This window comes from Puma concolor, chromosome F2, assembly GCF_028749965.1.
Source record: "Puma concolor isolate L17-30 chromosome F2, mPumCon1.1.hap2, whole genome shotgun sequence".
In the NCBI taxonomy this organism is placed as follows: Eukaryota; Metazoa; Chordata; class Mammalia; order Carnivora; family Felidae; genus Puma; species Puma concolor.
Window position 1 is genome coordinate 12,374,095 of NC_141684.1, and position 72,089 is coordinate 12,446,183.

Below are 72,089 nucleotides of genomic sequence, written 5' to 3' on the forward strand. Positions count from 1 at the left end.
ATACATATATGCACATATATACATATGTATATGTATTATATATACATATACATATGTAATACATACATATACATATATACAATATATATACATATATGTATATGTAATACATATACATAAATACATACACACACACATATATATATATATATATATATATATTTATATGTATACACACATAACACATTTATAGGTCTATCCCTATGTATCATCCTACTGGTTCTATTTCTCCGGGGAACTCTAATATGTCCTGTGAAGTCCCATGCTGGACTATTACGGTTGTTTTCAACTCCCTGATGAGATAACTCAGCTACATAGTACACATAGGATCGACACAGGAGTGACTCAATCTGATGCCAAAGCTTGACCTGATTTCCAGGGCTTAGCAAGGCTTGAGAGAAGATGCCAGGATGAGAAGGAGAATCACATGCAGGCAACGAACGGATGGGAACAACAGGTGCCTTCAAACACGTCCATACTTAGACGCTTATCTAGATGCTTCAGTTACTCTGTAAGGGAATCACCTATAGCCTTTCCTTACCCTCTGAGAAAGTACCATACATTTTATAAAGTATAAAGCACTGAATGATTTGATTATTTGGTCAAATAATCCTTGATTATTTTTCTCAGTGACGAAAGAGGAGAATCATGTCCTGTTTTACTGCGCACCTGTCACCTCCCCGCCCCCCCAACACAACACCTTCAGAGTGGAGCCCAGGATCAGGTGGAACAGGAAGGAAGGTGTGATCTCCACTCTCAATTCTTAGGTATGGTGCCCTTTTGCTCAGTAAGGTCAGAGCTTTCTACTTAATATACTTCTGGAAGTATCACGCTAGGGATGCATTCCATTCCATTTTTCATGTCACAAATATTTGACCAGAAAAAAAAAAAAAAGATTTAATCACAGAACAGCGAAAGTCAAATTCATAAATAATAATGTTTTAAAAGGTGAGTCGGTCTTATTCCACACAAATGGCAAATCCCTGCATTATTCATATTTGAGTTGGTCCTGTCTGAATTCTTAAATTTTTCTCGGGGTGGATACACGGGGACATTTCTTGTTTTCAAAACTCGTCTCGCTTAAAAAGGCCGTTGATTTGCCTGGGAATATGTGCCATGTGGTGTTCCTGTATTTCAAAAGACCAACTCGAGTAATGTCAGCTGAGTGTCCCTACTTGCCTGCTAATGGTCATTAGGCATGCTGTGTAAACAAATTTGTACCTCTCACATGGAATTACTGGAAAAAGAGGATCAGGAATTCAGATTCCAACTCTGAGATGATAAACCTAAGAAAAGAAAAAAAACATTGAAAATTCCTCAACTCCCTAACTATAATTACTGGTCTAAATTCAACTTTTAAATTTATAGACTCAGCGGCTTTTGTTGATTTTGGAGGGGGGAGCGCACAAATGTTTAAACCACTAAAACGACTTGCGTGCTTTTCATTCCAAAGGACCTCAAGTTAGTGAGAGAGAATAAGGAAGGGAGCCCCCAAATGTGTGGAATACCTGGGGAAAGGCAGTGAAGAGGTGAGAGACCACTGGAGTAAGTGGTCTGCTTAGTGACAGCCGGGATCCTAGAATAGCTGAAAATGTGAAACCTGGTGCAAGTAACGAAAGACGTGTCTTTTGCTGAATTTTAGGATTTACTAGTGCTGTAGCCTAGGCCTTGGTTTCTTCATATATATATATATATATATATATATATATATATATATATAAAACATATATATAAATAAAACATATCTCTATAACACATATATAAATAAAACATGTATCTAGGGGCGCCTGGGTGGCGCAGTCGGTTAAGCGTCCGACTTCAGCCAGGTCATGATCTCGCGGTCCGGGAGTTCGAGCCCCGCGTCAGGCTCTGGGCTGATGGCTCAGAGCCTGGAGCCTGTTTCCGATTCTGTGTCTCCCTCTCTCTCTGCCCCTCCCCCGTTCATGCTCTGTCTCTCTCTGTCCCAAAAATAAATAAACGTTGAAAAAAAAAAATTAAAAAAAAAATCCATTAAAAAAAAAATTAAAAAAATAAAACATGTATCTATAACATATATAAATTATATATATATATAAAACGTGTTTATAACATAACATATATATACAAAAGTGTGTGTGTGTGTGTGTGTGTGTGTGTGTGTGGAAGACTTTCCATATGTGCCATGCCACCCTCACTACGTGAATGCCAGATAAATCTGTGAATGTGAATGTGTCTTATAAACTTTAACTCCTTGGACACTGCTGATGTTGAACATTAAAAATACAAAAAACCCCCACAAAACCCCAAACCAAACAAAACAACAACAACAGCAACAACACAATGCAGGCAGGTACAGCGATGGGGGTATGATGACCTAGGTAGGGCTTGGGAGCAGGGAGAAGCCAGTCTCAGGGAGGGACCCCTTGAAGATAACAGAGCACGGATACAATGTTCACAAACCTGCGGGGACAAGGGCCATAAAATAATGCTCCGGGAGCCCGCTAAGTGCAGACCATGAAGAGCCCGAGCTTTTTAGAAAGGAGGAGACAGTTCCTCAGTCCTGGCCTGTCACTACCATACCAGAATCCCACCCAGATTACCCAGCCCTACCAGTTATTCATGAGATGCTCTAAATATAGATTTAAGCTGTGATATAAGCTGAATCTGTGTAAAACAGAACCACATAAATTGTAGGGATATATTGAAGTGTCTAATGTCTATAAAATTTAATAATTTATTACCCATAAATATTTATACAGTATATAAATAATACACTAATTTGGAATAACTTTTTTTTTCCAAATCTTGTTCATTTAAAAACTTAGTGCTCTTTTGTAGAGATACCATCTACTCTAAATTGTTTGAGATGTAGCATAAAACTTAATGAATCTGCAAAGCATGCTGCTATTAGATATTTTATTCTATGGTAGAAATACCCAGTCATACAACGCACAGGGGATTGCTCTTTTATTCTATAGAATAATATATTTAACATCTTCACAAGGTCACTATTTTCTGTACTTCCTTGATCTTTGGAAAGTGTACTGTGAAAGTTAATAAAGAGAAACCTGTCTAAAATGCACTTGATGCTAGATGGGGAGGGTGTTAAGGGGAGCCCTACCACTCAATGTCAATTATAGGAAGAGTTGTCAATTACAGACTCCCAGGAAGAAGCTCCACAGGAAAGAGTCGTCAATTACAGGCCCCAACAGGGAAAGATATACATTGTATCTCCTAGAAGCAATGGACTATACCTACAACTCAGCCAGTGAGAAATTGTCATCACCCTGAACCCTTGCGGATCTCCAATGGACTTTTGTTCAAAACAACCCCTTCCAACTTCCTTTCCCTTCTCCATAAAATGTCCCTCTCCTTGGTCTGTTGGACTTGCCCATGGTTTTGGCTGTAGCTTGCTTGTCCCAGATTGTAATTCTCCACTATTCCTGAGTAAACCCATCTTTGCTGGTAAAATAATTGGCAGTTTTATTTTTAAGGTTAAGAGTGCTTACATCATTCAACACTTAAAAGTATAAAACGATATATCACCTGCTCTTTTTACTGATTATATTAGGTGGATTCAGCCTATTGGTCTTTTCTAATTAGTAATATCTTGTGCACAACAAACTGTTTGAGAAAGACTCCCATAAAACGACTTACCCCTTTACAAGGGATATGAACATGTGGTTGGGTCCAGGCTTTCTCCTTCTGTTCAGATAGATCTAGTTTAGGAAACTGACCTGGAGTTTTAAAATGTTAGATTGTTTCCTGGTTTGTTTGGCTAACTATTAATCACTTCCAAAATAATTCTATAAAACGAGTTCTGTTCTTCTCAACCTGTCTCTTTAAGTGACTTTAAGACATATCACTGAGGGGGTGGGGCAGGTGCCCTCCAGGTATTAAGTAGAAGAACCTGACTTTGGAAGACCAAATTTTGATGGTCTTTGAAGATGGATTGGCTGTATATGCAGTCTCTGCCTTGAGCTTTTCTCCTATGTGGTGCATATCACACATCACTGGGGAAAATTTGAGAAATATCTACAATTGCTGAGGATATGCACAGTCAGGGTTTGAACTGAAGTCAATTTAGTCAAGCAGAGCTAATATTCCATTATTTTCTTCGATCCTTCCAACACAGCAGGTGGAAATACACACCCAAAACTTCTCTGTTGAAACTCTCTTTTCCAATATGTTTTTTTTTCCTTTTCTTGGTACACCTTTTGCTCTATCTTAACTTAGCTTCAATTTTCCATAAAAATTTACTCTTGTCTGCTTCTAGGTACTCTTCCCCTCCCCCAGCTTTACAGAGGGACAATTGACAAAAATTGTACATATATATATACATACACAAAATTGTGTATGTATATTTATATGCATATTTTATTGATCTTTTTAAATATTTATTTTATAATATTTTTAAATATTTATTTTTGAAAGAGAGACAGAGTGTGAATAAGGGAGGGGCAGAGAGAGAGGGAGACACAGAATCTGAGCCAGGCTCCAGGCTTTGAACCATTAGCACAGAGCCCAACACGGGGCTTCAGTTCACGAGCCGTGAAATCATGACCTGAGCTGAAGTCAGACGTTTAACTGACTGAGCCACCCAGGCACCCAAAAATTGTATATATCTTTAAAAGATGTGGTATACATACACAGTGAAATATTATTTAGCCATAAAAAAAGAATGAAATCTTGCCGTTAGCAACATGGATGGACCTTAGGGGGTATTACACTAAATGAAATAAGTCAGACCGAGAAAGACAAATGCTATAGGATTTCACTTATATGTGGAGTCTGAAAAATAAATGAATAAATAAAAAAACAAGTAGACTCACAAATATAGAGAGTAAATTGGTTGTTGCCAATTTGTTGGCGAAGAGACGGGGGGATGGGCAAACTAGGTAAAGGGGATTGAGAGGTCCACACTTCCAGTTATAAAACAAGTAAGTCACGGGGATGAAAATTTTCATTACAGCATAAGGAATGTCATCAATAATATTGTAATAACTTTGTATGGTGACAGATGGTGGCCACTTATCATATATATAATTGTTGAATCACTGTGTTATACACCTGAAACTAATACAATATTGTATGTCAACTACACTTTAAACATCAAAAAATAAAAATGACACGAAAACAAAATAAAGGGGTGCCTGGGTGGCTCAGTCGGTTGAGCGTCCGACTTCAACTCAGGTCATGATCTTGCGGTTTGGGAGTTCGAGCCCCGCGTCGGGCTCTGTGCTGACAGCTTGGAGCCTGGAGCCCGCTTCGGATTCTGTGTCTCCTTCTCTCTCTGCCACATCCCTGCTCATGCTTTGTCTCTCTCTGTCTCTCAATAATAAATAAACATTAAACAAAATTAAAAAAAAAAACACAACAAAATGTACAATGTGATATTCTGATACACCGGTACAACGTGAAATATTTAGCACAATCGAGCTAATTAACATCCATCACCTCACAGTTACCATTTTTTGTGTGTGGTGAGAACACTGAAGATCTACTCTCTGCAAATTTCAAGTACACAGAACACAGTACAGTATTATTAACCATAGTCACCATGCTGCACATTAAATCTCCAGAACTTATTCATCCTGCATAACTGAAACTTTGTACTCTTTGAACAACATCTCAATTCCCTCACATCCCCCCAACCCAAGCTTCTGGCAACCAATAGTCTACCCTCTGCTTTTATGAATTTGACCTTTTTAGGCTTCACATAATAAATGAGATCATACAGTATTTGTTTTTCTGTGTCTGGCTTATTTCACTTAGCATAATGTCCTCCAGGTTCATCCATGTTATTCCAAATGGCAGAATTTCCTTCTTTTTAAAGGCGGAATAATAAATATTCATTTATATATACATCACATTTTCTTGATTCATTCATCTGTCAACAGACACTTCGGTTGTTTCCATATCTTGGCCATTGTGAAGAATACCGCGATGAACCCAGGAATACAGATCTCTCTTTGAGAGGCTGATTTCATTTCCTTTGAATACATGCCCATAAGTGGGATTGAGCTGGCTTGACGGCACAATGGATAGTGAGTGGGACTGCTAACCTCCAGCTTTCTTAATGCACTTCCTTCACCTATAATACAAGTACATATATCCGTTGAATCACTTTCCATACAGCACTGGTTAGTTAAAATCTATTTGTGTCTATGATATTTTATTTATACATAAGTATCTCAACACAGTACATTACGCTCCTAATGTAGATTTTACTTATTTATGCTCTCAGCCAGAGTTAGTTGGGGCAGTGAGCTGTGGGGGCCACACTACAAACGGTCTCGGCCAATGATACTCTACCACGTTGCCGTGCATTGAAGATATTCTGCAGCGTGCAACACAGGTGCACTCCACAGTCAGCTTTCTTCCCTCCACTTGGATTATAGGCTGTGGAATGTGTTTTTTTCTCTTAAGTTATGATGGCTGACAAAAGATATGTAAGAGATAGATGTGTTAGATGGGCTACGTGTCATGAAGTAACTAAAAAAGTGTCAGGTGGGGTTGAGTTCTTTTTCAAATACTTGGTTGAGGAAATAGAGGGGAAAGACTGGAAGGGAGTTAAGTTGGTGAAAGTCCTTTGACAACATGGCAGCCGTCATAGGATCACTACAGCAGGAAGAATTATACAACGATTGTCTTGCCAGTACTTGGCAGAAACATCAGACAGAGGTTTGCGTCTGGAGACTTCAAACAATTGAAGAGATTACTTTCTGATATATAGCACTAGGGACCCTTTAGCTCTGCCATTCTCTAGAATGTACCCAGTCTCTCTCATACTCTTCAAACTGGTCATATTCTCATTTGTTGAAGGAATAACCTAGTAATAAATTAATGACTGGCTTATAAATGAATGAAAAATTAATGAGACTAGTAGGTGGTCACAAAAGACTATGACTACACACTTAGTGTTCACAGGTTGTTGCTTGTGTGTGGGACTTTCAAGTCTTGGTATGAGGCCCTCTGATAATATCTTTAATAAAATAGAGGCAATAGATTCTATCTCATTAACTCATCAGTTATTCATGTTGAGTACAATGCTGGCTTCTTTGCTTAATTGCTTTGAAAGTCAGACCTGAAAGAATTATTTCCATGTGTTTTTTGAACCACTGATTCTTAGGAGGTAGTTTTCAAATGATGGTTTCTCAATCCCTGCCACTCATCTTGTATTAGGGAGGAAGCTTTTATCTGGATGTGCAAAACCAAAATATAAGGCAACATGAAAGAGGTGGGGGAGAAGAGATTATTTTCTAATGCAACTGGGAAGTTGTAAAATTTGGGGGATGAGGTCTCAAGTAAAGGTTGCAGGACTTCTCATTCTTTATGTATTGGCTTCATATCAGACAGACTATATCCATTTGGCAGGAAATGGTTCATCAGGGCCCATGATCCAGAATGAAGGGTCTCTCTCCTAGAAGTAATTATATCATCTTAGGGGGATTCTGACCGGTCACCTGAACTTTCCAGGACAAATTAATGAGGCCAGGTAAATGTCACACCCTGGTTGGTCAATCTGAATCCTGTGTGCCCATCTCTGTGCATTGGGCATAGGACAGTTAATTGTGGGTGCCTCTTGGACATCTTCCAGGAGAAGGGAAGGATGGTGGGCCAAAGAAAAGGTGAATAATATGGGATTAGTATATACACCTCTCTAATTATGCGTTTGCTCATGCTCTTTGCTCCAATTTGATTTGTTTTCACCAAAATTTACAAAAAAAAAAAAAAAAGCAAAAAACTCTCCTTCACTGGTCCAGTAAGTTTTCTCCATGAAACTTCCAGTATGGAATGAATCACTCCTTCCTCTGAAATCCATATTATCTTTAAGAATTTCTTACGTTTATTTATTTATTTTGAGAGGGAGAGACAGAGCTCGAGTAAGAGCAGAACAGAGAGAGAAGGAGAGAGAGAATCCCCAGAAGGCTCTGCACTGATGCGGGGCTTGAAGTCGTGAACCTTGAGATCATGACCTGAGCTGAAATCAAGTCAGACGCTTCACAGACCGAGCCATCCAGGCATCACTGAAATCCTTATTATCTAAATCACATTTTGCATTCAAACCAATTCACCAAACATTGCTTGTGCTTAAATGTAAGACATTTGCTAGGGAAATACAGAGATGAAATGGGTTCTGCCATTAGGACATTTCCAATATAACAGGTGACATCCACACACACGGCCAACTAACGATGAGGCTGTCTTCACAAATGCACTCACTCTCAAGGACACCGTGTATTTTCCTGTCTCTGTCTTGTTAGTGCTTTTTCTTCCGTCTGCAATGCCCACTCCTACTCTTTCTTTCAGATAGAGCTCAGATATTTTCTCTGCAAACCAAAAGGAATTTATCTTCTTCTGCTAATAAGCTCCCCATGTAAAACACTAGACTTGTAATAGTGGGTTATTTGTATGTGTGTTTCCTTTGCCCCTGCTGAAGGGCAAAAGGGTGTCCTTGTTAAATCCTCATCCCTCAGCACCTAGGATGTCACTTGTCACAGAGTCAGCCTTTGGTGAATGGAGACACAGATGTCTTTGCTCTTGTGTGAGAATTTCAGGTCCTTCAGAAGCTATGAGCAGTTTGCTCCGGGGGAAATCACAAACGCTTCATAATTTCAGCCGCCTTTGTACTCTTAACAAGAACCTTTTACTATTAGAATTCCCATTTTATAGGTGCAAAAGCTGAGGCGCAGAAGTGAATTGATTTGCTCAAAGTCCTGTGGCTTGTAAGGGACGGAATTAGGATTTGAACCAGGCAGTCCCGCTTCAGAATAGACTCCTCACCGTTTTATACTGCCTGTCAAAGAGAATACTGCATTTTTACAGTGCGGACTATGTTCCTGGGGGTTGACAACTATTATTTCCTTTTTGTCCCTTTTTGTTCTGACTTTAGTCCCCCCACCCCCCCCAACCCCCGCCTTAACTGAAATTAAGAAATTCAGAAGCCAGCGCTCATGGAAGTGCTGACATCTTGCAAAAATCACATTCTTCCTTAAGAAAGAAAGAAAGATCAAGAAAGGCCGTGGTCGGAGAGCTTGTCTGTAACTTTTCTTAAACACTGGAGTCTAATTCTCTTGGTGCACTTTACCTCATTCTGGAGATGCCATTTCCATTTGACCACATGTGAATTTCACCGGAATACCAAGATTCAAATGAGAGTGTAGCCCAGAGACCTTCACTTACACAGAAATTAGGCAGGGATCAGCAAATGCCAAGTGGTGTAGTCAGAGGTCTCTGGCACTGACCCCCACAAAGCTTTCATCTGCTGGAAGCATGTCTGTCACTCATCGTGGCATTTTGTGGGGAACCACAGCTAAAAGGCCCAGGCACATTCCCATAAAATGGTTATCAGATGTGAGTCTGCAATTCCTCAAAGAGCACCCTGTGGCTTCAAATTAGCAGTTCACCACAGAGCTAGAGACGACTCCAAGGGCCTCCTTCTCCAATTCTCTCCAGAAAAGGGAAATTAGTCTAACCTAACTATGGAGATAAGTAGTTTACTCCCTGTGATCGTCAGTCACACTGACTTACCAGAAGTACTGAGTTGGAAATGAAGATAATGCAACTTTTTTACGTGAGCGGACTAGACGGTCATGGGACAATCTTTAGCTCCCAGTGACGTTTGAGATCTTAAAAAAAAATTGCATGGAACAAGGAGAGGTTTAAGAACCCAATATCCATGCTTTGCTCTGATTTACAAATGGGGACATGTGGACTGAGCAAAGTGACACGGCTTTCCTAAGATCCCAAAGACCTTATGACGAAGCAGGGTCTCGAACATGGCCCTCCTAATCTTAACCCAATGTTTCTTCTATAACGAATAGAAGTTTGGAGGCTTGAAACTCATTTTTGCCATGAGCTATATGAACCATGAGACTGTTCTCTACCCTCTTAGTGTTTTTGTTTCTGAACTACGTGTGTGTGTGTGTGTGAATGTTTGTGTCCTAGCTCCTAAAGGACCTGAAATTCTCACACAAGAGCTAAGAGATACGTTTATTCTCCATACAATAATGTGTGTATGTGATGGGAGTGTAGTAAGTGGCTGGTGAGTAGAGGGGCTGCAGATTTAAACAGGAGAATTAAGGAAATGTTTCTTGAGATCCTGACATTGAAACGAGAATGTGGATTACAGGGAGAAGAAAATTTCAGGAAGAGAAAACGGCAAAATGAAATCCCCTGTAAGAGAGGAGGAAGATTCTAGACATATTTTAGAAGGAATAAGATGCCAAAAAAAAAAGAAAAAAAGGAAAAAAAAAAAGGAAGGAATAAGATGCCAGCAAGATATCAATGGATGAGACTAGAAAGAGTGATAGGAAATGAGGTCAAAAAGAAAGGAGTAGATTGTTTGGTTCTTATTCTTGGAGGTGGGTGACGACCCAATTTAGAACTCGACAGGACTTGTCGAGTGGAAGGATGGAAATGAATAAGAAGGGCGTTTAAATCATGCAATGGGCAGGTCATTGTTGACCACGGCAAGAAGTCTTAATAGAATGATTGGGAAGTGGGCGTGAATTGAGTGCGTTCAAGAAAACATTGAAGGGGGCGCCTGGGTGGCGCAGTCGGTTGAGCGTCCGACTTCAGCCAGGTCACGATCTCGTGGGATCTCGCGATCTCGCGGTCCGTGAGTTCAAGCCCCACGTCGGGCTCTGGGCTGATGGCTCGGAGCCTGGAGCCTGTTTCCAATTCTGTGTCTCCCTCTCTCTCTGCCCCTCCCCCGTTCATGCTCTGTCTCTCTCTGTCCGAAAAATAAATAAACGTTGAAAAAAAAAAAAAAAAAGAAAACATCGAAGAACTGGAGATGAAGCAGATAAACTCTTTGAATAAATTTTGCTGGGAAAAGAAGAGAAATAGGTAGTATGGCGAGGCCGAAGTGGAGCCCAGAGAGAAATTTCGCATTCACACTCAAGAAATGCGTATTGCTAAGGGAACCTGGGTGGCTCAGTAGGTTAAGCGTCTGACTCTTGGTTTTGGCTCAGGTCATGGTCTCGCGGTTCGTGAGTTCGAGCCCCGCATCGGGCTCTGTGCTGGCAGTGTGGAGCCTGTTTGGGATTCTGTCTCTCTCCCTCTCTTTCTGCCCCTCTCCCCTCTCGCATGCTCTCTCGCCCTCTCAAAATATGATTAAAAATAAAAAGAAATGCGTATTGTTAAATCTCTTCCTAAATGAGGACTTTGAAACTTTGAAAAAAAAAAAAAAAACCAAAAAACAAACAACACAAAATATGCCCCAAATCGTAGAGCCAGGAAGCAACGCTATCAGTATTTGATTACGTCTGCCTACCTCTCCAAACATTTGCAATATCGGGGAAAGTCATATAACAATAAACGCCTGAAGTTCCCAAACCCTTGAATGTCCACGGTGATGATGCAGACTTTAACCAACTGAGAATGGTTACATGGTTACATGAAGTCCTTAAGGACTTGCACCAAAATCTTTTCAAAGGCAGTATTTTGAATGAGGTAATAGAATTAGAACACCTAGCCAAACACATGGGATTCATCAAAGTTCTTGGGGAATATTTGCTGAATAAATATTAACTCAGAGGCAACGCCTGTGACAGCGTTCTGTAGCTGTGACATACAATTCTTCCCGTGCTCATGTTTAGTTTTGTAACTCCTTCTCCAGCCTCTTGCTAGAAAGAGAGCGCAGAGAAGAGACACTTTCCTAAACTCACTCTCGACCAGGATCTCAGGCACAGTCCCCCACTTCCAGGAAAGATGCCTAACGCGTCAACAATTATTGTGAGAGTCCGCAAAGGAGATGATGATGTCATAGTGGGCACAGTCTCTGCCTCCTTCAGAAGGAAGTGTATGAAAACTGCTGTCGGCCCAGGATGGAAGTAGGCATCTTCGATTTACAGAATCAAGTTCATCGGACAGCTCCTGGATTAACGTGCATGCGTTCTCCTAACCAAAGGAACTTCGCATTAGAGTAGGCAGCTGTTTCCACCTCTTGAGCTGCACCCCCTCAACGAACCCAGTTGATATGCGTGTGGAACACAAGCACTGATTTGGGGATAATTGCTAGATTAGCTAATAACAGAAGTCCCTCCTTCCTGCTTCTATTACCCCTTGAATAGCTGTTCTGATTGTTAAATCCATTTTCATTCCAAACAGAAGAACAAATTCCAGCAATTAGTGAACATTTTACAGTTCTTGACCCACTTATAAGAGCGTGTTTCTGTTGTACATAGAATATGAAAAGTTAATGAGTAGCACATGTTTCATTTTTATGGGTACCCATTTTTTTTTAAACACCACATGCACTAGCTTAAAATGCAGGAGCTCGGAGGAAAAAATAAAAAATGTTTCTTATTTACATCCGAAGTTGAATACCTAATGAAAATTCTAAAATTTGGTAAAATACTTTTGAGGAAAACAATGTAGCCTGGGCCATTGCTTAAAGAGATGGTAGTCCTCTAGGGTCTTGCAAGTGTTTCCCCATTGTTTCAAGTCAGTCATTTAAAAGTATGCCTTTGGAAGTGCTACACTGTCATAAGCCTAGCGCCAAGGTATCATTTGTGCCATTAGTTATATATTAAAAAAATTTTTTTTAATGTTTCATTTATTTTTGAGAGAGAGAGAGAGAGAGAGAGAGAGAGAGAGAGAGACAGAGAATGAGCTGGGGAGGGGCAGAGAGAGAGGGAGACAGAATCTGAAGCAGGCTCCAGGCTCTGAGCTGTCAGCACAGAGCCCGAGGTGGGGCTTGAACTTGTGAACCACGAGATCATAACCTGAGCCAAAGTCGTACACTCAACCGACTTGAGCCACCCAGGAGCCCCAGTTAGTTACATATTTTAATACCACTATTGAGATATCGTGATTTACACAGCACAAAATTCACTCACTGCAAGTAAACAGGTCAAGGATGTTTAGCTAATTAACAGTGCTCTATAGTCATCACCCAAGTCCAGTTTTGGAACATTTTCACCAACCTTGTGTTCCTTTGCCATGAATCTCCACTCTCACCCTTAGTCCCAAGCAACCGTTGACATAATTTCTGTCTCTGTAGATCTGCCTTTTCTAGAAATTTTGTATAAAGGTACTCATACAGTATGCAGGATTTTTCATGTGTGAATTCTTTCAGTTAATGTCTGTGAGGCTCATTCATATTATAGCATATATCAGTTCTTTCCTTTTCATTGTCAAAAAGTATCCTATTGTATGGATATGAATTCTTTCAAAGTAATCTCTAACCCAACCTGGGGCTTGAACTCACACCCCCGAGTTGAAGAATGGCATGCTGTGCCTACTGACCCAGCCAGATGCCCCTGGAAGAGCATTTTTAATATCTATTCACCAGTTAGTGGGCATATGGATTGTTTCCACTTTCGTCCACTTTTGAGTATTGCTGCTGTGAACTGCGTGACTGGCTTTGGCCAAATGTAGGTCCCCGTCAATTTAGGTGATCGGAATGTACTTCCTGCTCTTGGGTTTGAGCTCATCCGTGTGATTCGTCTTGGCCAATGGGATATTCACAAATGTGATGCAAACAGAAATGTGCTTGCGTGGTTAGGATTCGCTCTCACGAGCGCTGCCGTCACCACGAAGAGAGTTTTCCCGGTAGCACCTGCCTCTTCAGCCTGGGCCCAAGCATGCAAACATGTGGAAAAGACCAAAGTTCAAACCACAATGGACGGTCAAGCCCAGACTCGCCAGCACCTGGAACCTCAGCTGCCCCACCGAGCCCAGCTTAGAACAGCTGATATGACACTTGATGGCAAACAGTGATGGGTAATAGTTTGAAGCCACTGAATTTTGGGGTGGTTTATTATATCACAGCACGGTGGCAGCAGTTAATGAATACAGAAGCCATGAGTAATCTGACCGCATCCAGCCTCACAGCCAATGTGTTTCATACTATTGTTACCCTTCTTTCGTAGCCACTCGGACAGGCTCTCAGCCATTTACACTCACCATATAGGCTCTTCTATCATCCCTGCGATTCTCTCTGCCTGGAAGATTGTTCCTCCTCCCCGTTTCCTAACTAATCTCCGCCGAACCTTCATGTTTCAGTTTAAATATCTTTGCCTCAGAGAAGCTGTATACACTTTCGCTGAGAAACAAACTGCCCCCAAACCTGGTGACTTAAAACGACAATTTTAGGGGTGCCTTAGTCGGTTAAATATCTCCATCTCTTAATCTCGGCTCAGGTCGTGATCTCACAGGTCGTGACTTCAAGCCCCACATCAGGCCCTCTGCTGACAGCACGGAGCCTGCTTGGGATTCTGTCTCTCCTTCTCTCCGCCCCTTTCCCGCCTGCACTTTTTCTCTCTCTCAAAATAAATAAATAAACTTAAAACAACAACAACTATTTTATTCCCAGGAAGCTGTGGGTCAAAAATGTGGGCTGGGCAGTTCTTTTGCTTGGCCCCTAGGATCACGGATGTAGTTTCAACTCCCTAGATGATTAGCGGGAGGATGGGCAGTTTAAGATTCCCTGATCTGGCATATGTAGCTTTCAGCTGGGCCATAGGTCTCCAGCAGGCTCGCTTGGGTTTCTTCATGTGGGCACAGACTCCCCAGTGGCAAGAAGGAGCAAATCTCAATGTACAAGGTGGCTCTGCATCTTATTCTTTCAACCGTCCATTGGTGAAAGCAAGTCAAGTGGTCAAGCCCAGAGTTATTGTGGAAAGGGGACCACCCAAGGGCGTGCATACCCAGAGTCATAATGAACGAGGGACTTACCGTAGCTTGTCCTCTAGCCCCAATAATTCATGCCCCTCTAGCCTGTAAACATATTAACCTCCCCAGAAGAGCCCCAACGGATCATTCAGTCATGGCGTTAGTCTCAAAGTCCCTGCCTTGTAATCTGCCTGAGGTCCATGAGTGCTGCTCCTTAACTGTGATTCTTATTGATACAGAGACATGAGAACTAGAAGGATAAATTCTTCTACCCCCAAACACCTAACATACAATGGTGAGATAGGAAGAAAAACACTGTAATGGAGGTTTCCATTAAAAAAAAAGGGAAGGTGGGGCGCCTGGGTGGTGCAGTGGGTTAAGCGTCCGACTTCAGCCAGGTCACGATCTCGTGGGATCTCGCGATCTCGCAGTCCGTGAGTTCGAGCCCCGCGTCAGGCTCTGGGCTGATGGCTCGGAGCCTGGAGCCTGTTTCCGGTTCTGTGTCTCCCTCTCTCTCTGCCCCTCCCCCGTTCATGCTCTGTCTCTCTCTGTCCCAAAAATAAATAAACATTGAAAAAAAAATTTTTTAAATAAAAAAAAAAAACAAAAAAAAGGGAAGGTATGGGAAGGGGGGGAAAAAAAAGGGTGGGCACTGGTTTATAGAAACCCTAACTTACAACCAGGTACAAGTTTTCAGGCCCCTTTTCTGGCCATGCTCACTGGGGTTGGTTCCTGAGACTGGCGTTCTCCTATGTTCTTTGTTCTACCCTCAATATTCTCATCTCTAGCCTCTGAGAGAGCACCTCTTTCCTTCAAAAGCATTTGTAGTAAGGTTTTTTTCAAACTGCTTCTTATTCAAAGAAATATTGGGGTTCAGAAGAAGCTCCCCGTTTCCTCTAATCTTAGATTGTATAACTTCCCTTAAAGGCTTTTTGGGCTTGTTATGTATCACATTAGATTTCACTCTCTTGGTCAAAATCCACGTTCCTAATTCCTTTCTGAGATTCAGACCTGTCAGGAATGTTTTGAGATTAGGCTTCAGCAGGAAGATGCTGTTATGATTCTGAAAAGCATCTTTGTCTGCGAGGGTCGATTAAATATAACCTTAAATCTTTTAGAGATAGTAATGATGAATTGGATAGCCACACCCTGGATTTGATCTTTGATAGGAGGCCATTTCTTACTTTGAAACAAGGTGCGAAATGGTTTTATTTTCCAACCCAGAAAGCCTAGGTTACATTCCAGTTTCTCTAGATTCTATTTACAAAGAGAATAGTTCTTTACCCCCTTCCTGGACCTTACCACACACGACTCAAAGAAGCCAGTCAACACTTCCTCATTCTTCCTGGTAATCCCTGTAGCCAGATCTGCAAATTCATTAGGAGTATTCTCTTCAGTTAACTCCAACGACAGTTTAGCACTCCTGACGAAACAAATCAACGCTTTGCTAACTTCCAAGACCAGTTTCCTTAGCACTCCTCCAGACTCTAAAATTTTTTCACCATTTTACAAGACTTTGATAACAGCTGTCTTACCACGTTCCCATCCCCAACCTGTCGCCCAGTCGGAAAGCTCATAACCCACTTGCTGGATTTTTGCCTGAAAACTGCTCACTTCTAGGTATCTCTTTCTGTGTCAGTTAGCCTTTGCTGCATAACAAACCGCCCTAAAACCTCGTGGACTTAAAACATCGACCATTCAGCGGGCTCATGATTCTTTTGATCAGCGGTTCATTCTGGGTAGGTCGCCTGCTGGTGCCACTTGGGTCACTTACGCACCTGCAGTCATTGGCACCTCAACCGTGATGCCATAATCTAAGAGGTTCTTCCTCCTACATCTGTGCACGGATGCTGGCTGGGCCACATATCTCCTGCAGACCAGCCTGGGCTGCTTCATGTGGTTGCAGAAAAGTTCCCAACATTGAGAGGGGATAGGCTCCAGTGCACGCACACCTGTTTTCCACACCCCTGAGCGCTTCAGATCTGCTTATAGTTCACTGACCAAAGTTAAGCACATGTCCAAGCCCAGAGTCCATGTGGAAGGGGCCTCACAAGGGTGCTCATAGAGCTAAGTAGGATTCATTGGTGGCCATTCCTCCATCCACCAGGAAGCATTTCTTGACAGCCCGAGACCACGTTATAATGCCTTGCTTTATGCTCTCTCACCACCCTGTACTTCTCTAAAACAATTCATTGTAAAGTTTGATATTTAACTTCTGAGTCCCTAGCTAAATGTGTGCTCCGGGGGACAAAGAGATCTTTTTCATGGCTCTATCTTTAGCACACACAAAAAATGTGCCTGGTAAGCACTTAAATGTTGGATGAATGAGTGAGAGGATAAAAATAGTGCTAAGGGAAGCTCTACAGTCTTCAGTTTTTCTGTCAGCAGCTAATATACGTGAACTTAGCTGCACGTTTGTTTACTTATTTAGTACCTGTCCCCCATTCTAGAGTGGAAGTTCCACAGGGTCAGGAACCTCACCCGCTGCGTTTATAAAAATGCCTGGGGGCGCCTGGGTGGCTCGGTTGGTTGAGCTGCTCACTCTTGGCTTCCACTCAGGTCATGATCCCAGGGTCATAGGGTCGAGCCCCATGTCGGGCTCTGGGCTGAGCATGGAAGGTGGAAGCTGCTTGGGATTCTTTCTCTCCCTCCCTCTGCCCCTCTCCCACCCGAGCTCTCTCTCTCTCTCTCTCTCTCTCTCTCTCTCAAAATAAACATTCAAAAAATTCCTGAACTACTCAATGAATCTTTAGAAATAAGGAAAGAATGAATATTAAATATATTAAATGATAAAATAAACATATTTGATATGTCAATAGGATTTATACTGTAACATATTAAAATAACATACTCTTCATTCAGACCAGGGCACGGGCTTTATGCTCAAAGGCCACCAAAAAAAATAACTCAAGGCTGCAAGACAGGATATGGTCTCTCCTGGAATCTGGGCCAGATTTATTTCTCTCTCTGGGAAAAACTCATTACGTGGGAAGGAAAGAAGGGGGACAGTCATCCTGCAGTGGGGTTACAAGTAGCAAAGGCTCCTCGGGTCTCAGGAGGAACGTGGGGACAGAGCACACGACGCATGAAGAGAAGGGCAAGGTTAGGGTCGTGATGCAACAGCAGCACTGAGCGAGAGAACCAGGCCTTTCTTCTCTTCTCCAAACACCTCCCTAGCGGGAGACGAGACCAGCACGTTCTCTTGTCAGCATCCATGACAGCTCAAAGCCCCCACGTGCCGGCCAAGCAGCCAGGGTGACCCTACAGCAGCTTCGAAGCTAAGTGACAGAGTCGAACGAAGCCCAGTTGGAAAGCACATTAAGAAATTTAAGAGTACAGAGATTATCTTCACATTTTTGCTTTCATTCTTTCATCTGCTAATCAATGCACTAGAACATAATTGAATACTCAACTACTCTATTGACATACGTGTGTTGGGGAACCTGTATGGTTGTCTTTACACAAAATGTGTTTGTATCGAAAGACGGAGGACAGAGAAGGGCTTTCCCGTTTATCACTGCACTGACACTCCCCTGACCAGGTCTACAGGACAGGAATCCACCCTGGAGTGACTGGGGCAGCCTGTGCCCAACTCCTCTGAAGCTACATATCCCCATAGGACCGAGAGGCGCAAAGCCAATGGCTCAGTGCAAACAAACAGCAATGACTAGAGGTTTGTCTCCCCCGGTTTGCTCAGCCTTTCCTGCAAACCTTGGCCTGAAGACCTGTGCAAGCCTTTTCAAAGAAACTGGTTCCAATACATTTGCCAACTTCCAAAGCTTTTTTCTTTTTTTATTACATTTTTTTTGAACAGTTATTCATTTTTGAGAGATAGAGACAGAGCGTGAGTGAGGGAGACAGAATCCCAAGCAGGCTCCAGGCTCTGAGCCGTCAGCACAGAGCCCGGCGTGGGGCTCGAACGCACGAACCGGGAGATCAGAACCTGAGCCGAAGTCGGACGCACAACCGGCTGAGCCACTCAGGCGCCCCCGAAAGCTCTTTCATAAGATTTGTGCTAACGCGAATTGGGCCCCGGAGTGCAGCGCTCTCTGTGCTGGGTATATACACGCATCTGCTTATTTATTTGTACCACCCTGGAGGGAAGCGTTATCATCCCCACAACACAGACAGAGAAATTGAAACTCAGAGGGAACAAAGAACATCCTTCTGGTGAAAGGATAGTGGGATCTTTCATTCGCAGAGCATGTTCTGGTGGCTGTCATATCCAGGCCCTGAGCTGGGCCTGTGCTTAAGGACAGTTACTTCGCCCTTACAGGTCTAAGCTCTTTCCGCCTGGTCAATCTGGCTTCCAGAAAGGCGATGGGGTGGGGGTGGGGGTTAGAGTAGAGAAAGTGGGGCTGGAGGAAGTGAAAGACACATCCCGGGTGTGTCCCTGAACAGCCCCCCCCCCACCTTCTCCCGATTCTTCCCTCCCCGACCCCTCCCTCCACCCACCCGCACTCTCACCTCCCTGACCCAGGCCAGCGTTCTTTCTCAAACGTCTCCCTTGAAAGGATAACAAAAGTGTTTTCGCTGGTGCTGTTGTCATGTGATCAAAGCATAGCTCAGGAAATGGGGTCCCTCGAAAGCTGTTTGTCTAAAATCTCTTATTTCGCCGGGCCGAGCATTGTAAGAGCACATTTTGCATCGTCTCCCAGGGGCAAATATTTCAGTTACCTGTGATGGAGGGAGCCAGGCTGAGGCCGAGGGGAAACCCTAATCTGGTCTCTCCCAGGACTTTGAGTGGTTCAAGGCAGCGGAGATTTAAAGACAAAAAGCTCTAAATCCAAGCTTAGGTGGGAGTGTTTTTTTATTCCTGATAAAAAACAGAGGCCTTTTTCTGGGTTATTCAGATGAGCCCAGAGTAAATATTTATCCTTTCAGCTAATGGGTCTGTTTTGAGGAGCTCTTGGGACTCCCAGACAGCCGAGCTGATGGATGGCTTTCTGCCTCCCTGGTCGGAGGGTAGGGCCAGGCAGAATTACCCGGCGGGGGTTAGGAAGGCTTTTCCCTGAGGCCTGTCGGCATGCGTGAGGCACCACATTCCTGTCCCTGTGGCGCGGGGTGGGCGAGGGAAGGCCGTGCTGGGACCTCCCGGCTGCACCACTCTGAAGCGATTTAACAGTCCTGTGGTCAGTGTTCCCAGAGGAAACACCGCCTACCTCTGAGGACGAGGGGAGAGATGGGCGGCTGGGTCTGCAGCCTCCACCCTGCCCTTGGGTTTGAATGCAGCACTTTGTTCGTCGGTAGTTTTGGGGACCACAGCGCTCACATCGCCTACACCCCCGACGTACCACACACACACACACACATGACACACACATTCGCACAGGAAAATTTACATATATGAATAAACGAAAGGGACACATATGGACCCACTACACGGAGAGAATTTTGAGGGGGGAGGCTCTTCTTTACTCGTGTTTGTGTTCTCACATTGCCTAGCGATGCCCGGCGTAGAGCAGATGATTAATACATAGTTTTTGGATGAATACATGAATTATAATTATAATCATAACCATTTATTTAGCACTTAATAAGTGCCAGGTGCGGAAGGAAGCGCTTCATAAGCATTCTCTTGTTTAACCCTCACGACGGATTGTTAAGTTTGGTGCGGTCACTCTCCCCATTTCGCGGGTACAGAGAGTGAGGCTTCGCAAGGCCAAGCGTTTCATCCAAGGTTACACAGCTGGCCAGTGGCAAGACGTGGCTGGCTATAGAGTCGATGCTCCTAACACTCTCCCCTGTAAACCCACTCACCCGACATAGAAATTAAAAACATTTCTACAAACGTCATATAACAATAGCAGTACTTTCACCACCGAGGTGCCGGAACCCTACCTGGAGGCCCCGATTAGGCGGTATCTTGGCTCGGGCATTTCTTCCTTGTCCTTCCTCCTGTCCCCAGTTGTCAGACACTCAGTGGGGGCATCAGCTCTGGAGTAAAGGTTTTGGATTTCCGAGTGACAGGGAACAACTCTCCCGGCAGCACAGATGTTTCCCTGCAGAGCGCATCAGCAGGTTCCCACCTATCTGCGCTTTCTATCACCGCCAAAACAAACTGTCAGAGACTTCACCTTATGGGGGCGCCTGGGAGGCTCCGTCCGTTACGCATCTGACTTCGGCTCAGGTCACGATCTCACGGTTTGTGGGTTCGAGCCCCACTTGGGCCACCATGCTGAAGTTTTGAAGTTTTTTGTAGGTCAGTAGTTCTGGGTGGGCCAGCTGGACTCTTATCTGCAAGTGCTGGGAGAGAACCTACTTTCAGTCTTATTCTGGTGTGGGGGGAGCTCACTCCCTTGCAGGTGTAGGGTGGAGGTCCCTCTCTCCCCGGCTGGGATGGTTGTTTGCTCTTAAGAGCTGCCCACTCTGCTTCTCACGTGGCCCCTTCCGTCTTCAGACAAAAGCATGCGGCTTCTTTCTCCAGCTTGAGAACCTTCTGACGTTCTCTTCTGTCCCCAGCTGCGGAAAGTTCTCCTCTTTTAAGGGCCCATGCGATTCGATGGGAACCACCTGGATAACCTCTCTTTAAGGCCGCCTATGCCGTATATCACAACCCAACTCCACAAGCAATTCACAAGTTCTGGGGCGTGGGACTTTGGATTCTGGGGGCCATTGCTAGAACGAATTCCTGCCAGACTGCCCTTGATCACCAATGGAAAGATTACATCGATAACTTCAAAACTCAGGCAAAGCACATCAAGATAGGGCCAAGAGAAAATAACGTGGCACTTGTTGTAGGCTCTCGATAAATGTGTCTCTGACCACCCGCTGTTTAAAGCCAGCCAGAATGATTACACAAAGGAAGGAAAAGAAAAGGACATTCTTTGGTTACATAAGAATAGTTTGCACGGACGAATCCTTTCTAATTCAGGCACGGTCCTAAGTGCTTTACATGTATTAATTCCTTGTATCTTCAGAGAAGTGTACGATATTAGGATATTGTGATCTCCATTTTACAGGTGAGGGACAACCAGATTAAGGAAATTGGCTAAATTTTACACAGCTTGGATTGTTATAGGCAGGCTTTAAAAGCAGACAGCCCGGCTCCCCCTGAGAGGATATGCTTAACTCTTACACTGGATGCATCTAGAATGATAGCCTTTTAGACATCCTGTCACAGGAGGCAGGACTCGGGCAAAAATTGGAACGTCAACTAGGTGTCTGCGGGTCTGTGACATGGGCTAAGACCAACCGAGGTCAGAGGGGCCTGATGGAGAAAGTCTGGGATTTCTAGGAAGAAGATCTGGTGTCCACTTGCAACCATGAAAGCTATGACGGTCATGACCTTGGGCAAGTCGTTTTGGTTCTTGGAGCCTCTGTTTCCTCACTTACAAAATGGGGATACTACGATCTTTTCCTAAACTTTTAAAGGATTGTCCTGCGGTTCAGTGCTTCGCAGACATAATTTTAATGGGCAATGCAAATCTAAGATCGTATTGCCGTGTGATATTTGTGTTTCCTTTTTTTTTCACATCCCGGGAGTTATGTGCCACCGAGGAGAGACTTGTTAGGTAAGAACATTCTCTACATCCTTAGGCTTTGTTTGTTGCTCACCTACAAATTTCATATTCATCCTTAAAACACTACCGTTCATTCCATTTTCACAGTCTGCCTTTGTGTTTCCCCCACACGTGTGGAGGTGATGGGAGTTAACACCCTTGAGGGATTCCATCAGAGATTAGTAGAGGGCATTTTCACACAGACTGAGGGGGAAGAGAGAAATAGAAGGTGGGAGAGAGCTGGAGAAAGGTCTGGAAGGAGTCATGGATTGGTCTGGGGTCTCCAGAGAGAACACTGGATGTATATAGATATAAGAGGACATTTATCACAGGACTCAACTCACATGATCACGGAGGCTGAGAAGTCCCGTGATCTGCCGTCTGCAAGCTAGAAACCCAGGAAAACTGATGGTGTCACTCAGTCCCAGTTAAAAGGCCTGAGAAGCAGGGCAGCTAATGTTTGAGGGCAGGAGAAGATGGGTGTCCTAGATCCAGCAGAGAACAAGCTCACCCTTTCTCTGCCCCTTTGTTTATTCAGGCCCTCAACCCATTGGATGCTGCCCACCCACACTGGTGTGACATTACCGGATCCTCTGATTTGAATACTAATCCCTTCCAGAAACATCTCCCAGTATGCCCAGAAATAATGTCTTACCAGGTATCCAGACATCCCTTCACCCAGTCAATCTCCTCATAAGATGAGCCAACATGAGGCAACAGGAAAGCATAGGATTCTTACTGTTCTCTGCAGATGGGTACAGGATAGAATGAACTGGAGGGCTGGAGAATGCAAGAGAGAGGTGATGCTTAGAAACAGCTGCTTTGGGAAAAAAGAATGGAGACTGAGCAAACATATGTTAAAGGATTATCAAGAAACACTTAGAGTCTGGCAGAGATGGGAAATCATAAATTCGTTATGAAGTCAATTACCATGATTGTGCACTTTTCTTCCAGTAGGTCTCAGCTGGGGATCAGAAGGAAAAAAATCCCGTATTTGCTGGAAGCTCAGAAAGAAACAAGTACTTATTGAGCATCAACAATTCATCCATTCACTCTTACAAAAATATTTATTAAATACCTGCTGTGTTCCAGACACTGTTCTAGGAATGAGGATGGGACAACAGCAAGGTGAAAGAACTTTCTTTCCTGAAGGAGCTTGCAGTTTTGTGACAAGAAACAGAACGATAAATGGGCAAAATCTACCACACGAGTAAGAATACTGTGGATTGTGATTTATATGTCATCAATTATATATGTATGTCTCAACATTTACATATGTGTACATGTAGCTTTCAGCATATACACATACACCCCTCTATGTCTATATGGGTATATACGTATATCTTTATATCTATTTATCATTATATCGAATTAACACACTAGCATGTGAACCACCGTTCACTCATTTTACAGATGAGACTCAGAGAAGTTAAAGATATTTTTCAAGGTCACACAGATAGTAAAGGTCAGTGCCAGGAGTTGAACCCAGGCACTATGACCCCAGGCCAGTGCTCATTCCGTTGTTTCACCACGCTACACAACTGAGCCCCCTGGCAAAGTGGGCATGTGGGAGGTAGGAGGCAAAGGGATCAGAGGGTACCGATGAGAATGAACCAGTCATTTCTATGACTGACCAAAAGTAGCAAAAGATGATGAAGCCAGGAAAGGGAGGGAGGTCCTGACTTGGAAAACAGAGGAAGGGGGTCAAGGGTCAGTAATTTTCCTGGAGGATTTCTAGGATATTAGGAGAGGGAGGGATACGTAGGCGAAGAGTGGGCTCTGGTCAAGCTCTTGTCAGTATTCTACTGAGAAATATGGTTTAGCAATTCCTTGTGAGCTTTGACTCTAAGATGGTGTTGGTCTTTCTTTGATGACGGCTCTTCTCTTACGCCTAGTTAAGTTTCTGGGGCACATCACAGAGGGCACATATTGGGTCTTCCATATATTGTTAGTTGGCTTGGTTAAATCAGATGTGTATCATGCACCAAGCAAGTGGTAAGTGCTCCAGCCTATGGGAACAACTCCAAAGACACTGGTATTGCCTCTATCGTTGCTTTCTTCCTCCAAGGAAGCTTTATGACTTAAAAATCAAGAAGTCCTGTGTTCACAGGGAGGGAGGAGATGTGGTGTTCTATTTACCTTTAGAACAGGCAATTTCCTAGGCTCTAAGGTGTATACAATTAGAGAAAAGCGAATCCCTTTGTCGATAATAAAACTCTTGACGAGGCATTTGATGAATACCCTGGAGATCATTTAATGAGCCGAAACCGCAGCCCTCCTCAATTTTCCTTCCTCTGACTTAAGGGAAAGGGCAGTGTTGCTTCTTTTCCCCTCAAAGACCTTCACGTTAACGTTCCAACTCACTCAGCATCACCTAAGTCAGCACATCACCGCGAATGACAGTCTAGTTCAGTGAACAAGCAAAATGGTTTATTTATAAGCCTCTTTCCCAACTGGGATCCTGGGAAAACTGCTGTTCTCAGACGTAAATAAAGGTCAGGATGCCTTAATATATACTCAGTGGAAAGTCCAGTGATGGCTCCTTTGTGATGGGCGAGAAACTGTGAGCTCTGAACTATTCCTGGCTGTTAGGATAAAATTCCAGGGGAGAATGTGCCATCTTGAGCCCCGCCCCTCGACAGTGTTCTTATCTGCTGCCCCCGCCCTCCTTGACTCTCATTGTGTGGTTGTTGCAATAGCTTCTTAGCTGGTCTTTCTGCCTTCAAGCTCTTTGACCACCCCACTTCATTTCTCCCGGAGTGGGCTTATATTCCTTAGGACAATTCCTACCGCTTCAGTTCCTCTCGCACAAAGCTTAAGTCATCAAATTAAAAACCATCGTTTACTGATTGTTTGCCCTATGGCAGACAATTTACAGAATCATTTTTGTCTCTTTGTTTATATTTATTCCTCAGTGCCTAGAGCTTTTGAAGTCTATATACCTGGCACAAAGATGACATCAAGAATGGTGGTTGAACGAATGAATTCAGTCTTCTTATCTTCAATACGACCTCATGTAGTATGTTTTCTTTACCCGTTTCGGGACCCTGAGGTTGGTCATGGTTATGCGAATTACGCAAGATTGTAGGAGAGAGCCCAGGTTTAAAATCCAACCTAGCTCATTTGTTAAGTGAACATTCAACTCTGGCTCAAAGTGGCAGTTAAGCAATTGCCCTAAATAACCCCAAACAGCAAGTCTGGCTTCTATGCTGCTCAAGTTCTCGAAGAAGAACCCAGGACTTCCTTGTCCACATGCCTCATATCTCGGTCCTCACTAAATTCAAACCCTACTCATCCTTAGCGTCCTAATGGACCTGCCACCTTCTCAAAAAGCTGATCCAGATGGTCGCTATGAAAGGTTCTCCTTTGAATTCCTGCCACAAACTTACCCAACGCTCATACTTTGATGGTAACTATTTGCATGTTAGGCTGATTGTGAAGGAGTGAGTATCTAATTGAATTTTACGTTTCACAGAGGGTCTGATAAAACTCTAGACATTGGGAAGAGCTTTAGTAAATGATTTTTAAACTAAATCATATTAAATTTGATATCAACTCCTTGCAGCTTCCTGTTTCTCCCGTCAGCAGTAGTGAAGGAATATTTACCAGAAAATATGTTCTCTGGTTTGAGAAATTATTGTAAGCCAGAGAGCAGCTTGGACCAGTCCCAAGGCTCAAAGTTCCTCACGGCCTCGATGGAGACCGAGAAAAGGAGTTTTTTCTTTTTTTCCCTCCTTTTGGCATCACTCCCAGACTCCCCTAATTTTTGAAATCGAGCTTCTGGGAACGCTAAGTGCATACGTGCCTCCCCAGTCCCCAACACACATAGGTACACACCCATTCCATGGGACTTTGTCTCACTCAGGCCCGTGAGCTAGAATCTGAAGCGGGAGTGTTGTGGTGAAATGCACGGTAGAACCAGTCAGTACAGGTTTTAACATGGCTTTTGTGATACTGAAAAACAGGGCAGGAGAGCCGTCCTTACAAGTAAAGATGTTGGAGACATTTCTGGTACATTGATTTGGAAATCATCGGATAGAATTCTAAATGCCAAGGCCTGAAAACCCATTTCCACTGATCTCTTTCCCTTTTAAGGCAAGCAGAACTGCAAACTGGGATAACACCAAGGTATTTTTAGCAGTGTATATTGATTTTTTTTTTTTTTGTCTTTGGAAGCTACTATATTCTATTATAACCCAAAAACAACAAATGAAAAAAGCCAGCTGTGGCAAAATCTCATTTAAGGCAGCAGCGTAACGACAATGATATTAAAATAATAATATGTTAGGCAGTATCTGAAGTTACGATAGTTGGATGTTCTGGCAGAAAGAATCTCTCATGAATGCTCTGCTTTCTGAATAATGCCTTTTTTAACTTACAGCAAAACTATTAAGGTAAATGAAAATTGTAAGATGCGGCGCCCTTACATGTGGGCAAAGCATAAACGGTACAAGAGAGTCAATATCAATAACTACCACGGTCAAGACAATCAGAAAAGTGCTGAAAACGCATATATTCATTGCAAAGGTTTTTCAGTATCCAGACTTTCCATCTTCATCAGTAACATCACTGTCCATGAAGTGGATTGTCTTAAACCTTGGCTGCCCTGGACCTTTGCAATCCTAGGGGAGCAGACCAACCAGATTTTATGGTTTTGCTGGTTCTGATAGAATATTGAGTCTAACAACCTCTTTTCTTTTTCCCATAGACTCCATCTACCAGCAAAGCTTTATAAATGTCCAGCCTAGAATGCTGTAACATCCTATACCTTGCTTCTTGTGATTTGCCCTTTAGTGTAGGAGTAAATACGTCCTCTCCTTCTAGAGTTTGTGACTAGGTCCATAATATAATTTCCACACCAACCTCTTAGAAGTAGCTTTGGCCCTTCCCTCCACTCCTGCTTTTTTTCTCCACAGGAGGAGGAATCATTTAGAGCGTTTGTGAAATTAGTGAGGTATGATGCGTGCATTATATAGGTTCTCTTCCCCCTTATTTTTTAGAGTAGCTTGCTACTGAGATTCATACGTTCTAGATTCTTCCATGCTCTAGTCTAACTTGTCATGGGGAGGCCAGTGTTCCACAGAGATGTCTGTTCTTCATGAATTATATTAGGAGCCTTCATTCTTTTTTTTTTTTCAATGTTTATTTGTTTTTGAGGGAGAGGGAGATAGCATGAACTGGATAAGAACAGAGAGAGAGGGGACAGAGGGTCTGAAGTGGGCTCTGTGCTGACAGTGGAGAACCCAACACGGGGCTAGAACGGAACTGAGAGATCATGACCTGAGCCAAAGATGAACGCTTAACCACCTGAGCCACCCAGTCACCCCAGGAGCCTTGATTCTGATAATAGTTTGAGCTATAGTCTCCAGTTCAGTTTTAGCCATAGTAAACAGGCAAATTTGATCTGTGCTTACCTGACCAGAGGATTAATCCTCAATATAAAATCACACCGAATTATCATAATAGCTTGTGAACTCACTGGTCACTCATTTTATAGATGAGGCTCAGAAAGGTTAAAGATATTTCTTTTTTTAAAAAATTTTTTTTTTCCAATGTTTATTTATTTTTGGGACAGAGAGAGACAGAGCATGAACGGGGGAGAGGCAGAGAGAGAGGGAGATACAGAATTGGAAACAGGCTCCAGGCTCTGAGCCATCAGCCCAGAGCCCGACGCGGGGCTCGAACTCACGGACCGCGAGATCGTGACCTGGCTGAAGTCGGACGCTTAACCGACTGTGCCACCCAGGCGCCCCATGATATTTCTAAGATCATACAGATACAAGTCAAAGCCAAGATTTCCAGCCCAGGATTCCTGGGTCTTCCTGATCTTTCTGAGGCTAATGTAACATGTACGATCCTTTATATAGTATACACTTTTCTAGCATCTACATAAGACTATAAGGTGAGGCCTTGTCACACATATTGGTAATATTAAAGCAATACAGAAATGATGTCTTTCTTGTACGTAAATAGCCTAATGATTTCATCAAACTGAAAAAAAAAAAAAAAAAAAAAGAAAAGAAAAAGCTTAAGTTTTTCCTAGGGAACTTAGGCAGGGTTTTTGGGATTCCTGCTTGGTTCAATGTGTTATAACCACATGTATTTTATATAATCAGTCCCAGATTTTTTTCTGGGACTGATAAAGGACCTCATCTGTTTGTTAGTTCTGTGACCTGTTTTTTAGCCCTCTTCAGAATTTGGGGAAACGCTTGTCCGTTTCCACTTTTCTGATACCATTTCCTTCTACACGATTCTACAAGATTACTTGCAATACCTCCATACTTACGTTAGCAAGATCTTTTGGTACCTTGGAATGTAATTTGCCTGCATCTGGAAACTTGAACGACTATGAAGAAGGCAGGGCTTGCTTCCTAACTGTCTTCTCACCTAGCGTAGCCTTCAGTTCCCTGTGAAATGCATCTGCTCTGTGCCTTGCAGTTTGCAATGTATTCACTTAATTTATTGTATTTTTTAAAAGTTATTTATTCATTTTGAGAGAGGCAGAGAGTGCGAGTGGGGGAGGGGTAGAGAGCGAGAGGGAGACACAGAATCTGAAGCAGGCTCCAGGCTCTGAGCTGTCAGTACGGAGCCTGAGGTGGGGCTTGAACTCACATAACCACAAGATCATGACCTGCGCCAAAACCAAGAGCCGGATGTTCAACCGACCGAGCCACTCAGGCACCCCTATTCACTTTAATGTAAATAACAGGCATATAAGAGCTAAGTTGCTCTGGTTTTCAGGGCTTTTTTTTAACAAGCTACCGTGCCACTCCCTTTGTTGTCCATCCTTCCCTCTCATTTAGAACAATTGATTAGGCAGTGACTTTGTGGAGTTTCTTACCCACTCCTCCCTATCAGGGTGCCATTCTAAGAAGTCGATGCTCTAGTCATATTGACGATTACAGCTCATGTCTGTTTCTGAAGAGCTTTAGAGAAGAAGCGGTCCCATCCTTGCCGCTAAATCATTTCAAAGTTTAGCAACTCAAACTCTTACAGAATGTTTTTCTTACACCTTCCCTGACCCTTGCTGGTCAAGTGTGATTATGAAACTCAGCTGTAATGGTGAGGTACATAGAGGGCACCATACAATTTATTGTTCAAGCCTGGGTTCTTCCAAAAACAGGGGCACTATTACAAACATACCAATGCAGCAGCTTGGGGCTCTTCAGGGCAAATGGAATGTATATAAACCCTAGGCATAGACGCAGTATTGTGAAGGTAGTCAGACTGGTTTTTATACCAGAGAGAAATATTAGCGCAAAAAAAGGGGAGGCCAGGGCTGATTGATTAAGATCAATATCTTAGAAACAAAAATGATAGATAGGGAACATTAAGAGTTTATTTGAATACTATTGATGTGCCAAGCTCTGTTCTATATGCTAAGGTCACAGGAACTCTATCCTCAAGAAGCCTCACCAGCTCCCGGAGGACATTCGATATACTCTCTCTTTGCCTTCAGGTGATGAAAGCTGGTGGAGGGGTGCAGAAGGGGGGAAATACAGAGCTGAACCTGAAATGGGTTCCACTGACTGCCAGGTTCCGCTCTCACAGGTGCATCTACCCAGGGACTTCCTAGCTGCCCGTAAAAATTGATGTAGAAAGATGCCTCTGTTCTCTTATTTCCTGCAACGGGACGCTTTTGTTTTTCTTCAATGTATGAGGCTTAGAGATCAACGAAACAGAAGATATCACACGTATGTGTGTTCTGGGGCGGGGGGGTTGGAGGAGTCCGTTACCATTTCATCTCTCATTGCCAGGTTAAGATGCGATCCTGTGTCTGCAGTAGAGGCAAACGGACGTGGGTCTGGAAGGTAGATCTGCTTCATACCAACACTGTGCTCCATTTCTTGAATCCTCAGCTGCTTCATCTGCAAAATGGGGATACGAACTGCTCCCTTAAAATATCCCCATGAGGATTTAGTGAGATAATGCGTGCACATAGCACACTGCCCAAGACAAAAACCTGCTTTGGTCAGATATTAGTAGCCATCATTGTCATCATTAGACCTTCCCTGATTACTTTTGTTTCCTTGCCATCTGACATAGCTCTCCAGAACTCAAAAATCTGGAGGCTCCAAAACTTTCAGAGCTTGCTGGAACCATCATGTTCAAACTTCCTGTTGTACAGGGGGTGAAATTGCTCTAGATCACGTAGCTAATTCAATGATTTAGTTGGGCATAGAAAACAGGTGTCCTGGTTCCCACTCCCGAATCAAACTTACCACATCTTATTCCCAAAGGTTCCTCAAAAGAAGCCTTTATTGCCCTAAAAGCGTAGCCTCTCAAGGGAAGCAGTGTCTTATCCACCGACACTGAACGAGGATCTGGTAGTTTTTGTCGGTTCAACCTCTATCAGCAACTAATTCCTTGGACACTTTAATTTCATTAATCTGGGCAGAACCTCATCCAGGACTAAGATGCCAGGAGTACGACCTCTTTCACCTACTTCTCGTAACCATCCATGAATTAAAATGAGAATGCATGTCCTCCCACAGTGGAGACAGGAAATTACACTCCACGTTGGCTATGAGATTCCATCTTTTGTATTAATCCCATTGCCCACAGTGCTGTGATTCCCCGCCGCAGTCCTACAGCCTTCACCTTGTATCCCCTGCCCTACCTGCCACGCTCTAGAGAAAGCATGCACTGAAAACTCCTCATCATGTTCCACGTATTTTTATTCTTTTCGCCATTCCTATAAGAAAAAGATGGTACTGTGGGAGAAGTGGTTGCCATGGAAACTGGCCAAGGATAAACAGTCTCTTGTAGCCTGGTGTGAGGCAAGCAGATGGCAGCTCTCACAAGTGGGGAGAGAGCTGGGGAGTCACGTTGTTCTCAGAGCTCTGTCTGCCTGGCTCTTTGGACCTTATGGAAGCACTGTACATTGTCTCTTTTCGGTGACCCTGGAGGCATAAAGGGAGGGTGTTATGACATATCCTCCGGTGTGCCTGACATAAGAGAAAGCAGCCCGCTGGATCCGCAGACACTGGAGAGTTTCAAAGAAATACGCTTTTCATTGACCTTCTGAAGATTTGCCCTGGGCTGGAAGCGAAGTAACCCGGACTGTTAGCTCAGGCCTGCTACAAGCCACCTGCCCAGCTGAGGGCCAGCGGAAGGCGGCAGAGTTCATTCACCGGCTCTGTCCTTTCTAGTTACATCGCAGTGAAATGCATAGACTTTGGGCCAGCCTCCCCTGGTTCAAATCCGAGTTCTTACCTCTTACTAGATGCACAGTTTTAGGCAAGTTCTTGAACTCCGGTAGTCTTCGGGATCTTCATTTGCAGGGGATAATGAGGGCAATTATGCCGGTGCTGATAAACCTTCCCAAGCATCTTTATAAAACATAAAAATGTCTACCACTTAGAGCAGTGTCTGGCATGTTTGTATGGGCTTATTAAATGTTGGCCATTATAATTGCTTGTAAATTAAGTGAGTTTTGGCAAGAGACATGGTATTACGTGCTCTGTAAAAACTATTAGATAGATATTTAGAGAAACGTCACCGTATAGTGATAGAACTTTAATGTATGCTTAAAACTCACGACTACCCTGCCAGATAGGTTAATATAATACGAGTTTTACATATATTAGTATTCATTACTATAATAATATTAGTAATATATAATATGTAATATGTAATACATAATATATAATATGTAATGCTAACACATATAGGTTACACTATGTATGTATGTACATATATATGTAAACTGAGTCTCAAACGCATTTTATTTTTTTATTTTTTAAATGTTTATTTATTTAGAGAGGGGTGGGGAGGGGCAGAGAGAGAGAGAGAGGGAGAGAGAGAATCCCAAGTAGGCTCCGCACCGTCAGGACAGAGCCAGTCGCGGGGCTCGAACCCTTGAACCATGAGATCATGACCTGAGCCGAAATCAAGAGTTGAACACTTAACTGACTGAGCCATCCAGGCGCCCCAAAAGCACTTTAAAATAAGCTTTCACATGAGTTCTTTGTGTAAAGTGCATTGTTAAGCTGTCATGGATCACCATTAGTATTTGTGAGTGTTCTCCGTCCCAGTGCTCTGGAACGAAACAGAAAAAAAGTACGTAGTCCGCTTGCAGAGAGCCTAATGGAGACCACGTGATTGTATGTGTGATCTGTGTCACAAAGTGGAAAATTGAATGGAGAATACAGTGAGTTTCATTTTCCAAGGAGCTCACTCTCAGCCTCAGGTTTCCTCCATCAGAGCCGAGCAGAGAAATGGTCAGGCATGTTTCTCTTGGCATGGACGCGTGGGATCCAGGCCCTCTCTGAAGTGCTCCTCCTTCCTTCTGTATCATTTCAGCCACTTTCTGGTATATGTTTACGCTCTAAGAATGTTGTCTTCCCCATTCAAACATGCTTCCGCTCTTCCATGACCGTCATGCTGCCCCCACAGCATGGAGAAGGAGAACCCTTCTCCTCCCTGCCACCCCCATTCCCTTTATCTTCTCAGATAGACTTGAACAACCCTTTAGCCACAACTTAAACGTCCTCTCCCTACGTGGTCCCCCCATGATAGATTAAACATCTGTAGTGCTACCTCCATATCACACACACACACACACACACACACACACACACAACATTGATTTTGCATACTACATTATGTTAACAATGTGTGTGGGTTTGCCTGGCCTTCAACACTACTCACCCCCTAGGAGGCTAGGGCAACACCTGTGGTATCTGTGAATTCCCAGAGTGAAACCCAGTGTCTGGAACGAGGGTATGGTCAATGTTTGTCTGTTGGGTTGAGTAGTCTCTATCCAGTAGAAGCTTCTTTTAGGGTCTAAACCCGACTATAAAAATTTGCTAACCCAAGGGGGAAGATGTGTCAGAACTCAGGCTCACATTAAGGAGTTTGGAGCCACATCACCTGGATCTGTTGAGGCCTCAGCACTTGCCAGTGCTGATTCTGAGTCAGTTTGCAACTCAAGCACTTAAGTCTTTTTCATTTTTTCTCTCTCTTCCTCCCCTTTCTTCCCCACCCTGCTCTCAACAGCATCCTAAGTGTTAGGATTATACTAGATGTTGGGGAGGCACAAATGAACAAAATTTCCACCCTCAACATTTAGATGGACCCAAGGTTGGAAGAGCGTAGAGTTTAACAGAGTGAAAAAGAAGTAGAGGCCCGTTCTATCAAGGTGGGGGTGGTGAAGTGAGTTAGGCTCATCTAAAATGTAAACAGTAATAATATCGGTAAAAGCTACATGAATTTTAATTCCCCGTACTACTTTTAATGCCGCTCTTCGAGGAGGGTATAATGTGTTTGTATGAGGAACGGAGAGCCCCAGTGGTAACACAGCTGCTTCTAGGTATAATAAAATAGATTATAATCAACTACAACTCTGAGAATCCCCTTAGCGACCATTCCTTTGGCAGCCTGCTCTGCGAGCTGGTGAATATCTATGGCCAGGCCTTGAAGAGGGAGTCCATAGGGCAGGTAAATTTGATAACGATGCCAAGGAAAGGGATAAGTCGGCGACTCAACAACTGCTAAGGGGGGGTAATAGAGTGGTAAAGAAAGGGCTACACCAATTAAAGTCTAGCCAATTGAGCTATGAGAATGGATGCTGTTTAAATGAGGATACAGATGGTAACATCTCCAATCCGACACTGAGGTCCAAGCTTCTTTGTGCAGTATTTGTGACATGCTATGTTTGTGAGTGGGGCGTGTTTTAGGAATCACGGGGGGACAGAGTGAACCATGCAGAAGGCTGAAATGTGATGTTAGGAGGTTCTGGGAAAATCAATGTCATGACTTTGACTGTGGTCAGATTCACACGCATTTGCTGATGCCTACTCTGAGCCAGCACCGGATAGGAGCTCTCCCAAACATCTCTCCTAATGTTCACGCACACGGTACAGGGATACAGGGAATGTTCTCTCTAATTTGCAAATGAAAGTAACTGAGAGTCAGTAGAGATTAAATCATATACCCAAGGGAACACAACTATTAAGAAGCACTGTCCTATTGTTTCTGAGTCCAGTCCTTAGTTCCCATCCATAGATACAGGTAAATGTGTCAATTTGCACCATTTGGATTGCTTTGGGGAAGCTCAAAGTATAATTTGTGGCCTCTCATTAATATCGATAAAGGCAGGCCATCTTTTTTGCAGCTGCATAAATGTTTAAAATTCTGGGGCATGTTCATATCCATAAATTGCTCTGGAGAGAACGATGAGCTAATCAGTAAAATACAAGAAGGATTTCTGTGGGTTCAGAGCAAAACTCTTTATTTAATTTATTTATGTAAATTTAACTAGTCGCATGTGGCTATTAATGTCTTTATTTGGGCTGATTTTAATCAACGATGTCATCTTGACAACATGTTTCATGGTAGAGGGCAGGAAATTGGGGGGGGGCAGGGTGAAAGAGAAGTGGAAATGGTGTAGAGGGTAGAAGAAGGGGTGAGGCAGGATAAAATCGTGCACTTCTAGAATAGACAATGGGAAGAGATCTTGAAGTTCATCTACTTTAATCCCTTCCATATGCTAATGAGGGAGTTGAAGCTTAGGGAATGAACTTAGTTAAGACTCCATAGGTTAGCAAAACACCAAGAAGATCTTATGTGTGTTTTTCGGTTTTGATATTTAAATGCTATATTTACTTGCCTTTCTTTAAGGAAAAAAAAATGCTGCAATGAAGATCTCATGTTTTAATGGCACCCCGATTTCCATCTCACTGGGTCACAACATCTATTTCAAACTAAAAGTATTCACACCTGTACATCTACCTGACAAGTCGGGGCCCACTGAGCTCTCCCCTCACCAAGAACACCCGCTCTTAGAACACATGTGGATACCGTCTTATTCATAGAATAATCAAAACATCTCGGTGTTGAAAAGGACCAAAGAGGTCGTCTAAAACATCTTCCTACTCAGTGCAGGAATTGCCTTGACCTGCTCTGAGTCATGGCTCAGCACTTCTAGGGAACCTACGATAATCAGAGGCACTCAAGCAAGTTACACTCTCTGGGTCTCATTTTCCTTATCTCATAAAATGATTGTGAGGATGAAGTGATAGGAAAAATGTAAACCTCCTAACCCCGTGTCTAGCACACCGGTTCATCTGGGCACCCCGTAAGTCTCTCCAAAGACAAGCTGGTTACAGAGTTGGGAAATGAAAGGGGCAGACTTGAGTTTGGCCGAAAGCCTCATTCAGCACCGAAGAGTGGGAAAGCTAAGCTCAGTTTCAAAGATTGTAGAGCTTCTCCACTGGGACCCTGGCAAAGATGAGCTCTGAGCATCTTATTAGGTCTCTGGAACCTGCTGATTTCACTGCTACAAAACCATCCAGACTGGTAAATAATTAGTGCAGTTGGAAAAACCTTTCAAAATGTTCCATTCTTAGGGAGAGAAATCACGAAATGAGGTACTTGTTTTGTTCACTGTCATATCCCCAGTGATTCGAACAATGCCTGCACATCGTATGCGCTGAACCAAGTTTTTAAATGAATGAATGAATGAATGAGCTAATCAATGAGCAAATCAATTTTTGGTAGGACTGATGTCAAGGATACTGTTCAGCAAATTATGTGGCACCTTCTCTCTGAGATTCCAAGGGAGAAACTTTCCTTGGGGCTGGGGAGCAGAAATGATCCTGCCTCGCTTGAGCAACAGCTGTTTTTTAGTTACAATGAGCATCGGACTCTTATAGACTATGAGCATCAGCCTCTTCTTTCCACTGGCTACTGAATGACTCAGAATAAAACTTGTAGCCCATCTACAGCGAAGGATCATTTTGCTTTTGTTTTTGTTTTTGCTTTTCTTCTTTCTTTTATTATTAGTTTTAACAGTGGATGCTTTCCTAGTTTTGTGTGTGTGTGTGTGTGTGTGTGTGTGTGTGTGTGTGTGTGTGTTTACTCTCATTGTATTATATGCCCCTGGAGGAATCTGTCCATGTCTTAAATAAAGTTCTGTCAATTGCATATTCTTTTACATAAAACCACCATGTTCCTGTGGAATGGCTATAATGCTTTTTTCTGTAGGATGGAGTTTTAGCTGAGATACAAATGGAAACAGTCAGTAACTCAGTATCTCTACTTTTTTCCCCCAGGACTGGAATCCCCAACATTTTTGAACTAAGACACCTTTCAAGGTATGCCGTCCATCTCTAGGCGTGCTCTCAAGATCTATAAAGACAAGTCCAGATAATAGCCTCTCAAATATATGAGGGTCCTCTGACTAGAATTGCCAAATAAAACAAAGGACGCAGAGTTAAATTGAATTTCAGATAAACAACAAATAATTTCTAAATTACAAGCGTATCCCAAATATTATATGAGGTATACCCATACTAAAAATTGTTTGTCATCTATCTACCTGGGTGTCCTATAATTTTATTTGCTAAATCTGGTGACTATATTCTTACCAGCTGTGGTAAGGAGCTTGGGACTCTAAGAGCCCCAATTAATTAGAAGGTAAGGACTCCATAAGGAATTGAGTTTGGTGCGGCTAAGAGATTCAAGGCTTTTTTCCAGATACTATGTTGAACTCTCCAACCTACAAGAAAGCAGAGCGTGTGGGTCTCAGTCCTTCAAGACCAGTAAGGTATCACCGAAGAAGCAGACATGTATTGCTTTGAATTAGGGGAGCTCACTTTCCCTAGTCAGGTTTGAAGCAACCTCTCTCTCTGGAAATTATTTGTGGTACTTCCTTAAAATGCGTTCAGTGTTCATTAAAACAATAAAAGTCTTCTCTTCATGCCCAACCCCAATTCTGACCAGCTGATCTGCCGTCCCATGTATGTCTCAATCAGCCTTGACAAAGCTCCGGGCCTGTTCCAGGAACTGACCTGATTTCCGTGGGTCAATAATCCACACCCTCCTTCCTCCCACAGAGACACTTATTGGACAACAATGCATGGAATAATTCTCTTTATGAGAAATCCAGAATCTAGTTATGAGGTTCCTGCACCCCAAGTGAGCATGAAACCACCTGCATCAAAGCCGTTAGGGAAATTTGTGGCATGTTCCCACCATAGTCCTTCCCCGGTGTGGACAGTGCCACGCAGTCTGGAGGAAACTCCCAACAATGCCTGGCTTCTCCCTGAGGTGGGAAATGGAAGACTGGACCATACATTACACTGTAATGTGGTTGGAGGGGGGGCTGCAAAGGTCCTGAGGCAGGAATGCAACGTGCATTATGGTTGCATCTAGGGCGGCTTTGCAGGGAAGGTCAAGTCACTTTGAAGGCAAAGGATTTGGAGAGAATATTTCAACAGGGTATCATTTACCACGTACATCATACAAGTCTTTATCCATGCTGTTCCCCAAATCAGGAATGACTTTCCCTCTTTCCTGCCCCCTTGCTTACAGAAAGGGCTTACAGAAAGGAGATTAAAAGTAACCCCCTCCCAAAACCTTTCAAGTCAAATGGCCTAAAGCATCATTGACTGCTTTCCCTTTCCTTGTCACCTTGACTATCTTTCACACCTCGACTATGTTTGTTGTGAATCTATTTTTTTTTTACATTATATAGTAATGAACATATTATACATGTTTCTTTCATAAAGTTTTGATTTTTCTTTTTTCCTAACTGCCAGGTGCCAAGATAGAAAGCAGTCTTCGCAGTGGCAACGTAGAACACTCCCAGAAGGTGAGGCTGGTCCACAGAATATAGGTAGGACACTTTTGTCTAGTGCTGTGCTGAGTAAACTACCTCCCGCTGCACGAGAGCCAACAACCTCCAAATTAATTGCTGTTGCAAAAGGGATGGGAAACCAACCAGAGGGTAGGATTGATGGGACAATAGAATAATTTCCTCCTCACTCTCTCTTCATTTGTTCCCTTGTGAAGTGGTCTTCTGGGCGGTAAGACTTAACGGGAAGATGTAATTTAGGGTCTGGGTGCTTGCTGCTTAGGAACATCTCTAGCAACGGTGGAAACCGCACTCAGAGTGGAGCCCCAAGAGCAACAGGAAGAAAACTGAGAGGGACGTGAGGGAGCATTGTGCCCTGAATATGGACAGAGAGATTGGGGGACGAAAGCAGGCAAGTTTATGGGCAAAGCCACACGCAGGGATGGCTCGTCTTGGCTGAGTGTGCCCATTCTTTTATTTGGGGGGAACCTAAGAAACGTAGGATGTGCTTGGAATGCAGAACCAGTGGAAGGGAGGGCGTCCCTCTGGAGAATCTCGGCGCAAAGTGTTGTAGCTAGAAAGGCACAAGCTTTAGAGCAAGAATAGCAAAATCAAATGAGTGAATTGGTCCAGACAGGGTTGTAGTGACCTAGGTCAGGCACACCCTGTTTTATGGAGGCAGCTTACTCTTCAGATCGAGAAGGAGGTTGCCAAGCAGAAATTTGGCCCATTGTTCTCACTCCATTTGTTTGTTTGTTCTTGATTGCTTCGTTTTTCTCTCTGAAGCTCTGTCTTGTTTTATTTTGTTTCAATAGAAATTACCTTTACATTTAAATAATATGAGTGAATTCAAAGGACTAAAATGGGCAGTATGTGCTAATTTTGAACAGACCCAACTTTGTAAGTCAGAATTTTCAATATTTCCAACATGCCCAGGAATATGTACATGGGTTTAGCAAACCATGTATATGAAAACATTAATAAAAGCGATGTCTGTAATGGCCCCAAATTATTAACCATCAAAAGTTGAGTATCCATCAACAGGGTAAAAGAGAAATAAGTTGTTGAATAGAAAAATGATAAATAAGTTGTTAAGGCAATGTGTAACTTGCATAATTTAGGTAAACACATTGTGGAGTGGGATATTGTACAATATGCTGTACCTACTCTATATGCAGGAATATGAATGAATCTCACACACTATTAAATATAAAAAGACATACTATATATACTGAAATGACTTAGTTCAGAGATAAAAACTACAATACAAAAATGCAAAGTAACCAATAGAAAAAGAAATAAAGACTGTGACAGGCTGATGGTGACAAGAGAGTACCGGGGTTGGGGTTTCTTGAACACAGGTAATAATTTCAGTAGTGGCCACACAGGTATTTTTACTTTGCAAGAATTTATTGAGGTATACACTTATGACATAAGTGATTTCCTATATGGATGCTACATTTCAAATAAAAATTACTTAAGAATTTATTTAAGGTTTATTTATTTTTGAGAGATAGAGACAGAGCACGAACAGGGGAGAGTCAAGGAGAGAGAGACACACACACACAGAATCTGAAGCAGGCTCCAGGCTCTGAGCTGTCAGAACAGAGCCCGATGTGGGACATGGGGCTCGAACCCACCAACCGTGAGATCGTGACCTGAGCCAAAGTTGGTCGCTTAACTGGCTGAGCCTCCCAGGCACCCCAAAATTACTTTAACACTAGATATGTAGAAAGACACGGCTGCTGATGAAAAAAATGGATAAAATAAAAATCATACCTTTGTACGAATCTATCAAAAAAAGTGCTGGATGCCAGAAAGCTTTGTTGAACTGAATTCCCCAGAGAGGAGATCCTGGACTTTCCCACACCTGGGCACAAGTGCCTTATCTATTTGCAGGTGTGTGGATGAGTGGTCCAGGCTAGTTTTCAGTGTCAAGGAGAAACACACGAGGCTTTGATGATAGTGGGATCTGTAGGATAGATTGGTGTCTGGAAAAGCCTTGCAGACTAAAATGGATCGTTCAGCTGAATTCTCACCCTACTCTCCTGAAATTTCCCCAAGCAAGGAGCAGTGGTGGAGGGGCTAGGAAGCAAAGATAATTCACCTTCTCACACAGCTCACAGTACTTAGGCTTCGGAAACCTGTTGAAATTGAAATGAAAAGGGAACCAAAGCTATCTGAAATAGTGGGCCAATGTTCTCCCATCGCAAATATGGCAGGAACAAGGGGCTTAGTTTCTTGGAAGCCCCAGACTGTGGCATTTATAGTTGGGCTCAGTAGAGATGAATTCAATCTACTTAAAGTTGTAACCCAGACCCAGCTCAACTAGACTCCTAGAATAGATTGAATGGTAAACTCCTCAACCACTGCAAAGCAGAAGGAAGAGCTTTTTAGCTCAGAAAACAACAAAAACTATACCTCAGTCTCTAATGTCTTTTATATACAATGTGCTTAGTTCAGTTAAAGCTATATGATATCTGGGAACAAAGAGGAAAGCGTGATCAATTATCAAGAGAAAAGAGTCATTAGAAGCTGAATAGTGGTTGTTTTAAAGCCTTGTCTATTAAATTAAATATCTAGGATAGTTTGCAGGGATAAGGAGAAGATAGACTAGGTTTTTTTTTTATTAAAAAAAAATTTTTTTAATGTTTATTCATTTTTGAGAGAGAGAGAGAGAGAGAGAGAGGGAGAGACAAAGCATGAACAGGGGAGGAGCAGAGAGTCAGGGAGACACAGAGTCTGAAGCAGGCTCCAGGCTCCAAGCTGTCAGCACAGAGCCGGACGTGGAGCTTGAACCCACAAACCATGACCTGAGCCAAAGTCGGTTGCCCAACTGACTGAGCCACCCAGGTGCCCCAATAGATGAGCTTTTGATGATCATGGGAGCTAGTGATAAAAGATGGAGTCTAGAAAAGCCCCAAATGAAAAACATTAATATTGGGATTAGCAGAAGAGTACTTGAAGGTAATGGTCAAAAATATAGAAAAGACTGAGGAAAAAAATTAGATATAATTGGTGATACAAAGGGGGCATTTCAAGATAGAAATGGAAACTAAATGAAACCAATTGGAAATTCTAAGAATAAAAAATGTGCTCTGAAATGGAAAGATATAATCACTGGATAAAATTAACAGCAGAAAAAAAGTTGGATGAACTTGAAAACAAAAAATAAACCTTTGAGAATCAAAGCTCACAGGGAAAAAAGACTGAAGAACACGAACCCAGCGACCTTTAGAAAATATCAAATGGTTTGACATAGTAGATGGGTTCACAGAAAGAGAGTAGAGAGAGGAAGAGAAGAAAATATGATTGAAGAAATAATGCCTGATTTTGTATAGATTGTATAGATCCATGAATTTCAGTGAAACCTAAAAGATGAATGAGAAAAAAAAAAAAAACCTACACAGGTAATAAAATAACAGACAAGAATGAGAAAAGTTCTTAAAGGTAGAAAAAAAATCACAAAGGGGAGCAAGGTTAGGGAAAAAACATCTGCCTTTTCATCTGAAAAAAATGCAGGAAAAGCAAATCAAAGGATAAACACTAAATGAAACACACCAACAAACAACAAATAGCAAGAAGTCAGATTTAAGCTGAGTCACATCACTAATTACATTAGATATGGCCCAAACATGCCAGTCGAAAAGCACACACTGTCCAATTGTTCCTTTTATTTCTTTTAATGTTTATTTATTTACTGAGCGGGGGATGGGCAGAGAGAGAGGGAGAGAGAATCCTGAGCAGACTCCATGCTGTCAGGGCAGAGCCCTGTGGGGGGCTCAAACCCATGAACTCTGAGATCATGATTGAGCCCAAACCAAGGGTCCGATGTTTAACCAACTGAGCCATGCCGGCAGCCCTAAAATTGTTTCTTTTGAAAAAGCAAGAACCCGGGTCCCTGGGTGGCTCAGTCAGTTGAGTGTCTGACTTTGGCTCAGGTCATGATCTCAAAGTTCGCGAGATCTGCTGTAAGCACAGAGTCCACTTTAGATTATCTGTCTCCCTCTCTCTCTGCCCCTCTCCCCTCTCAGCTCTTTCTCTCTCCCTCTCTCTCTCAAAAATGAATAAACTTTAAAAAAAAAAAAGCAAGACCCAATGATTTGCTGATTAAGAGACATATTTTCTTTTTTCTTTTTTTTTTTTAATTTTTTTTTAACGTTTATTTATTTTTGAGACAGAGACAGCATGAACGGGGGAGGGTCACAGAGAGAGGGAGACACAGAATCTGAAACAGGCTCCAGGCTCTGAGCTGTCAGCACAGAGCCCGACACTGGGCTCGAACCCACGGACCGTGAGATCATGACCTGAGCCGAAGTCGGACGCTTAACCGACCGAGCCACCCAGGCGCCCCGAGACATATTTTCAATATCAGTGTGCAAGTAAACAATCAGACACCATGTGAAGAACATTAAGCATAAGAAAGCAAGTAAGTCTGTATTAATGTCAGACAGAATTGATTTCGAGGGTAGGCATCTTAACAAGTAAATAGGATTTTTTTTTCTTTTCTTTTTTTTTTTTAATTTCTCAACTGGTAAATTCATCAAAAAAGATATAACAATCCTAAATTTGTAGCCACCTCCTGGTGGCAATTCAAAATACACGGAGAAAAAGTAGAGAACGGAAAGGATAAATAGATAATACATAAAAGGTGTGAATAACACCATCAATAACCCTGAAATAGAATGTGCACAAAAATAAATAAAATAAAAAGATAAAATAAATGGAAAAATATGTAGAAAAATTTCAAATACTTGAAAATGAAATAAATACTTCTAAGCAAATTATATATCCAAAAGATATCAAAAGGAAATTAAAAAAAATATTTTAACTAAATTATAGTGGATACAAACACATCAAAATTTATGTCATGAAAGCTAAAACATGGAATAGATGGAAACGTATACCTGTTGTGTTGGTTTTATATTAGAAAAATTTCAAAAAGGATCGAAATAAATGACCAAACCTATTACCTTAAGCTAGAAAAAAAGAACCAAGTAAGGTCTAACGTAAGTAGAAGGAAAGGAATAATAAAGATAAGTGGAAGTCAGTGAAATAGAAAACAGGAAAACAAAGGAAACTAACAAAGACAAAATAGTCTACTTTGAATAGATTCCTAAAATTGATTATTCCTAGCACGTCTGATTAAGATCTATCTCCAATTAATAATATCAGGAATTTGGGGCGCCTAGGTGCCTCAGTCAGTTGAGTGTCCAACTCTTTTTTTTTTTTTCAACGTTTATTTATTTTTGGGACAGAGAGAGACAGAGCATGAACGGGGGAGGGGCAGAGAGAGAGGGAGACACAGAATCGGAAACAGACTCCAGGCTCTGAGTTCGTGGGGCTCGAACTCACGGACCGCGAGATCGTGACCTGGCTGAAGTCGGACACTTAACCGACTGCGCCACCCAGGCGCCCCCCTGTCCAACTCTTAATTTCAGCTCAGGTCATGATCCCAGGGTCCTGGGATTGAGTCCTGTGTCTGGCTCCTCACTGAATATGGAGCCTACTTAAGATTCTCTCTCTCTCTCTCTCTCTCCCTCCGCCCCTCTCCCCCACTCACTCTCTCTCTCTCTCAAATAACAACAAAAAAATAATATCAGGAATGAAAGAGAAGTAATATTCACAGATTCTACCAGATACTAAAAGTATAATGATAAAACATATACAATTTTATGTCAACATTTTTGAAAATTCAGATGAAATAAAGTATTTGAAAGACATAATTACTGAAATTGGCAAAAGAAGACATAGAAAATATATATTGCTCTATATTGTAAAGAAATTTAAATCATAATTTAAATAAATTCAGTGTTGGCAGTAAATTCTATCAATGATGAATTCTGTCAAACATTGAATAAATAATAGTAAAAATACACAAACTCTTTCAGAAAATAAATAAATATTTTCTAACTCATTGTATGAGGCCAGGACCACCATAATCCCCAAACTAACAATTTGACACTCCACACAGAAAAAATCCACAGAAAAATAAATATAATGCAAAAAAAAATCTTAATAAAACATCAGCAAATCATATCTAGCAATATATAAAAAGAATAATGCATCATGATCAAGTGGCGTTTAATAGCAGGCATGCAAGTTTGGTGTAATAATAACATATCAATCAATGCAATTCACTACATTAGAAACGTAAAAGTGGCAATATATATAATTATCTTAAAAGTGCACAAAAACCACTTGAAAAAATTGAGCATTTCAGAAAACCTAGATTAGATGGAAATTGGTGCTGCCTGATCACGAGAATATTAAAAAATAACCTTACTAACTTAACACTGGTAAAATGTTTCAGAAATTTCTCAAAGATCATGGGGCACCTGGGTAGCTCAGTTGGTTGAGCGTCCGACTTCGGCTCAGGTCATGATCTCACAGTTTGTGAGTTCCGGCTCCGCATCAGGCTCTGTGTTGACAGCTTGGAGCCTGGAGTCTGCTTCGGATTCTGTGTCTCCCTCTCTCTGCAACCTCCCACTCTTGTGCTCTGTCTGTCTCAAAAATAAATGAACATTAATTTTTTTTTTTTTTTAATTTTTCAAAGATCAGGAACAAAGCAAGGATGTCTAATCTTCTCACTTGTGCACTGGAGGTCTTGGCACTGGAATAAGGCAAGAAAATGATGTAAAATGTATACCTTTTGGAACAGAGGTGGAAAACTCTTTGGTTTTTGTTTTTGTTTTGTTTTGTTTTGCAGACATGACTGCATACATGAAGAGCCCTATGAAATGTACTAAACCAAAATTCAGCATTTCAGAAAACCTAGATTAGTCAAAAAGGTGACTTCAGCAAGGCTTCAGGATAAAAAATAAATATACAAAAATCAGTTGTATTTTTAAAAAAAAATTTTTTTTAACATTTATTTACTTTTGAGACAGAGAGAGAGTGTGAATGGGGGAGGGTCAGAGAGAGGGAGACACAGAATCTGAAACAGGCTCCAGGCTCTGAGCTGTCAGCACAGAGCCGGATGTGAGGCTTGAACTCACGGACTGCGAGATCATGACCTGAGCTGAAGTCGGATGCCCAACTGACTAAGCCACCCAGGCGCCCCCCCAAAAAAATCAGTTGTATTTTTATAGTCTAGCCATAACCTATTAAGAATTGAAAGTTTTTTTTTTTAATTTTTTTTTAACGTTTATTTATTTTTGAGACAGAGAGAGACAGAGCATGAACAGGGAAGGGTCAGAGAGAGGGAGACACAGGATCTGAAATAGGCTCCAGGCTCTGAGCTGTCAGCACAGAGCCCAACGTGGGGCTCGAACTCACAGACCGCGAGATCATGACCTGAGCCGAAGTCGGCTGCTTAACCGACTGAGCCACCCAGGCGCCCCAAGAATTGAAAGTTTTAAAGTAGTATTTACTTTAGCATCAAAACAATAAAATACTTGAGAGAAATGTAAACACAATGCATACAAGACTTTTACATTGGAAAATGTAAAGTGTTGGGACAAATTGACTTAGTAAATAAATTCAGTAAGTTGCACATAAGTTGAGAGCTATGCCATGTTTGTGGATTGGAAAACTCAATATTGTTACAATTTCATTGCTTCCCAATTAGATATATATATTCAATGATTCCAATTAAACTGGGAGCATGACTTTTTGGTAAAAATTAAGTATCATCTTAAATTGATCTGGAAATTGAAAAATCCTAGAAAAGCCAAACCAGTGTTAAAAACAGAAAATGTTGGGAGATTTACACGATTTGATTTCAGGATTTATTTTAAAGCTGTAGTAGTTAAGACAGTGTGGTGCTGGTGTGTGGCTGAACAAACAGGTCAATGGAACAGAACAGAAAGTCATAAGTAAATAAACATGGATTCAGTTAATTAATTTCTGAAGACATTATTAATACAGTTTAATGGGGAAAGGTACATCATCTCAAAATATAGTGCCAGAACGACTCTACTGGCTACACTAAATGATTAATTCAAGATGGACCATTTTCCTAAGTTTAAAGCTAAAATTACAGAGCTCCTGGAAAGAAACAATGGAATATCCCAGCAAATGTGGCACAGGCTAAGATCTCTGAGACAAAATACAAAAAGCACTCGTCGTAGATGTGGGGGACAAAAAGAGAAGTTGGAGTTCATCAAAATGACAGCCCGGCTTTAAGAAAAAAGGCAGATTTGGAGAAAATGTTCACCACACGTATCTGACTAAGAATTTGCAGCCAGAATATATAAAGCGTTCTTTCATATCAAAAGTGAAAATACAAATAATCCAATAAAAGATGGACAAAATAGTTGAACAGACACTTCACAGAAAGAAGACATACAGGTAGCCAAGAGGCATAAGAAAATCTGCCCAACATCATTGGTCTTTAGGGAAATGAAAATTAAATGAAAACCACACCGAGATACTACTCCACACCCATTAAAATGACTACAATGAAAAATGTTGGTAAGTTTGTGGAGCAAATGAGACTCTCACGTTGCTGACGGAAAGGTGAAGCCATAAAACCACGTCAGAAAATTGTAGCTCCTTATAAAATTAAATCCTCCTATAACATAACGGACCGATTCCACACCTATATATACTTCCAAAAGAAATGAAAGCGTATATCAAAAGAAAACTTTTACAAGAATGTTCCCAGCAGCTTTATATTTACTAGCCAGGCATCTCTATCAGCAGGAGAATGTATAAACAAATGGAGGTATATTCGTATAATCGAACAGTAATCAGCAATAAAAAAAGATCGGAACTACTGATATCCACGACATGAAAGAGCCTCTCAGACTTTCTCTTGAACACATTATCTTCAGTAGTCACACTTAAAAGCGTACATATTGTCTGATTCTGTTGGTATGAAATTCTAGAACAGGCAAGAATCTGCTGGAACATATCACATCACTTGTGTCCTGAGGCTGAGATACGGCTTGGACTGCAAACGGGCAGGATGGAATGTTCTGTGATAGCAGAAGTGTTCTATATCTTCACTGGCACGGTGGTTTTCGTGGGCCTGTACATTTGTCAAAATCTTATCTAACTATAACCTTAGGTTCTGTGCATTTTCTTTGAGTAAATGATCACACACACACACACACACACACAGACACACACAGACACACACACACACACACACACACACACACACACACACACACACACACGCATGTACCAAACCCTTAAACTAACAGATGTCTGGACTGAAATTCTGACTTGGGCAGTCAATAGCTATGTATTCTTTGGCAGATTATTTAATCTTCTCCGTTTTGCATCTGCATGAAAGAACAGTCATGACACCAAACTTAAAGGTTCATTTGAGAAATGAGCCCAATAACTTGCCACCTACTATTATCCTGGGTACCTACTTAGTCTCTCAGTAAGTATTAACTCTCATAGCTAAGTATTATCAGTAAAGATCGATCATTAACATCTTTTCCCCCCAATTATCTTTAAACTTTGGAGAAATTTACTCTAAGTTTAGGAAAGGAGAGTCAAAGGCAGGAGCACGATGATTTGTAGAAAAAAACACTTGTCTTGGGAGCATAAAGCTCATGTTGTAGCCTATTTGCATGAAAAGCAGAGTGTGGCTTCCTGCCGAGTCACAGAGATTTGGATTTAAATCTTGCTTGCATAGTTTATAGGTGGTACACAGCGGTTTATAAGCCATACTACGTGACCTTGAGTAAGTATTTAACACCTCTGAGCCTTAAGTTTTATCTCCAAAGTGCAAATAAATATAACTACCCTACACAGTTGTCTGATTAAAAGTGTCAGGTAGCATTTACAAAGGACCTGGCCCTTAGCAAGCCATCGATAAATATTTCTCTTTCCATCTCTTTCCCTTGGTGTGCTCATTTGAGTATTATGGGCTATAGTTACCTTAGTAAATTAGGGGAATTGATTTCTGAGGCAACTTTAAACTATTAATTCATCTGATGTGAAATAAGCTTAAACTTGCAATAATAATCTGTACGTCTACCAATCTGTATCTTTACCTAAGATGAAACCCAAAAGTTCCTGCAGAAATTAAACCCAACCAAAAGAACAGAAGTATAGATTCGCTGCGATTAAAAAGATTGCGTGGCCCAAGCTCATCACCGCCTGGGTTGCTGTGTTTTCTGTTACTAAGGCTACAAGAGTTTGTTTACACAAAAAGCACATCTTTAATCGTTTAAAAAAAATAAGACATAGGGACAGATTGTACTCCACTAAAGGGGGAAAAAAACAACAAACCCACAAATCCATCTGGGGAGGCTGGATATGATAGACCCTTTAATTTCAAGAGTAACATGGTCAAAGAGTTCAGTGAAGAGATGACTTAATTTTATATTTGGTTTGAAGATGAAAATCTCCACTTTCCTTCATCAGCTAAGGGGCACAATGCAGCAATGTGGGTTTATAAGAGACGTTGGCAAAATATAACCAGTCGTTTTCCACTGTGGACTCCTTTGCAGATTTAAAAGGTTTTTAGAAACATGGAAAGAAAAGAGCACTTAGTAGTTTTGTATTAGAAGCCCCCCAGAATTATACATAGAAATCAGCAGCCCAGGGAAAGGAGTGATGTTGTTCACATCACTTAGAGCTTGGATGAGATCCAAGGTCCAAGCCTCCTTTGATTGTATTTCTCTTTATTTATTTCATACTGAAAGTAAATTCACTTAGAAATTATAAACCACACACATTGGAAATCACATTCTTTACCCTACATGTATAGATCCCATTTACTCAGTGGATTAGGTGATAGATTTTCCCAACAAGACTGTTGAGGTAGGTCACTGTGGAAGCCAACTTAATATTTGTCCCCCAATAGCTTATGTCAGCTTTTAGTTTATGATTTCCATCAGTTTCTTAGACTTTCCACTTGATCATTATGGGCTAGTCACTCCAAGGCACATCACCATCACGTATCACAGTCAAAATGTTGGGAGTCACACATAAAGAGAAAATCTTAGAAACGGCCAGAGAAAAATGAAACATCACACATCGGAAAACTGTGATTTGAATTAACAAAGAGTACTTATCAGAAGCCATGGAGACCAGAAGACAACGAAGCACAGTTTCAGATAAAGGAAAAGTGAGGAAATTTGTCCCCAGTAAATGAGTGCTGCCAGAAATATTAAAGGAAGTTCTTCAAGCTTAAGAAATAATACCAGATGGAAATTTGGATCTTCTAAAAGCAATTAAGGTAAACATTGGGGTAAAAATAGAAGACTCTTTCCCTTTTATGTTATTTAATTTACTGATGACTATGTAAAGCAAATTTATACCATCATCTTGTTGGAATCATGTATATGTAATACATGTAGGATATATATTGCATATGTAGTAATAATGCCAATTAGAGTATAGAACAGGAGTGGTGAACAGACCGTATGATTCCAAGTTTTCTACATATTATCTCAGGTGGTACCAGAGTAACACTAGGTCCAATGTGAAATGTTAAGAATGTATTTGCCAATTCCTAGAGCAATCACTAAAAAATAACAGAAAGAGGTAAAGATCCAATGGATGTGTTAAGTTACATTCTAAAAAAAATTCAAATATTTCAAAAGCAGGCAGGAAAGAGGAACAACAATAGCGACAACAAAAACGACGGCCAAACAGAAAACAGTAAATGGGAGATTTCATTCAACAATACGACATTAAATGTGCGTAATATTGCATTAAATCCAAAGAAAATGTGAGCCTTTCAAATGGATTAAAAAACAAGACTCCTCTATGTAGTGTCTACAAGAGAATGCCTTTAAATGAAAAGACACAGGTTGCAAGCAAGTAGACATAAAAAAAGAGATATCTCTGTCTCCTGGTATTGATGCCCTTTGTCATCTCCTCTTGAGTACGGGCTACAATTTCTGACTTGCTTCTGATAAATGTAATATGGCAGACATGAAAGGATGATACTTCCTAGATTATAAAAAAATTTGTGGGCTTTTTCTCAAGCTTTCAATTCTATCTACCCATCATCTATCTATGTCATCAACTGCTCTGAGGGAAGAAAGCCAGCTACCTGCTATATCTTGAGGACACTCTGACAAACCTAGAGAAAGCCCATGTGGTGAGAGACTGAGGCCCTCGGTTCAAGAGGCCATGAAGAGCTGAGACCTACCTATAGCCACCTGAGTGCGTTTAGAAGTGGAGGTTCAGGGGCGCCTGGGTGGCGCAGTCCGTTGAGTGTCCGACTTCAGCCAGGTCACGATCTCGCGCTCCGTGAGTTCGAGCCCCGCGTCAGGCTCTGGGCTGATGGCTCGGAGCCTGGAGCCTGTTTCCGATTCTGTGTCTCCCTCTCTCTCTGCCCCTCCCCCGTTCATGCTCTGTCTCTCTCTGTCCCCAAAATAAATAAATGTTGAAAAAAAAAATTTAAAAAAAAAAAAAGAAAAAAAAGAAGTGGAGTTTCAGCCCGGGTAGAGCCTTGAGTTGGCTACAGCCCTGGCCAACACCTTTGCTTTAGCTTTGTGACACTCTCAAAGCAGAGTCACTCAACTAAGCTGCTCGGGTAATGCTTGACCCACGGAACTGTGAGATGAGGAATGTTGGTTGTTTTAAGCTAACAGATTTTGGAGTAATTGTTTCACAACCATTTATAATCATTACAAAATAAACTTGAGAAGGCTATCCAATCCAGACAGAGTTATAACAGGGATAAAGAGAAGCATTTAATAATGGTAAAAGGGCCAGTCCCGTAGAAGGACATAACCATCACAAACATGTGTACCCCAAATAACAGAGCCTCAAAGTACCCGAAGCAAATATTGATGAAATTATATGGGAAAATAAACAACTCTACAATCAAAGAAGAGTTTAATACCCACTCTCAGTAATTGATAGAACAGCTAGGAATAATGAGTAAATAAGTAGATAATCTGAACCGTACTGTCAACCGCCATGATCTAATTAAACCTAAAGAACACGTTGTAGCACATGGGTACACAAGGTAAGTTTACCAAGAATATGCATATGCGTGGCCATAAAACAAGCCTCAATAAACATAAATGGAATGTAGGTATGTGCTTTGAGTACAGTGTATATAATTTGAAATCAACAAAAATGAGATATCTAGGAAACCACAAGCATTTGGAAGTTAAACAATTCTAAATAATCCATCAAAGGAGAAAGCACAGGGGAAATTAGAAAATATTTTTAATGCGATCGTAAAGCAAATATAATGTACCGAAGTATATGTGATGAAACTAAAGCAATGAATGTTGAGAAATTTATAGATTTAAATGCTTATTTTAGAAAAGTAAACAGTCTAAAGCAATGAGCTAAGAGTTCACCCTAAGAAATTGGGGGAAAAAGAGCATAATAAAGTCGATCGGTAAAAGAAAATAATAAAGATGCAAGCAGAAATCAATGAAACAGAAAACAACCAAATAACAGAGAAAAAGCTACGATTTGACGCTTTGAAAATGTCATCAAAATTGAAAAAAGTTTAGCTAAACTGATCGAGAGAGACAAAAAAAATTATGGGTAGGAAAGAAGGTATGTCACTAAATATTTTATACATATTAAAAAAACAAGAGATTATTATTAACAATTATATGACAACAAACTTGATGACTAAGATAAATGACAAATACCCTGGAAAACTCAATTTATGAAAACTGATAAAAAAATGAGATAGAAAATCTGAGTAACTTTGTATCTGTTAAAGAAACACCCCCCTCCCCACCACATACCCACACACTCATGCACACACATGAACTCTGGGCCCAGATGGCTTCATTCATCAATTATCTTAAACACTTTAGAAGGAAACAATAGGAATTCTACACAAACCCTTTCAGAAAATAGAAGAGGAGGAAACATCTCCTAACTTGTGTTGCGAAACCTGCAAAACCGTAATACTAAAATCTGACCAAAACATTATTTGAAACAAAATTGTTGACTACTATCCCTCATGATCACGAATGTAAAAATACATAACAAATAATAGCAAATTGATTTCAGAAATCTAAAAAGGAAAATACATCACCATCAGTAAGGTTTATCTTAAGAACTTAAACTCCATGGAACATTTTGAAATCGGTCAGTTTGTACTAATTCACCCTCATAACAGAATAAAGGAGGAAAGTATGATTGTTTCAACAGATGTCTAAATAACATTTGACAAAATCCAACAACCCATTCGTGATTTAAGATCTCAGCAATCTAAACATAGATGGAAACTTCCTCTATCCAGAAAGGACCACTCTGAAGAATATACATTTACCATCCTACCTAAGAGTGAAATATTAAATATTTCCCTCCTAAGATCGGGAACCAGCCAGGATAGTTCCCCTTACTGCTCGAATTCAACATTACAAGAGGTTCTAGCTGTTGGAAACAAGCAAGAAAAAGAAAATGTATAAAGGTGGAAAAGAAAAAAGTTAGACTGTTTCTATTCGCAGATGAGACAAAGTTTTTGTCGAAAACTCCCTAGCTGCCAAAACAACTATGAGAAACAGTGAATTTAGCAAGTTCCTGCGATGAAAGGTTTCTGTAAAACAAAACCCAAGTTATATTTTTACATACTGGCAGCAATAGTTGGAAAACGGATCAAAACATCGACTCTGTATACAATAGTATACCCATCTGATTCTACTGTTCTTAACATTGCTATCTCCCCAAGTATCTTAAACCCCTGAAAACCTGTGTATTTCTTGCCTCCAGCACTCCATCTGAGTTTAATCCCAGCAGAGAGGTGTTAACAATAGCACTTGTACACCATGCCAGGGGCTTTGTGTACTCCTTTTTATCAATGATGGAATCCTCCTTGTCAGCCAGCCAATGGCCGGCTCTAGTATCCCCCAAACAGCTCTAGTATCCTATTTTAGTATCTGCTTTCTCAGACCATTCCTGCAACACAGTTGAGTCAATGTTCCATGGGGGAAAAATACTAAGGTGGTGTTTGCTGGCCAGTGGTTTCCCAGGAAGTGTTCTCAGGAATAGCATCTGTGATGGAGTAAGGACAGCATGATTAGGCAGAGGAAGATGTTGAAGTGTGTGTGATGCAGTTATACACGAGGCCTCAGTGGACCCCACAGGGTGTCTGAAGTGTGGATAGCCCTCCAGCAAAGTCCCAAATTGTGGCATGGGGACCAGACTCCGTACCCCTGAATTTAACCAGTCACTGGCTGTGAGTTGACACTGGAGGAGGGAGGTCACCTTGTGCAAAGCCTTCATTGAGAGCAATTAGTTTATGCACTTCTAAAGACACTTTCCAATGCAATTTTCTTAAATTATGTGGCCAGAAGCCTCACAGGTCTGCTCCTGTCTCTGTCTTAATTCTCACTTAGAATCTTTCATGCGCACCGAGCCCAAGAGTCAGTGAGGATTCCCTCTAAAATTACAATTATAGCATTGTATGCCTTTATACTTTACATTCATCACTAGATTGTCTGTCGATCATCCATCCATCCATCCATCCATCCATCCATCCATCCATCCTTTTTCACTTACAGTATTGTGAAACTCTCTGAATTATTTAACAGGATTAAGTTCACAGTGGGAACTTATTTGCTACATACTTTGTCAAATTTTCTCTTTCTCCTTTCCCTCCTCCTCCTCCCCCTCCCCCCCTCTCCCTCCTCCTCCTCCTCCTCCTTCTCCTCCTCTTCCTCCTCCTTCTCCTTCTCCTTCTCCTCCTTCTCCTTCTTCTTCTTCCTCTTCCTCTTCTCCAAAATTTTCCCATACAGAATTTCCTGCAATTGTGTTCCCAATAAACTAATATTTGAATATCACTCTAGGGATCTATGTAGGGATCTGTGTAAGACAGTTGCTCTCAGAAGTGGCCCTAGAAATCAGATCCTCAAGATGGGATCCCATAATGTTCCACTTGTTGGCCAGATGGCATCAGGGACCTGAGTGCTTTCAGTAAGTAGGATGATGATAATCCCTAGCACGCAGTAACATCGTGGTAACCAATATTATCACTTGTGGTAAATTAAGGTAAGCTAAAGGTGGAAGAGGTTACATTGCCTTATACGATACTCTAATAGTTGAGACACACGCAGACGAAGGTAATTATATAGAAATTGGCATTAGTTGTTCATTATTTATTGCCACCAAAGCACATGTCAGACTAAGAGCGGACAGCTCCTGTATTAGTCTCTGAACACTGCCATATACAAAGCACCATAAACCAGGGGGCTGGAAACAAGAAAAAATTTATTCTGTCAGTATTTTGGAGGCCAGAAGTCTAAAATCAGGAGCAAAGCTCCAATCTCTGCCTCCATGTTCACATGACCTTCTATCCTGCGTCTCTGTGTGCCTTCCCTGTTCTTATAAGGATACCCGTCACTAGATTCAGGGCTCAACCAAAATCCGGCATGATCTCATTTCAAGATCCTTACCTTAATTATATCAGCAAAGACCCTGTTCCAAATAAGCTTACATTCTGAGGTTTCAGGTGGACATGTTTTTCTGGGGAGGTGGGGGGTAACTATTTAACTTCTTATTGATAGTAACTCAGAGCTTGGAAAATCAAATCCAGCAAATATGTATGGCAGACTTAAGTAGACTTTCATGTGCCACTCAAAGACAGATTATACTGAAAATCAGGATCTGATTGTGAGAGTAGCAGAATTACAAAGAAGGCTGATTTTGAGGCTATAGCAAGTATTCTACACTAAATTCTGTGCTCCAATATGGAAGGAATAGGTCCCTGAGAGCTGGGATGGGGTCAGCAGGATGAATATGCTTGAGAACTTTGAATCCCCAGATTCTCCTGAACCCTCAGGAGGACACAAATGTTTCTCTCGTCGGTGATGGAGAATGGCAGCCTCCCTTGCCCGCACATGAGGCAAAGGCCATGCTTAGGGCACTAGATTCTGAAAGTGGTGCTTGCCATCCTTGAGATCTGCCTCCATTTTCCTCACTGCCTCTAGTGGACCAATAATTAGAGTGATGTCTTAGCATGCCTACCTGGAAGAATTACTGTTTCTGATTCAGGAAGAAAGGGACTATTATTCATCAATTGGTTTTCAGGACCCAGTTACATATATCAGCAGTGATCAAGGAAACATGTTTGGAAATGGACTTTGAGGCTATTGGAACAAGACTTGGGGAATATAAGCCTGGATAAGGGACATTTTTCTCATCACTCAGGTTTTCTTTCTGGCAAGGATACTTGAACCAGTTGTAATACTCTAACAGGATGGCTGTTTGAAGCTTGGGAAAATGATTGTCTACAGTAAATGAGGTTGTAGAATTGTCTTGGTGGAGTATTAAGGAAGGGGTCAGAAGGCTAAGACAGGGAGGCATGTTAGACGGGATTTACTGCAGAAGATCAGAAAATCTATCAGCTGACTTTGTTCCTCAGCATATTCTTCAGGTTCAGGGCCTCTAAACCCTGAATATTAGGTATGAAGCCTTATTACAAGATGAGAAAGCAGCACGGGCAAGGGCAGAGAAATGAAAACATAAACATAATAAATAAATAAATAAATAAATAAATAAATAAATAAATAAATAAATAAGCAGTGAGAAAGATGTAGCCCATTTGGGTAACAAGATGTATAATTTGTGAATCTAAAAAAAAATATATATATATATATATATTTCTTTTGGGATGGCCAGGGAAATTTCGGTTTATCGGGAGAAGTAGTCACACCCATCCTCCCCCAGGTTGCCCGGGTCCTCCAACTCGGCTCTCTGGCATTAAGTTATCACCTGGAAGGCTTTCTGAAGACTCTCCCAAGAGAAGCCTGACCTTTGTTTTCAATTCCCACCCCTGCTGACTCGCCCTGCCCTAAAGCACTAGATGGAGCTCTATGGAAGCAGTTGTAGGGGTGTAGGGGGTGCTGGGAGGGAGGAGTTAATGAGATGGTAGGGTTGGAATTTCTCAACTGGGACCGACCACTGCTCCCTGGGACACCGGCTACAGATGGCACCCACTGATGGATGGCCTATTTCTAGATCCTTGACACCTTCTGTTTATACATAGAAACACCTAGACAGCTGGAACCAGGGGAGTCTTGCTTAGGGCATGATGTGGCAGAGAGAGCCTGGGCTCTGAACTTCACCTAAAAAGTTCAACTAGTTCTGCCATATGGAGCTGGTAGTTGGGCAAGTTCTCCCTCTCTAAGACTCAATTTCCTCATCCTTACGGTGGTGAAGACCTCCTTCACTAGATTGTTCTAAAGCCTAAATGAGGTAGAGAATCTAAATCTAAATGTCTGGCAGAGAGGCAGAAATCAGAACACTGGCTCTGTGGCAAGCATGTATCAGGGCTGAGGGTCGGGGGGGGGGGTGGGCGAGATGAGAGCATATGGCAATTAGCAATGCTAGAAAATGCCGGCATTCTCATCTGGCCCCTCTTTGCTTTTTAAAGCCACTAGAGAAATTTAGCCATGAGAGAAGCATAAGCGAAGAGAATCAGATAGGATGGTATCCCATCAACTCAACTTTAAAATCTTCCACGCCCGCTTGTTTTTCCCTCCATAAAATATCTCTTCTTAACCTTGAAACCATTCTGGAAGATACTAACAGTAACATCAATATTACAGCTGACACTTCCATAGCATTGAATGCTGGGCATTTCCTAAATATTTCACGCGCACAAACTCAACTCCCCTCACAACTTTACAACTTTGGCTTTGCAATTACCTTATAAAATGAGCTCTGTTATCATTCTTGTTTTACATAGAAGGTTACAAGGTCATGTATAGGATAAATGATTTCCCAATTTCACACAGGAATTCATTGGCGTAATTGAGTTTTTAAGCCAGTTTTGGGTCAGAGCCCATGTTCTTAATTCCCTTTCTATGACATAAATTTACCAAATACTTGATCATCTGAGGGCTGCCTAGAGACTCTCTTAGTATTTTGGGTCCTCTTTTAATTTCATTTAAAAAAAAATATTTGTAATGTTTTTTATTTATTTTTGAGAGAGAGAGAGAGAGAGAGAGAGAGAGAGAGAGAGAGAGAGACAGACCAGTGGGGAAGGGGCAGAGAGAGAGGGAGAGAGAAAATCCCAAGCAGGCTCTGCTTTGTCAGCGCAGAGCCCAATGCGGGGCTTGAACTCATAAACTGTGAGATCATGACCTGAGCCAAAATCGAGAGTCAGGCCCTCAACAGACTGAGCCGCTCAGGTACCCCCTCTTTTAATTTCCGATGTAACGACATATTCTGTAACAATTTATCTTTCTAGGTCTTTGACTTTCCCTGGGTCCTCGTTATTCTTTGGATTTTCCTCCTTTTCTCTAAATAACTTAACAGGAACATATATAATGTTCATACCTGGAGCAGAGCTTACTTTGAGTTGGCGTGTAAGATGGTGAGCTTTTTTCTTGGTTCTATGGCACTCTGTCATGACAGGGCAGTATGTGGGATAAGGATATTGTTTAAATACTGGTCATGCTGAAAAGGGTGAAAATTTTTACTTTGCCATGTGAAGTGCTTTGGAAGAATGTATTTTTACAGATTCCCTATTTTTAAAAAAAGTGGTAATTAAGGAGGTAATTAAGGGCACTGAATTGCACATTTTAAGATGATTAAAAGGGGAAATGCAGGAATCATGTTACTAGGCATTTACCCAAAAAATACAAAAACACTAATTCAAAGGGATACATGCACCCCTGTTTATAGCAGCATTATTTACAATAGCCAAACTATGGAAGCAGCCCAAGCATCCATCAACAGATGAGTGGATAAAGAAGATGTGGCATAGAAATGCAATGGAATATTACTCAGTCATAAAAAGAATGAAATCTTGCTGTTTCCGACAACATGAATGGAGCTAGAGAGCAGAATGTTACGTGAAATTAGTCAGTCAAAGACAAATACCACATGATTTCACTCATTGTGGAATTTAAGAAACAAAACAAATGAGCAAAGGAAAACAAGAGAGAGAGAGAGAGAGAAAGACAAACCAAGAAACAGACTCTTAAGTATAGAGAACAAACTGATGGTTACCAGAGGGGAGGTGGGGGGATGGGTGAAATAGGGGAGAGGGATTAAGGACTGCACTTATCATGTTGAAAAATAAAACAAATAAAATCATTATAAGAGGAAATTTTGTTATATATATTTTGCAACAATTAAAAAATGACTACGAAAAATAATAAAATCAAATAAAAATGTATAATTTAATAATCTGAGAAAAGTATATATGTAAATGAACATGTTTTTTAAAATATTTTTTACATTTATTTTTTTCTGAGAGACAGAGCACAAGTGGGGGAGGGGCAGAGAGAGAATGAGACACAGAATCTGAAACAGGCTCCAGGCTCTGAACTGTCAGCACAGAGCCTGACGTGGGGCTCGAACCCACAAACTGTGAGATCATGACCTGAGCCAAAGTCAGATGCTTAACTGACGCTTAAATACTGTAAAGGAACATGTTTTAATTTATATTATTATATACAAACATATATAAATTTATTAATGGATGACCAAATACTCAAAAGAAGGTTGCAAGTGGTAAATCAAGGATTAGAGTGAAAGAAATTTGAAATTTTTAGTTATTAAAAAAACATAGTTTGAAATTCTTTAGCAGGTGAAGAGAAAGACAGTAGCATAGGGGGAGGAGTGTGCATGTGTTTCTAAGGAACAAGACAGGGGCGTGGCTTGACCTTGAGGACTGCTTGATCTCTATTGTGCTTTCTTGTCCTTTAGTCAACACAGGGAGTTATTGGAAAGCTGGGCTACCAGTTAGAAGCAGAGGAAGAGATGATGTCCGACATGGAAAAATTAAGTAGGAAGAGGCCTCTTTAAAAGGCCTCTTTCTAACTAATTCTATGCTTACCCTGAATCAATCCTCAACGTTGTCTTTGCTGCTGGCCTCCCACAATGGCTGTGCTACAGCAAACCAGAGCAGCCTTTCTCCAAGCCTGACTTCTCCAAGTCTGACTTATTTCCTTTCTATGCCAAGTGCCATGAGGCTTCTATCCCTTTCTCTCTGGTCATTGGCCAACATTTTTCAGAGGGATGAGGAATAAAAGGGGAAGAGAGGAAAGAAGTGAAGGTAGGAAGAAAAGAAGAAGGAAGGAAGGAAGGAAGGAAGGAAGGAAGGAAGGAAGGGAGGGAGGAAGGAAGGGAGGATGGAAGGAAGGAAGGGAGGGAGGAAGGGAGGGAGGATGGATGGAAGGAAGGAAGGAAGGAAGGAAGGAAGGGAGGGAAGATGGAAAGCAGGAAGGAAGGAAAGAAGGAAGGGAAAGAGGGAGGGAGAAAGGAAGGAAGTCCCTTCCACATATAATTACTCCTTTAATTCTCTCAAAAGCATATGAATAATAATCATTGTGCCCATGTGAAAGATACAAAACCAAAGCTAGCTTGCCTTTGACCATGGTCTCCCATTAAACAAGTATTTATTGAAAATACCCGAGGTGGAAGATACTGTGTGCAATCAATCCATAGGGGAATACAGTGTAAACGAGACATGTTCTGTCACATCATGGAGGTCACAAAATGCAGGTAGACTGCAATGGGCTAAATGTTTGTGTCTCCTCAAAATTCATATGGGGAAATTCTAATCTCCAGAGTGAAGTATTAAGATGTAGGGCCTTTGGGAGGTGATGAGGTCGTGAGTGTGAAGTCCTCGTGAATCTGATTGGTGCCCTTATAAAAGGGACCCCAGAGAGCTTTCTTTCCTCTTCCCACTACGTGACGATACAAGATGGGTCATCTGCAGTGTGGGAGGGAGTCCTCGCCAGAGCTGCACCACACTGGCACCTTGATCTTCCAGGAAGTGAGAAATCATTTCTGGTGTTTAGGCCCCCGTCTACAATTTGCTGCGGCCGCCTGAACCAACCAAGACACAGACCAAAACAGGTGCAAACATAACACCACCAGGGAGCAATGAATCAATTCTCAGATGAGAAATACTCTCAACTCCTATGCATGTTCAGAGAGGTAGGGCATTCATGAGAAGCTCTTGTTTTAATCTTGCAGTTGAGGTTCTGGCTGGCACTGATTATGAATATTGCATTTTGACCTTGGCTTTTTTTTTTTTTACGTTTGTATTTTACTTCCATTTGTTTTGGATCGAGCAATTCTCTCAAAGCAAGGTTAAGTAACTCGCCTCCCATAAATTTTAAAACACTTCTCAAACCACAGTGAGAAAAAAGTCGCAAACCTTAAATTGGGTGTAGAGTGAATCATGTGTGTTCTGAGAAAGATAGTTAATGTGGAGGCTGCTTCAGGTCACTGGAGAGCAATAGAGTAGGGCTTCCTCAGTAAACCAAGGGCGGTATCTGTCTTCATCACAGGTCAGTTCTTATTTGGGCACGGTCCGTGCCCTTCCAGAAAATCTACAGTCCAGAGCAGGACATATCATGCTCACATCTCCGTTGTTTGTGAGGTTCCTCAAGTGGAACCATTGTTTGGAGGTTCCTCCACACCCAGGAGGAATAGGGTGTGTGTTGGGGGGGGGCATGATCTCTGCCAACAAAGAATTTAAAGCCCAGTCAAGGAGAGAAATGACGACAATATCTTATGTTTGCACAGAGCTGTATACAGAGCACTGTTATCCTCCCTCAGCAAGACCGAATGGTGCTCGAGGGGCCGCACAGGGCAGGAGGGCTGGGGAAGGGATGTTGGGACCTTGCTAGGGTCCTGTGTTTCAGACTAGGACAGATGCCTCTGAGTGGGGAGAGCAGCAGTACGTGGGCCTGGAATTCTCCAGGCCGCCCATCGGCATTCAGGAGTCAGATGACTACCTCAAAGGAGACTTGGGGAACTCCTCAGGAAGAGGCTGCCTACAATGGCAATAAAAGCCAACATTTACTCACCATTTACTATATGATTAGAGGTACACCACTACCCATTTAACTCTGAGAAGAACTCGATATGTATTCTTATTATTCCCATTTGCTGAAGAGAAAACTGAGGCAGTGTAGGTTAAGTAATTAGCACAAGATCACATGTCCATGGCTGGAATTTGAACCCAAGCCCTAATTCCAAAGCTCATGGTCTTAAGCACTATGTTAGACTGATGTCAGCCTCTTGGATCCCAGAGATTGTAAACCACGCAAAAGTCCAGATAATCAGGCACTCTGTATGTGATGTGGTTACAAGATGAAGAAGACGCAGACCCCACCCTTAGAAGTGTTTATTGCAGGGGCGCCTGGGTGGCTCAGTCGGTTACGCGACCGACTTTGGCTCAGGGCATGATCTCATGGTTCGTGGGTTCGAGCCCCGCGTCGGGCTCTGTGCCAACAGCTCGGAGCCTGGAGCCCTCTCTGGATTCTGTGTTTCCCTCTCTCTCTGCCTCTCCCATGCTCACACTCTATCTCTTTAAAAAAATAAACATTAAAAAAAATGTATATTTCAGAGGGAGAGCTATGTGACATGTCTGTGTGACAGTAGGGCCAGGAAGGCACCCCAGAAAGAGAAGGGAGAATTGCTTTGCTAAGGAACTTGCAAGTTCTGTAACGGTAGGGTCTGCCTCACCCTTAAGCTTCATGGGATTTCTCCAACATGACCATCAGAGATGGTCACATGGTAACTCCCCAGTAGAATTTGTCTCACCTGCTACGTCATCCTTCTTGCACACGTGTTATTGACACAGAGGGCATTTTCTCATGGAGGAAGAGAAAGCAATGCTCAACAAACGGGGGGATGAAGGCACGGTAGAGTACTCTCAGAGGAAAGGGTAAGGAAGTGTTGATTCCGTGATTGGGGTAGTAGGAGATTCTTCCCAAAGGAGGCCAAGTTTAAGTGGGATCTGAAAGAAGGAGGCGCAATCTGCCGGGAGTGAGAAAGCGGCATTCCAAGACACAGAGCAGTAGACACAGTGGTCCCCTCACCAAAGAGTAACTGGAGAGCTTGTTACAAAATAAAATCTTCCTGACCGTGGGATTCTTTTTTTTAATTTTTTTTTAAATTTTTTTTTAACGTTTATTTTATTTATTTTTGAGACAGAGAGAGACAGAGCATGAACGGGGAAGGGGCAGAGAGAGAGGGAGACACAGAATCCGAAGCAGGCTCCAGGCTGTGAGCCATCAGCCCAGAGCCCGACGCGGGGCTCAAACTCACGGACCGTGAGATCGTGACCTGAGCCGAAGTCGGACGCTTAACCGACTGAGCCACCCAGGCGCCCCCTGACCGTGGGATTCTGATTCGAGTGATCTGGAGTTTGTCTGGGAGTTTGTGTTTTTAACAAGTCACCCAGGCCTCTGCAGCTCCTAGGCTGTGTTTTAGAGGGATGCCCTGCATATACATGCTTGTCCACGGTAAAGAGCGGACGAGCATTTCAGTGAAGTTGTCAAGGGGGTTGAAGAAGGATAGGAGATGATGGCAGAAAATGCAGTTGGGGAGTAGATTGTAGAGGCCCTGGTTATTTCGTGGGCACTGCGGGGCTGAAAGAGTTCTCAGAGGAGCACCGTCATCAGGTGGGATTTTCAACAAGACCAACAAGACCAGTCTGGGTGGATTTGGGGGAATAATTAGATTTGGAACACCTGAAGGCACCTAAGAGGTTACTATGACAGCCTCATATGAGGAGAGGCTTGCTGAAGAGAGTATGAGTGGAGAGAAGAGGTCCACATTTGGAAGATACTTTTTTTTTTTTTAATGTCTAGCTATTTTTTTTTTTTTTTTTTTTTTTGGAGAGAGAGACAGAGAGACAGAAGGTGAGCAGGGGAGGGGCAGAGAGAGAGGGAGACCCAGAATCCGAAGCAGGTTCCAGGCTCCGAGCTCTCAGCACAGAGCCTGATCCGGGGCTCGAACTCACAAACTGTGAGATCATGACCTGATCTGAGGTTGGACACTTAACCGCCTGAGCCACCGAGGTGCCCCTGGAAGATAGTTCCATGATGAAAGGGATAGACTCACCATCAGTCATTCTGATATATATATTTTTTGACAGTATATAACATTTATTTATTTTTGTCATTATTTCAAACCTGTTATGAAAGATTTCTTTCTTGGAAAAAAAACTTCTCTTCCATCCCACTTCCTACCCTAAAAAGCCAAGAAAATCAAGAAACACAGAAGTTGTTTCCTTTGAGTTTAAATTTGTTCATCCAAAGACAGGCTACACAATTTTTCAGACACTGGCAGCCTTGGGTGTGGACATGAGTTCATTTCAACACTTTCAAGGAGAATCCGATAAATCCTGGGAAGCAAAATGTTCTGCGTGTTTAAGACACAGAAAGGGCAAGTGGAGAAGTTTGTAGTATTTGTGCCAAATTTCTGCCGCTTGTCCCCAAACATTTTCTTTTCTCACGTATATCTTCCACTCATTCAGCTGGTGACATTTTGCTTATTGAAGTTAAATATTTCATTGGCTCTGCACTTAAAGCATTGGTGGGGGGGGGGGTGGATTTTGAGGCTAAATAATAATAAATACTACTCATGTAGGGTGGTGTGGAAATAATGGAAGGAGTGGGGAGATTCATTCAATATGCCTCAAGTGAAAATATAATTTTATAGATACCTATAAAAACATCCATATATTTTAACCAGTAATCCCACTACTGGGAATTTCTCCCAAGGACATAATTCTAAAGGAGGGGGAAGAAAAAAGCACTGTGAAAACAAAAGTTTGGGAGCATCAATATCTAGACCAAAGTCAAGACCAAAAAAGAAGATAGAAACTCCAAATATTCCAAGTACAATAGGATGGTTAAAGAAAGTTATGTTACATAATTGGTGCCACATGAGTTTAATTTTTTTTTACCAGAGTTATAACTGGTCAGAGAAGGGTGATTGTATTCTTTAGATATTTCATACCAGGAGTCAATAAATGCCACCCACAGGCCAATCTAGCCCAGGCCTATTTTTGTAAATAAAAGATTTATTGGAACGTAGCCATGCATGCCCATTTCTGTACATATTTCAAGCTACAGCTGTACAAAGACCATACGGCCTGCGAAATCTCAGATATTCGTTTTCTGGCCCTTTACAGAAGAAGAGTGCTTGCCCCTGATTTAGACTAAGGTAGCAACAGTTTTTGTCAGGTTCATTTGCTGTGAGCTCCCACACCGGAGAGGGAGATCCCAGAGGGAAAGACATGGCAGACCCAGTGTTGAACACGGGCTCTGCCACTCCCCCGTGCAGGACCCTGGGGGTGGTATTTTCTAGCCGGAGCCTCGGTTGTCTCATCTGTGAAATGAGGATCATACTTCTCCCAGAGTGTTGCAAAGGGGATTGAAGATCTTGTTTGCGGCACTCATTGTTTTGGTGCATGGACATGGTCAGGACTTCAATCCAGGGGTCAGATGCGCTGGGTTGAAACCCCAGCTCAACCACTTACTGACTTCGTGACCTTGGGGAGGTTGCTTTTGCCCTAAGCTTCAACCTACTTGTAATATGAGATGATGACGACATTCTGTCGGGTTTGGGGTTCATTGAGAAAACATTTGCAAGATGTTTAGCACGGTGCCTGGTACTACCACAATACTCTTCAAGAAGTAGCTAATATTCTGCCCCCCCTCCCATCCCATCTCTAGCCCATCATACAAGTATGACAGTGACACTCCCTGGCTTACATTAATGTGTCCCAATGACCTTCTCAGGGAAGTCTGAACCCCTTAGCCTAACAAGGCTCCTCAGGCTGGTTCCTGCTGCCTCTATAGCTTTATGTCGCCACGTCTCCCTCCTCCCTCCACTCTCCTCCACACGCAACGTGTAGCATAGGACCTCAGAAATCATAGCCCTGCAATAACTATTTTGATTTTTTAAAAAAGTTAACAAATATTCTGTATGTTTTGACTTTTGAAACATGTGAGTATATTACGTAAAAACAAACGCACACAGAAAGACCTAACACTTAACGGTGTTTTCTTTTTTTTTTTTTTTTTTTTTTTTTTTTTTTAAATTTTTTTTTTAACGTTTATTTATTTTTGAGACAGAGAGAGACAGAGCATAAACAGGGGAGGGGCAGAGAGAGAGGGAGACACAGAATCTGAAACAGGCTCCAGGCTCTGAGCTGTCAGCACAGAGCCCGACGCGGGGCTCGAACTCACGGACCGTGAGATCATGACCTGAGCCGAAGTCGGACGCTTAACCGACCGAGCCACCCAGGTGCCCCTTAACGGTGTTTTCTATGTGCTGGTCCAAGAGCTATACGATAGTCGTTTAGCCTTTACAACCACCCTGTACGGAACGTCTACTTAATAGCCTCATTTTGCAGTTGAGGCAACCGGGGTACAAAGAGGCTGAGTAATTTAACCAAAGTCACACAGGTGGCAAATAACACAGGATTTAAATTCAAGCAACCAGGGGGCGCCTGGGTGGCGCAGTTGGTTAAGCGTCCGACTTCAGCCAGGTCACGATCTCGCAGTCCAGGAATTCGAGCCCCAGCTCAGAGCCTGGAGCCTGTTTCCGATTCTGTGTCTCCCTCTCTCTCTGCCCCTCCCCCGTTCATGCTCTGTCTCTCTCTGTCCCAAAAATAAATAAATGTTGAAAAAAAAAAATTCAAGCAACCGGGTGCAAGAATCTACACCGTTAAACACATTGCTAGATTTCCCCTTTACAACGTAAATAGAACTGAAATGAGAGTTGACAGATTAAGCTGAAAGGCTGATAACTCCAGGTGTGGTTGAAGATGTAACAACCGAAACCCTCTTGCATTTATGGTGGGAGTATTCATTGGCCCAACTCTCTTCCCACACTTTTTTTTTTTTTTACATTTTTTAATTTATTTTTGAGAGACAGAGTGAGACAAAGTGAGAGTGGGGGAGGGGCAGAGAGAGAGACACGCATACACAGGATCGGAAACAGGCTCCAGGCGCTGAGCTGTCAGCACAGAGCCTGACGCGGGGCTCGATCCCACAGACCCTGAGATCATGACCTCAGCTGAAGTCGGACGCTCAACCGACTGAGCCACCCAGGCGCCCCAACTTCCCACGCTTCTTTATCAGCATCTCTTAATGTTCAGTCTGAGCTTACCCTATGACTCAGCGATTCCCTCCCTCCGTATTTCCCTGAGAAGCAGGGATGCAGAGGTCAACCAAAGACGTGAACGAAAATGTTTATAGCAGCTTTCCCTTATAACAGCCCTGAAATGGAAGCAACCCAAATAGGTGAAAGGGTAAATAAACTACAGTGTGCTTGTACAGTGTATTCATACTGTAGTATAAACGGATAAACTGCCGTGCACAGTAATAACACGGGTACTTCCTTCAACATAATACTGAGCAAAATAAGCCGGGTGCACCAAAATGCATTCTCTATGGCTCCACTTATATATATTTCAGGAACAGGCCAAATAACCTATGTTAATAGGAGCCAAACAGTGGTTGTCTGTGTGTGTGTGTGTGTGTGTGTGTGTGTGTGTGTGTGTGTGTTGGGGGAGGGGGATAGTATTTGACTAGGTAGGGGGAGAGTCCTTGGGTCCTGGAGATATTTTGCTTGAGTTGAGAAGTGATTACACATGTGTAGACATACACAAAACCATCAAGGTGGACTCCTCAAATTTGTGCACATTAATGTACGTGTCTTACATCTCAACAAAAAGCTAATGACTAAGTCTTAGCAAACTGTAGACCTTCGGAATGTAATTGAACAAGAAGGCACTGTTCTCTTTCTCTCTGTTTCTTGAAACAACCCCCCTTTTCCTAACCCTCCTAGAGGATTCCAGGTTGTGCCATATTTAGAGTGTCATAGCATCAAATATTGGACTGCTTCTCCAGCAGAAGGGTACAACTGGCCTTGAATTCTCAAATAGAGTACCAAAAAACAGAAGCAGGTTCTTTCTGCCTGATATAATAAGCGAGTAGATTTCCCCCATTGCTGTAGCCAGCAACCGATCAGGCAATTGTTGTTGGCTCCAGGGCAATGGGATTGTGAAAAGCATCCAAGGATGGAGTCAGTGTTTCACGATCTGCCTCAAGCCACAGGCTCATGAACTCAATCAATAAAAATCATCAACAGATTTTTGGACTTACTTGAAGAAAGTAGCATTTCTGCGAACCTCCTAGACAGATACAAAGAACCGCTTGACCCGGGGTGTTTAGAACATCTTGCAAATAACAATTCCCATTGTTCAGAGTTATTCTGGCTGACGAGCAAATGATTTCACAGCTTGACAGAATGTATGTAGCTAGGTATTGACTTTGCACTTGGGAGAACCTCTAGAGGAAAATTTGGATCATATTGCACCCAAGAGCCAATGGTTTTGGAGGTTGATTGGTTTGCATCAGTTGACTCGTAGGGAGAAGCCTGAAACTTTATCTGGTGACTTAAACATTATCCACCTCTCTTGTTGTCTTTGAATGTAAGATGTCTTAAAAGAAATTCCACAATTTTATTTTGGCAAAGCCACTCTTAGAAGGCCCGGTAGCAGATCCAGCCAATACTTCTTGAAAATTTACTCTCCTCTTTGAAATGGGTACGAAAACCACATTTAGTAGATGAGAAACTGAGTTGGCCAAAGTTCCCACAATTCCCTATCCCAGCAAAGCCAGAATTTGAATCAAGGTTTTCTGACCTTGAGAAAAGCTGTCTTAAGCCTCTGCTTAATTACAGTTGCTTCTATAAAGCAAAATAAGCACATCTTAACATCAAGTCATATTTCTGCTGTTAACTAGGTATATGACCTTGGCCTAATTACTTCGCTGCTTTAACTTTAGTCTTTTGATCTGAAGAGTAAATAGGTTTGCCCTCATGTCTCTCCAAAATGTTGTGGGTTTGTACCTACCATATTTAGCTCTAAAAATGTGTCCCTTTTTATTTCCTGCCATTGCACAAAAAGAACCACATTAAAACCAAAGACGGTTTTATTTGAACTAGGAATCTGTTGGGAAATTGTAATTCAAACCACTCAATCTATTCTTTTCTATAATAAGATTATTTAAAACTACCCACTCGCACAAAGAGGGACCAGTGATGAAAGACCTGAGTTGTATAACCAAGGCCAGATTTTAAAAATTCAGCATAACTGACGTAAATAATGTGCTAAACGTCTTGAGAATGTTTAGGACAGAAAAAATGTAAATATTTTGAAGAATTGAATAAGCGAACATTCTAATCGGACAAGTAGTGATTTTCTTTATATAATGCGGAAGTAAAAAGCTTGTATTGGCTCATAGTTTCATAAAACAACTTTCAGAAGGATCTCACATATCTGTGCTTTGCTCTAGCTACTCAGCCATATTATTGACACCTATTAACCTATTAAGGGTACAAGTATCTAATCCTAATAACATTTCAGTCCTTGCTGGAATTAGTTATTGGATCTGTTCTCAGATTGAGCAGATTATTTCCTTGTACATTTCCCAGAGAGAAAATTCTTTTTTGTTTCTCTCTAAAGACTTAAGTGTGTGTCTCATCTACTTGAATTATGCTCTTAGAATGGCAGAGACTTAAAAAAAAAATTTTTTTTGTTTGCTATTTGGTAAAGTAGGAGATGATCCTTTTTAATTTCAGTGAGTTCAAGACTGGAATGATTATAAAAATTGACCTTTTCATATTTCAGTTCAATTTAACTACTATTGATTCAACATATATTATATGTAAGTATGATTGCTAGATTTGGGGAATAAAGGTTTCTAACTATACGAACCCACTTCTAGTAAGATTAAAATTATAGTAAAATGAGGTAAATCTATGAAAAGCATTAGGCTTACATCTCGTCAATGCCTTAGAGGAGGAGAAACCAGTGCAGTCTGAGAATCATGGAAGACTCCCTGGAAGAAGTGACTCCTGAGTGCAGTTTTTAAGAGAAGTAAGAGTTATCCAGGTAAAGGAGTTGGCAAGGACACACGCCTGAAAGATGGCAGGCAAGGGAATTACACTTGACATAGAGAATTTAAATACATGAATTGAGTAATTGAAATGAAATCCTTGAGACTGTGGCCTGGGTTTCCCCCAAATGCCATCAATCCTCTTATTTGGGCAATGTATGCATGTTTCAGCCCAGCCTCTTGAACCTTCAGATGGGTCTGTGCTGAATTAATAATTTTTTTTTTCAAAGATTGTATGGGTTAGCAATGTATCCAATGTATTCTCATGCACAGAGCACAAGAACAGGAACAAAAGTAACATACATACTACGTGTTAATGGGTCACTTTATGCAATTATGTTTCCTCCTTGAGGAAAGGGGGTGGGGCCTTCATAGCCACACCTCAAATTGTCATTGAACGTGGGCTTAACTTTGAGTAGAGCCCCTTCCCCCAGTGCAGGGACATTCCCAGAAAGGGACTGATATTTGAACCGTCAGCACTCAACACGTCTGACCTTTGGGGGAAACGCGTGTCCTTTATTACACCCAACTATCAACTTCTCTGAAAGGAAACCCGGCGGGTACATCACAGTGTCCACTATATTATTTACACTTATTAATCTGTTAAGGATACAAGTATCTATGCCCAATAACATTTCCACCTGTGCTGGAAATAGCTATTGGATCTGTTCTAGCACTGAAGTAACAATGTATCATAACACACGAAGGTTATACCACTGACACACGAAGGTTATACCACTGGCACACGAAGGTTATACCACTGGCACTTAGGGCAAAAATCCCATAGCCATCCCTTTGGCACCTGCAAGTAGAAAAGACTAGTGGGGGAAACAAAAAGCTCTAACTGACCTGTTTGACACACGGAAACATCAGCCAAAACGAAAGGGATGGATTGTTTCATTTTTACCCTGAAAGCAGCCTCTGATGTAGGGATTCCATCAAGATAGGAGATACAAAAATCACATCAACAGATCTCCAACATCTCTCGATTGCTATTACCTCTCAACCCTATTACCTTGAAAAGCCGCTTTCTGGTTACACTGCAAAGTGTTTTTCATGTCTTATCTAATTTACTCCTCACAGCATACTTATGAGTTTGGTATTCTTATCCTCATTTTATAAATTAGAAAATTAATGCTCAGATGGCTTAAGCATGTTATCCAAATACATTGGATAACACGATAGGAACTTTCACACAGCTGTGTCTGGCCCCAAAGCCATATAAAACCTTTCCCCCAAAGTCATCTGCCTCTGGAAACTTCCAATTAAAATGCTCCTCTAAGGGGGGAAATGAATTCACTATTGAGAAAGAGAATTTTCTAGAAATCTCTTAGGAATGGAAAGAATTAATTATAAACCCAATTCCCCTAAAACCTAAGCACTTTAGAAATGAGTTTCTTGGAAGTTGTTTTTGTTCTCCACAGTGCCATTTTGTACCAGAAGAAACAATCCATTCAAAGTGTCTCACCTCACTAAACTACTCGTTAGGTTTCCAGAAAACAAACAAAACAAAACACCTCCTCTCCCAGGATGAATTAAATTTTCAGGCAATTTATGGGAAAGAGACAAAGAATTCTAAACCTTATTATCTGAATTAAAAATAACACTTCATGTCTTGAATTCCAGCGAAGGCTTGAAACTGGCCAGAAAGAAGCAAAAATAGGAATGAATTGTCTAATGACTTCTTGTTCATGAAATGTCTACTGCTAAGGACAAATCTGAGATGATAGAGGAGATCATATAAATGCTACCTGTTAACAATTACTGATCAATGATACGCAAGACCCAAGATGCACGTTGGAGGTCAATAGTAAGGAAAAGCTCTTTGGCTGGCCAAACACCATTGCAGTGACTTCCTCTTCCCTGTGAAGTTAAGCTGCTATGTAGAGTTGCTGGATTATTGCTTACAGGAAGGAGGCATATGCTTACCCAACCAGATTTTGCTTCTCAGTATATGAGAATCAAGTTGACACAGACGAGAACTCTTTGTGGATACAACTGGTAGAGTATTTTCTTGTCAGAGAAGTTGATAGTTGGGTGTAATAAAGGACACTCAGTCCTATGAGTCCACACTTTGGAACATTACTCACTTTCTCTTAGCCTGAGTTTCCCAGTCAATGAAGGAAAGATGAGGATCACCTACTTTGCTGTAATGTAGGGAGAAGTAAAGGAAATGATGCATGTACCATATTAAGTGCTCCATTTTCTTCCTTCCTTCCCTTTTTCATGATAAACTTGTGTTTGGGATTTGTTAAAAATAGTAACAGAGCTCTTGTGAACGAACTTACCTATAAAGCAGCTTGGCAAAAATGGGAAGTGTGTTTGTCTAATCATTCAGAGCTGTGTTTTAAAATAACTTCCTCTGGAATATGAAGGAATATTAACTATTAATAGTTAAATATGTAGCATTTTTACAAGGTTGGTACAGATAGAAGAATCAAATTTTATTGGAAAAGACAAAATGTATATAAAGTACCTACTGCAGAGCCAGAGGTATAGTAGATGTCGACTATATAACAAGTGTTATTAGTTTGTACATATGTTAAATTTGTAGATCAGTGGCTTCTGAGTTTTGAAGTAACCAAGACATTTGTTCCTGGCTGTTTATTACTGGACCCAAATCACTCCCAGCTTTCCTGTTTGGGGACATTTGGTTCCCCATCTTGATTACTGCTTCCTATGTGTGCCTCTTTGATCCATGAATAAATTTTGTATTTATTTACTTAACATTTAACTCAATCATCCCTTCTGAGCATGATTCCTGGCTTTTGCCATCATCTCACAAGTGATATATGTTTATACAAGGCAACTCGGTAATACAGCCCCAAGCTAGCCACTAGCTTCATGTAGAAGGCACACTTGACTTTAGATGCTTTTTTCAAAGAGAGCAGGATATTACTCTACAAATAGAAGAGAGGAGTGATTATTCGCTGCACACTCTACTATTAGTGTGACGGCAATGTGGTAGATTACAATTTCTCCCAATCTTTACATCCTCCCTGTGATGACATAATGCATCCAAGCTTTCTGCCACATGACTCTGTAGCACTTGCCACCCAAGTTGGTAGAGTATATTCCCCCATTCCATTAATGTTGGGGTTGGCCAAGAAGCCTTCTTTGGCCAGTGAAGTATTAGCACTTAGGACATGGAGAGTAGGGCATGGAAAGATGCTTCGAATGCTTCCCTGTGATTAGACTCAGCCTCTTGAACTTCTGCCTCCTCAACAGAATGAGTGTCCAGGAAGCTGCTGGCTCAGAAGGAAGGAAGACACAATACAGACTACAGCTTATTCTAAAATCAAGGCTTAAAGAAGTCAACAGAGTGGTTTAAGACCACCAGAATGATCATTTGTACCATTGCTGGAAGAGACTATATGTTGTATCTGTCATCCAACATTTCCTGCCCTGTTCAGCCCCCTCATCCCACCTTCCAATCTGCATAGTTATACCCATGCTGAGTCAGACCCATTCAATTCTCAGTGTAGCCCTGATCAGAGAAGTCAGTATATAAAGTGGAGCCACTCATATTTAAATAAAAATTATTTACTATTGACTATATTGGTTAGTGATTGTATATAACAAATCCAGGTGATAGAAACTAGTAAAGTAAGATGCAGTCTCTGTTCACAAGAAGTGCACACTCTTCTCGGGAAGAATTGTAGGTAGAAACTACAAGCCAGTACATCAGGTATTATCAAAGATAACGGCCAAGCTACCAAGAGAGTAGGTAGAAAAATGGGTCAAAGGAGGCTCAGTGAATGTCTACAGAAGTGAATTTCTGAGCTGAGTTTTCCAGGTATGACTAGCTGTACCAGATGGACAAGAAGAGCCCTC